The following is a 72089-nucleotide window of genomic DNA, read 5'->3' on the forward strand; positions in this document are numbered from 1 at the left end:
GCATATCATATGGCCTTTATATGCAGCTTACTAGAAGGTTTAAAACCCGAAACACACTGAAACTGAGTCATGGTTCCAATCGAAAAACAAATGCATTGAATCAAATGTAACAAAACCCATCATGTCTGTGCTGGCGCCATGTACAGATCTGGCAGTAGACGACACAGAACAAGTGCTATATTTTGACAGCACCAGACTCACCAAACTCCGCTTCAGTGTGTCTTGAGAGTAAGAAACTAGATTCATTCTCTGTCTCAGTATTAAATTATTTGTTCTTAATACTACAACATGGATGACTTATTACCAAGATGATTGATATGTGGTTTGCAAAGGTATTTATTTTCAGAAATAGTCTGAATATAAATACATGGTGATGTAAGGGTTAACCTTTCAGCTTAAATGTAAATGACTTATTAAGATGGTTATACTCAGTCTTAACCTAAGATTAAAAAGGGACCTTAACAACGTTTATGATTGTAAGATGTTTCCGAGTAACCATTTTGCTTTAAGTTGGAATATCAATATTTGTAACCGAATCCTAATGTTTATGGTACATCAAAATGAACTTTGCCTTCCATGGTTTTGTATGTGTTAAAAATAATTTATATTTTAGAAGGTAAAATCTACTTTGACCTACTACAAACATTATGCCCACCAGAATCACTTGTGTGTGTGTGTGCATGCATGTGTGTGTGTATGTGTGTGTGTGTGTGTGTGTGCATGCATGTGTGTGCACGTGTGTATGTCTGTGTTTGTGTTATATAGACATTGATATTCTAAACCAGAAAATGTATTTAATATACTATTTTAGTCATTAAAAAGTTGTTAGCTGGAGATATGCTACAATGGCTGCAAACTCAGCAATGTCCCTTTTAACATAAATTTAAGATACTCGCTGTGTTGAAATGTAACCTGATTGAAGTGGCTTGCCAGAGTGCATATAATGTTTAACCTTTAGATACACTGGCTTGTATAGATGACTATAACTGAACCGAACCTAAATAATTCTGAAGATGATTTTTATCTGTCTGAATGAGGACAAAAGCCGGGCTCAAAGCCCATAGTTAATATCCTAACACAGAAAACTATAAACCAGCTGAGCTATGTCCAGCAGAAACACAACACTAATTGTCCACTTCTCATAAGGCAGGTTATACAGGTCTTTGTTTTTGGCAACCGCTGCCTCTATACAGGAATATGTTAGTTATCCTGATCTCGTTTTCAGTTTTATTTCTTGTTTTTCTTGTGACTCTGAAATAAAAAACACAAATATAAAATGTATAATATAATAAATAAAGTATCTGTAAATTTATGAATAATTAAATATTCTGTTTCCTTCAAACTTTTGATGATACATTCATCTTTTTGTTGAAAGAGTGCCATTACCATTGGCATTAATAAATAAATTCTCTGTTTCAACAACCTTTGATTAAGCACTTTGTAACTATATCTTTAAGTTGTCTTTTTCATCGTATTGTCAATTTCAACCACCAGGAATAAATAAAATCTCTGTTTCTATCAACCTTTGATGAAGCACTAAGTAACTGCATCTTCGAGTCATCTATTTCATGTTTTTGTTGAATAAGTTGAACTATCATGAATAAATAAATTCTTTATGTTTGTACCAGCCTTTGATGAAGCACTATGTAACTGCATCTTCGAGTCATATATTTCATGTTTTTGTTGAATAAGTTGAACTGTCATGAATAAATAAATTCTTTATGTTTGTACCAACCTTTGATGAAGCACTCTGTAACTGCATCTTTAAGTCATCTATTTCATCTTTTTGTTGAGTGAGTTTCTCGTTCATCCCGGCTAGATGATCACTCATCATACTCAGCTGACCATCATAACTGCGACTCGTTGTCTGAAGTTCATCCTAGCAACAAAAAAAAGAGAGTAAAGTTTGTTTTATTTAACGATGCCACTAGAGCACATTGATTTTTTATCTTATCATCGGCTATTGGACATCAAACATATGGTCATTCTGACACTGTTTTTTAGAGGAAACCCGCTGTCGCCACATAGGCTACTCTTTTATGGCAGGCAGCAAGGGATCTTTTATTTGCGCTTCCCACAGGCAGGATAGCTCAAACCATGGCCTTTGTTGAACCAGTTAAAAAAAAGAAAGAAAGAAAGATTTTATTTAATGATGCACTCAACACATTTTATTTACGGTTATATGGCGTCAGACATATGGTTAAGGACCACACAGATTTTAAGAGGAAACCCGCTGTCGCCACTACATAGGCTACTCTTTCCGATTAGCAGCAAGGGATCTTTTATTTGCGCTTCCCACAGGCAGGATAGCACAAACCATGGCCTTTGTTGAACCAGTTATGGATCACTGGTCGGTGCAAAAGATTTACACCTACCCATTGAGCCTTGCGGAGCACTCACTCAGGGTTTGGAGTCGGTATCTGGATTAAAAATCCCATGCCTAGACTGGGATCCAAAAACAGTACCTACCAGCCTGTAGACCGAGGCCGGTCCCTAGCAACAAAGAAAGTTACATATTAATTTGAAGCAGCAGTAGTAACAGTAGTACTTATATAGTTTCTGCTTATTTATTTTTGAATTCTCAGTATATGTAACTTTCATATTTTTATAACTTTCATAGGTGTTGGAATATACAGTGAAACCTCTCAAGACCGGACCCTCTGTAAACTGGAATTCCCTCAGAACCGGACATTTTACAGTCTCAAAACTGGACATTTGTCTTGGTCCAAATGGGTGTGCAGTCAGTGTGGGATCGATCCCCATTGGTGGGCCCATTGGGCTATTTCTCGTTCCAGCCAGTGCACCACAACTGGTATATCAAAGGCCATGGTATGTACTACCCTGTCTGTGGGATGGTGCATATAAAAGATCCCTTGCTGCTAATCAAAAAGAGTAGCCCATGAAGTGGCGACAGTGGGTTTCCTTTCTCAGTATCTGTGTGGTCCTTAGCCATATAACCGTAAATACAATGTGTTGAGTGCATTGTTAATAAAACATTTCTTTCTTTCTTTGGTCCAAAGAGTGTCTGGTTTCGAGGGGTTTCACTGTACAAGTAATGGAAAGCAGTTATACATTAATTACCCTTTAAAGGGACATTTTTAAACACTAAGCATATTGTTCACAATTAGAGCTGTTTTTTGATAACTCAAATCTGGCATTACTTATATTTAATTGTTTAGATTATTCATTTCTACACATCCAAAGTGTTTTTCGTCATCCTAGTGTTTCTAATACTATGAACTGCATTTTTCATATTTTTAAAATCGCACGTATATCTAAGAAGTAATGGTTATGAAGATGAACTTTAGTCTATTTTAATGATATTTACAGATTCTTGTTTCAATCTGTTGTAACTTTATCCAGGTTTGTGGATTAACCAAACTTAGTGTCCATTTTCACAGGCTGAAACTAGGGTCTGTGACTTCAAACTCAGTGAAAATAGTAAACAGACCGTATCGTGAAAGCCAGTGCTCCACAACCAGTGTAACAAAGTAACGTTGTTAAATAAAACATTTCCTTCCTTCCTTATCGTGAAAAAAACTGAGGAGAGTGATTAATTGCTCCATAACTTAGAATACAGGGAGCCATTTAATTTATGACATTACAATAACGATACCCTCCTTGATTTAATCTCAGGGGAGTGATGGTGAGCGGGAGTGATAGCTCACCTTAAATGGTGAGGTCTGTAGTAAATGTACCTAATATGCTAGAAGAGGTCTACCTTTAATTGAGCTAGAGACTGGTTGGATGTTTTTAGTTCTTCAATGGCTGCACATTTAGACTTCTGTGCTAACTGTAGTTGTTTGTGTAAAGCTCGCACCTGCAGAAAGAGAATACAATAATATTATATGTTTATACATATTAACATTGGTGTGATATATAATATCAATGTTGATGTTATACATATCAATACTGTTGATATAATACTGATATTGATATTATACATATTAGTGTTGAAGTTAAACATATGAATACAGATGCTATACATATCAACATAAATATTATGCATGTCAACATGGAAGTTTTATATATCAGCACTGATGTTATGCATATAAACTCCGATGTTATGCATATAAACTCTGATGTTATACCATCAACATTCATATGGTTTATATATTATAAAAGATAGGTTCTACAGAAATGACACCCTTATGAAGTATAGTTAAAGTTAATTCACTATAATGAAAGGTTTTCAGTTTTAAATTTATGATTTAAACATTAATTTTTGTCAACAAAAGAAAACTATGAACATAATTCTATGTGAAAGCTTGCACATCTAGTTTTAAATCTAATACTGCCTCAATTATATCATGTACATACTTCAGTTTGAAAGTTGATGCATTTTTAAATCTATTATTGTGTCAATAAACACCATGTGCACAAATTCAGCATGGAATTTGAAAGGTTTTTACAATTTTAAATAAAGAATTAATATCCAAACCTCGGCGTGAAAGTTGACACATTTGCTGTCGAGAGCCTGAAGTTGGAGAGAGAGTTCACTGATTCGAGATGTGTAGTGGTTTTTAATCAGCTCTTCTCGGCTGTCTATGTCGCTGCTTTCTGACTGGCAGGTCACACTACCGAGCTGAAATATGTATTTACCTCATCAAATACAAAGAAATTATGAACAAGCTACGACAAGAATTTAACTAATGTACATGTACTTCTAATACAGAAAAAACCCAACCTTTCGCATAAACCCTTTTTAAGCCTCACCACCCAACAAGCAATGCTAACATTTGCAGACTATTTGACTGGTTCCTGATGTGGTCAACCAGTTTAACATGAAGCTCATAAACTAATCTAGCAAATATTAATCTGCTTGGTCTCGCAGAATGCATACTAGTTCTACAGGAGCCAAATTTCAACTTTATTCTTAGCAGCAGGTGTTTGTGAGGTTTAAAAAAAAAAAAAAAAAAAATTGGCTTCCTTGCCATGTGTAAAAAGATATCTCCTGCTTTATGTTTCATAGAACAGCTGACGTCTTACAAATAATGAATGAATGAATGAATGTTTAACGACACCCCAGCACAAAAATACACATCGGCTATTGGGTGTCACAAATGTTAAGTATATGAAAATATTATTTATATATATTTATGTAAAACCACAGCGTAAGGAGCTGTGGGGAAAAAGTATAATACAATAAATAAAATCAAGGTAAGTATATTTTAATTTTTTTTATAGAAGTCAAAGTGTTTTAAAACTTGTACAATTAGATATTACAAATAAATACTGCACAACTGTGAAGATAAAATCAAAGACATCAGCTCACCATTGTGGTTTGGACTGACTGTGTTGAACTAACTGATGGTGTAGATGCTGCTGAGGTCACCACTGATGGCGTCGTGTCCATATTGTCCTCGATGGAATCCTCGCGACATTCAGCCTTCTGTAACCTCTCAATTTCCAGTTTCTGTTGCTTCGTTTTCTGTTTTTAAAATATTAATATTATCAATATTATTAAAGAAAGTCTGTTTTTATTGAAGAAAAAAAAATATATATATATATATGAAACTTTTGACCTTCTGTAACCTGTCAATTTCCAGTTTCTGTTGCTTTGTTTTCTGTTTTTAAAATATCAACATTATGAAAGAGAGACTTTCATTGCAAAAAATATATTTTTACGTGAAACATTAAAAGTATTAAAAACAAATGCCATACAAAACTAATCAAATGAAATAGCCCAAGTCCATAGAAAGCAATGGATCCAGTGATCCATCACACCTCAGGCAATCACTCTGCTGACCAAGCTAAATCTGACTAAAACAGTTACAATAGCTACAATCATTATCTTATAAACTGTTAAAATACATGTATTTATAAAGTAAAACCAATAGTATCACTACATTCTAATTCTAACTAGTTCTAATTAACATGAATGCGATGTTGAGAAAACTATCAAAACTATTATATTTTGTATTGATAACACTCACCGTAAGTTCATTTTCATACTTGATTTTAAGTAACTGAAGTTCCAACATCCAGTGTTCTTTTTCCTGATCAAGTTTATTGACACGTTGTTGAAATACAGAAATCTTAAATGAAAGAAAGAATAGAAAACCCCAACATAAATAAGACCTAAAATAATTATGTAGTGTAGATCAGATTAATTTTGTTTTTATTGCATTCACCTCTATGGGTCCAAATAAAATATTATGTATATATGTATGTTTTTTCACCTACATATTAATACTAAATGAATAACATGTTGTAAAACAAAATTAGTGTAGGTCCTTTTTCTTTTTTTTAAAGATTAACATCAACGCAAAAACAATTTATTTAAAATAATTAATTTTAATTCAATATAACAATAGTGTTGATAAGAGCAATCCTGCCTGTGTGGCAAGGAATTTTGCTGATAATCAATAGAAAAAAGAGCATCCTTCATTCATTTCAACACATTTCCGTGCTTATATCTAATTAAGGTTCAAGCATGCTGTCCTGGGCACACACCTCAGCTATCTGTCCAGGACAGTGGGTTAGCTGTTAGTGGTTAGTGACAGAAAAGAGGGTGTGGTGGCCTTACACCTACCCATTGAGCCCTTAGGAACTCGCTCTGGGTGGGAGCTGGTACCAGGCTGCGAACCCTGTACCTACCAGCTTGTAGTCCGATGGCTTAACCACTGCGCCACTGAGGCCGGTTAAAGCGTATCCAGTGTGATAGCAAAAAGCATTTGTTTTCATGTTTTAGACTATGGGTCACAATTACAGCATGTTAGACACCTAACAGCCTCAGCTTAAAAAAAAAAACATTTGTGGGATGTTGTTAAACAAACATTCCTTCATCACAAGTGTATGATTCATGTCCTGAAGTTTCACCATCCAGTGACTTTAAATGATCCAGATAACAGGGAGACAGATTAAAGCAAACCTGATGTGTCAAGCCTTGTTTGTTCTCTGTAGAACTTAGAAGAGTCTTTCTGTTTTGGACAGCAACTTTGTGTGGAACGGATTCTGGACATGGCTAAATTAGAAGAAACAGTAAATATGCATTTTTGACATATAACCAATAAGCAATGGCTGTACATGCAAATGACATCTGTCCCAGTACTAGTAATAGTATATAGTAGGTATCTCACATGAGTTACCTGTTAAAATGGAATCCAACAGATGTATTTCAATGATATGACAAGAACACAATGATATAAAGGTACTAAACAAGTTCCCATGACAGAACATTCATATTTCAAAATTCACACAGTTTCTGTATCAAGTGTTGGACTTTTCTGAATGAATTTGAACCTTCTCTGTGAAAGATATCTGTTACAGTTTTGTGCTGTGGTATGTTTCTGAATTTGAATCCTCTTTTAAAAAGTTGAGATATCTGTTACAGTTTAGTGCTGCTAAGCATATGCTAGCTGCAATATAATCAGTTAAATGAAAGGGTCATATGAAGACATAATAACACTGCTTTTGGTCAGATTTACTAATGGAGACTTCAAATCTAAGAGTGGTCAGTAAGATCTTGATTTTACATAGCAGTTTCAGCCTAACTCACCCTTTCCAGCGAAGCTAGGTATTTGGATGACCTGACTTTGAAGCCAACAACGGCCGGGTGAGAGCGAGGGCCTCCATCCACCAGATCCGTGCCCACGCTGCTTCCTCGTGTCCGATATCCTGCGGACTGGCTGAAGAAGTCCATGTTGCCCGACATGAAGGCTGAAAACTGGAGAAAAACATTTCACATAGATATAACATCACAGCAGAGAAGAAGTTTGTTTTGTTTAATGACACCACTGGAGCACATTGATTAATCATCGGCTATTGGATGTCAAACATTTGCTAATTCTGACTCTTAGTCATCAGAGGAAACTCACTACATTTTCCACAGACAGGAAAGCACATACCATGACCTTTGTCCAGTTGTGGTGCACTGGTTGAAATGAGAAAAAACCCAATCAGCTGAATGGATCCACCGAGGTGGTTTGATCTTGCGACGCAAGCATCTCAAGCAAGCACTCAACCGATCACAGCAGAGAGAACTGTGCATAACAAGGAGTACAGGCAATTCCTGGATCATTTAGTCTGATCTTGTATGAGTTTTTAACCGACTTATTTAAAATTTGACAAGCCAATTTAAAAATGTAACATACTCTTAACAGGAATGATAAAAGAAGGTAACAGGCTAAATGTAAAAAGTCAGGTGTTATTTCAGCCCTCTTCATTTGTGTCAGCATTATAAACGCCAATAATATTTACAGTGGTTCTGTTTCCGTGCAAATTTAAATTCATGTGAACCAATAATTGGTTTATGTGGTAAACTACATGGATTTAAAATTAACACTTGCAAACAATGTTTAGACTGATTTTGGAAACTTAAAAAATACTACATCATTTGCAACTTGAATTTGGTTAAAACGTATTTTGAATATCAGTGTAGTACAGACCAGTAGTACATATGTTATGTGTAGGTTACTTACCAATTATGCCAATATAATTCATGGAACCAAACAATCGGTTACCTACTATAAGTTTAAAAATAATGCAGATTTCAGGTTACCTACCGTATTTGACTGGAAATTAGCCCATGTCTTTGAATAAGGCCCCCTCCGTTTTGATAGCATTTAAGAAATTAGGCCCTCATTCGTAAATAAGCCCAGGGGGCCAAGGCAACTCATTGTGAGCTTAGCATGGGGTGGGCGTATTCCCAGACAAGGGGCCAGTTTTGTTGAAAAACTCCCCTGCGATGCATTTTTTGTTCACAGACTAAACATAGATGAGGCAAAGTGTACTTTAGCTAAAGCAACTTTATTTCACCTCATCATTTGTTTTCTGATGCAGTTTTTCTGACTATTAAGAGATGTAATTACATAATATGCTACTACTTTAAATATGGTCTGTTATTCTTGGACAAGCTTTTGGGGATATTATAATATGTAAATTTGAAGTTAAAAATAAAACAGATGTCACTCACCTTGCCTGTATTGGTGACAAGAGAAACTAATGATGCTACAACACACTCGTCAGTGGTTTTTAACTTCTGGGTTGCTGTAGGCAACTGATGTTCTAATGATACTTTGGAATTATAATGCTTAGAAACATCTGCAAAACAAAAACACATATATTGAATATGTAAAATTGCATGCTGTGAAATCATTTGTTTTCATGGCGGTCTAATTTTCATGTAACTTGTGAACTAGTAGTCAACGAATTTAAAAGCACAACGAAACTATAATACATGTATACATATAATACAATTTTATGATACCTTTTCTTTACCGATTTTTAGCGTGTGGTTTTTTTTTAGCAAAACTTACTATTTTAAGTTTATCTCAGACATTTTTTTGAGAAAGGACTATAGTTACTCTGGTTATGGCAAATATTACTATTTTAAGTTTATCCCAGACATTAATTTGAGCAAATATTACTACTTTGAGTTTATTACAGACATTAATTGGAGCAAATATTACTATTTCGAGTTTATCCCAGACATTAATTTGAGCAAATATTACTACTTTGAGTTTATTACAGACATTAATTTGAGCAAATATTACTATTTTAAGTTTATTCCAGACATTAATTTGAGCAAATATTACTATTTTGAATTTATCCCAGACATTAATTTGAGCAAATATTATTACTTTGAGTTTATCCCAGACATTAATTTGAGCATATATTACTACTTTGAGTTTATCCCAGACATTAATTTGAGAACGAAAAAAATATGCCAAATATTATTATTTCGATCTTATACCACACATTATTTGAAAAAGGATTACAGATACTATGGTTATGTTAAATATTACTATTAAGTTTAACCAAGACATTAATCTGAGCAAGGACTATGGTTATGTTAAATATTACTATTAAGTTTAACCAAGACATTAATCTGAGCAAGGACTATGGTTATGTTAAATATTACTATTAAGTTTAACCAAGACATTAATCTGAGCAAGGACTATGGTTATGTTAAATATTACTATTAAGTTTAACCAAGACATTAATCTGAGCAAGGACTATGGTTATGCTAAGTATGACACGTTACAAGTGATACTACCTTTGACAGCATCATGAAGGTCATTAAGAACTTTAATGAGCTGACTGAAGAACTTGACGTGACTCGACTGGGGATGTGGTATCATGCCAGTTTTACCTGGTAACACACAAGACACATGCAATTAGACAATAGTATCAAACATGAACAGAGTTAAAGCTTATTTTAACGACACCACTAGGCCACATTGATTAATTAATCATCAGCTATCGAATGTCAAATATTTGGTAATATTGACTAATAGTCTTAGACGAAAACCCGCTACATTTTTACATTAGCAGCAAAGCAATCTTTTATATACTCTTTCCCACAGACAGGACAGCATATACCATGGCCTTTAATAAACCGGCCATGGGGCACTGGTTGTGAATATGGAAATGACAGGATTATAATTAATATTAATTTACAAACATAAATAAATTATATATTATCTAAATTGTTGAAATCACAAATGTTTAACAGAAATCCTAGCACATTGATAAACCTGCAATGTCACCTCATTATATTATAACATCATTTACGAATGCAAAATACAAACACAACTATAGTTTATAACTTATGTATTATTGCCATCAAAGGTTATCATCAGTTGCCTGCACACAACATACAAGTCTGTGGGTATGTTTTTTTAATACCTCATAGAGTTAAAGTTTGTTTTTGTTTAACGACACCACTGGAGCACATTAATTAATTAATCATCGGCAATTGGATGTCAAACATTTGGTAATTCTGACTCGTAATCATCAGAGGAAACCTGCTACATATTTCTAATGCAGCAAGGAATCTTTTATATGCACTTTCCCACAGACAGGAAAGCACATATCACGGCTGTTGACCAGTTGTGGTGCACTGATTGGAACGAGAAACAACCCAATCAGTTAAATGGATCCACTGAGGTGGTTTGATCCTGCGATGCAAGCACCTTAAGCGAGCACTTAACCGACTGAGCTAAATCCCACCCGTAATACCCCTAACTCAAACCAGTGGAATACCAACCCACTTGTGTTAAAATGTCCAGAGAATAATATAAAAAAAATTGTAAGACATAACAAGTATAGCCATATGAAATTAAAAACAAAAATGCATTTGGTAATAAAATCTACTGAAAACTGGATTAATATAGAAACGTCTTTTTTCATGAACAAAATCTGAAAACAACTGAAATGAAAATAATATATGCATATAAATGTTGCAACTTGAGGTTTGGAACAAATGAAAGAAAGAAAGAAACGTTTTATTTAACAACGCACTCAACACATTTTATTTACGGTTATATGGCGTCAAACATATGGTTAAGGACCACACAGATTCTAAGAGGAAACCCGCTGTCGCCACTACATGGGCTACTCTTCCGATTAGCAGCAAGGGATCTTTTATTTGCGCTTCCCACAGGCAGGATAGCACAAACCATGGCCTTTGTTGAACCAGTTATGGATCACTGGTCGGTGCAAGTGGTTTACACCTACCCATTGAGCCTTGCGGAGCACTCACTCAGGGTTTGGAGTCGGTATCTGGATTAAAAATCCCATGCCTTGACTGGGATCCGAACCCAGTACCTACCAGCCTGTAAACCGATGGCCTGCCACGATGCCACCGAGGCCGATTGGCACAAATGATGCTAAATGTATACCTATGCATTATTTTCACAGTTTACACTGCTCTAATTCATTTATTTTTTCATTCACAATAAAATATGAATCTTTTGTCAAAACAAAATGATATTCCAGCCATATCATACAATATATAACAATTCAGAATAAAAAACTCACTTTGGGCACCCAAGACAGTGACGTATGTCTCCAGTTTGTTGAACACAGATGTTAATCTCTTGAGGGATTTGAACAATTCCATATTTTTGGCAGCTAGTGTTGAAGTACATGAAGACACTGCACATTCCTCTTCAATACTAAAACCAAGAGACAGTTGGTGGTTAAGAATGAAAGAAAACAAAATCTGTTGCTCATGGCATAGTCAGAAAACATTCTTGTGAACTAGATTTGCTCAAGGTTTTACGGATTGTCTGTTATTTCTTTTACATTCATCAGGGTTTGAACAGAAAAATCATCCACAAACTGTGTGAATCGGCAAAGCCGTTCACACATAAGTTTGTAGATGAATTTTTTTTTTTCATACCCAGATGAATGTAAAAGAAATAACAGACAATACTTATAACTAAATTTAAAACATACTTACTATAAATAACATTAAAAAGTTCATATTTTATTTTGAATAATTGTTTTGGTTCTAAACAATAACGCTCAATAAGACAAAGTATCAATATAAAGTGACATCATCAGATATGACATTCCTTGATAATGTTATTTTTGAATTAATCAAGAAATGAACAAACTCACGTTGTTACAACTGGACCAATGGGATGATGCTAAATTATAATTAATGGCATAGAAATTTAATTATTGATCGATGAGTATCTAGAGACTGTATATGTTCTTTAGCTTCAAGAGACTGATCAGAGTTTGCTGCTAATGTGACATGTTTTTTTTTGTATTAACAGAACCTATTTAAGGATTAAAATAACACTGATATTAAATACATTTCCTTCTTTAGAAATCAGGGGCTGTATATACAAGAGACATGTTCAAAAGGGCGAGCACTCATTGTTGCTTGCTAGACTGATTTTTGCATCTCACTTTAAATAAGGAATGAAAGAATGTTTTAATGATGCATTCAGCACCTTTTAATTACAGTTATAAATGAAGTTAAGTTACTACATACTACTTGGTACATGTATCAGCACCTTTTAATTACAGTTATAAATGAAGTTAAGTTACTACATACTACTTGGTACATGTATCAGCACCTTTTAATTACAGTTATAAATGAAGTTAAGTTACTACATACTACTTGGTACATGTATCAGCACCTTTTAATTACAGTTATAAATGAAGTTAAGTTACTACATACTACTTGGTACATGTATCAGCACCTTTTAATTACAGTTATAAATGAAGTTAAGTTACTACATACTACTTGGTACATGTATCAGCACCTTTTAATTACAGTTATAAATGAAGTTAAGTTACTACATACTACTTGGTACATGTATCAGCACCTTTTAATTACAGTTATAAATGAAGTTAAGTTACTACATACTACTTGGTACATGTATCAGCACCTTTTAATTACAGTTATAAATGAAGTTAAGTTACTACATACTACTTGGTACATGTATCAGCACCTTTTAATTACAGTTATAAATGAAGTTAAGTTACTACATACTACTTGGTACATGTATCAGCACCTTTTAATTACAGTTATAAATGAAGTTAAGTTACTACATACTACTTGGTACATTCAGCACCTTTTAATTACAGTTATAAATGAAGTTAAGTTACTACATACTACTTGGTACATGTATCAGCACCTTTTAATTACAGTTATAAATGAAGTTAAGTTACTACATACTACTTGGTACATTCAGCACCTTTTAATTACAGTTATAAATGAAGTTAAGTTACTACATACTACTTGGTACATGTATCAGCACCTTTTAATTACAGTTATAAATGAAGTTAAGTTACTACATACTACTTGGTACATTCAGCACCTTTTAATTACAGTTATAAATGAAGTTAAGTTACTACATACTACTTGGTACATGTATCAGCACCTTTTAATTACAGTTATAAATGAAGTTAAGTTACTACATACTACTTGGTACATTCAGCACCTTTTAATTACAGTTATAAATGAAGTTAAGTTACTACATACTACTTGGTACATGTATCAGCACATTTTATAAATATTTAAACTTCACATTCATGGCCAGTGATGAAAAAAATTCTCACCTGGATAACTGGTATGGCAACAATCTGTTCATGTAAGCCACTAAGTTTTGAAAGTTCTTAGAAAACAACTGAAGATCAGTAGCTGTTTCCTGTGAATATAGAAATGTCAGTATTATAGTTTATATTAATTTACATAAATAAATAAATTATAAATCATCTAAATTGCTCAAATCACCTTATTGGCTGAGCAGTTCTTGTTGGGCTTTTGTTTTGTTCTTTTGGGGGGGGGGGGGGGGGGGGGGGGGGGGGGGGGGAAGGGGATAGGTTCTAAAATTTTCTGTGGTCCGTTGCAGAGTAATTCTGGATTGTTACTATATTTTAATTGCAAATGTTTCCCCAAGTTAAACTTATCTCCCCCATCTGCCCCTGACCCAGTTGCTGATGATGTCAGAGACTTTGACCTGGGTGAACGTGCATGAACCTTCAGTGGCTATACAGACAGGATTAATGACAACCCTGATCTTGCTATTTGATGAATTAAGGTAATAAACTCTTAACTACAAATTAGACAGTAGTTTTATATTCTATGGAAAGTCGTGATCTGAAACTGGAATTTTACAACTTAATTTATGCCTGTTAATGTAAATAATATGGAGATATCTAAAGGAACAAATACCCATGAAAAAGTTAGTTGAATCTACATACCAAAGTTGTGAGTGAATCTTCTTTCAAACTTTCACTGAAGAGACGAATTGACTGTTCTACAGGCCGGAGGTGTGCCATGTTTTCATGGAGATATTTACAATACTGTTAAAAATACATACATTAAAAAATGACAATCAGATGCAAAGATGGAAATTGTTTTATCAGAAAGTAGGAATTTATCCAAAAATGTCTGCTATGGCCCCACGTCTGATGGGTTTGGGAAAATCAGCGCAAGTAAATCATATTTGGGATATTTTTTCAGACAACTGAATAATTCTGATTCAGTACACCACTGATAAATTAATTTATTAGAAGATACATAATTAAGTATATATTTTGGGAATTTTTAACAAAGAAATTGGGAATTTTTAATGCCACTTTCAACTGGCCTTGATGGTGTCGTGGTTAAGCCATCGGAGACTGGTAGGTAAAAGGTTCGCAGCTCGGTACCGGCTCACACCCAGAGCGAGTTTTAACGACTCAGTGGGTAGGTGTAAGGCCACTACACCCTCTTCTCACTCACTAACTGCTAACAATTAACAACTAACCCACTGTCCTGGACAGACAGCCCAGACAGCTGAGGTGTGTGCCCAGGACAACGTGCTTGAACCTTAATTGGATATAAACACAAAAATAAGTTGAAATGAAATGTTTGGACCCACAGAACACCTGGATAAATTTATGGAAAGACAAAACTGATTCAGATAATGTATTAATTTGTATAGCAACATATTTTATCAACTATTAACACCATGGGGAAAAAAACAATAAACAAACAATAAATTTCATAAAAATTAAGATGAAAAATAATGTTTAACAACAGAATTATAATTTAGATATGTAATAACCACAGCCTTTCCCCCACTATATTACACAAGGGAGAAAACTCATTTTGTAATTGGTGTGCAAAGAATATTTTATTCATAGGATACGTTTCAATATAATGTCACTTCAGGTGGATGTAACAGCAGAATAAGTAATTAATTAAGTACACCAAATTATACCAGTCGTCGTGCACTAGCTAGAATGAGAAAAGCCCAATGGGTCCACTGACTGAGGGTTGATCTGCAAATCAGGCGAGCACTCTACTACTGGGCTACATCCCGCCCCTGCCGAAATGACAAATGAAGCAGCGAACCTTTGTGTTGATGGCACTGTGTGGCTCCGAGACGCCGTCAGCTGGGTATATCTTCGACCTCTGCTCGCTGTATGTGTAGAAGTTTGACAAACCCTGGACAAGCTCACCCACCAAGTTTGACGACTGGTTCACCAACTCTCTCGCACGCATCTGATGCTTGCGATCATGGGTGGGTATATTCAATCTGTTAAGGTCTCGATTCTCTGAGAAGTGCAGATAACAGAAATACAATAACTGTGCACTGAATATACCGGTACTTAAAAATTTAAATATTCTGAAGTCAAAAACAAAAATTGGAGTCAAAAGTAAAATTGTTTCTATTTTGTGTACTAAGAACCTCATTCAGGATGAGAGTGTCTATGAAATATATAAAATGTATATTTAACAGACCAAAATCAAGACAAACCAGGATTCTAGTTTTCAATTGGTAAACAGTAATTATTACTAGCCGTCTGCAAGGTTGTACCCACTTGATTCTTCTGCAAATTACTATTATGTTTTGCATTTTAACATATATGTTGACATTACAGTAACTGTAAATTGACAACATTATTTGCCTTTACCTGTCACTTGTTATGAAAGTCAAAAGCTGGTAATCTGGAAGGTACAACAAATATTAAGAGTAATAACTACTTACTTGTGTCTATGAATGGAAGTTTATCAGCTATTATTTTATTGGCACAATCCAGTTTGCTCTGTAGATTCTTTTGAAGTGTTTCAAGTTTTTCTTCTCTATAAAATAATAGTGAATTAAAAATTTTTAACACAAATGTTTAATACTGTTTGAATTTTTGGACTTGAACTTCAATGAGTTAAATTTGGAAGAAAGATTATATTATTATTTATCATCCACTGTGATATTTCCTAGGAGATATCACTTCTTTCTGTTTTGTTACTGTGTTTCAGCGCTAAACCTATCATTAGTGACGTCACGCCACTGTCGTTCTGCTAGTTTACAAGTCTACCACTGCCAAATATAGTGACATGTTACCGACATTATTTACAATTGTTGCAAATGAAAATAATGATAATGGATGATAAAAAGAATACCACTCTCGTGTCTTTTGTCGATAAAAGTATGAAATCGCAAGACACTCGGGGATTATCCTCTACATATTAAAATTATAAGTAACTAATTAAGTAATCAGCATTTAAGTTGTATACCCATTTTTAAAGATAAACAGAAGTTAAAAAGGAAAAAAAAAAGTGTTTATAGCCAATTTCACTTCTTCTTTTTTTAGGTGTCATGTGAACTTGTAGGCAGTACCACATGCACATTTAGGTGAGGGCCCAAGAGCCTAACGGACACCCCCTCCCTATTATAAAATCCTAACTCTGTTCTGGAGAACACCAATTTAAATGTTATAGTAATGAAGGTACTCACGCCAACTCTGCCCGCACTCTAAAATCTTTCAATTCAGTATCATAGGTTTGAAGTTTTACCTGCAAAATGGGAAACACATATTATTGGAGTTAAGTGAATCCATAAAAGTGTACAACATAATGGAATTATGTTTTCTAGGATGCATGTTTGGAACCATGTAAACACATGTTTATACTGTTTCTATTTATATATAAGCCTGTTTATATTTTTCAATGAAAGGAATATGTGTTGAATGACACCTAAAAACATACTAAACAACATTTGTGTTTGCTTTTTTAATATATTGAAAATGGAAGATAAAACACAAAAAAACACAATAAATTATGACAAAAAATACATTTGAGTCAGAGCAATATTCATACTTTACGAAAACAATTAAAAAACTTTGAATGTTTTTGACAAACAGGGGATTTACTGATTAAAAAAACCGAGAACACTAAAATCAATAATTCCAGCAAAATCTGAAGATTTTTCATCGGTTACATAAAACCATAATTTAAAAAAAAAGTTATTCTTATACTACAAGCAAATCTTGGTCCATGCTTATAAAACTTGTATAGTTTCCACTCAAATATTGAATGACATCACATATATGCAATTTGTATGCGTTGTCATAAAGTTAAAGTCTCACGATGTTATTAAAGATTAGAGTCTAGACTTTAAAATTTTATAAGCACACAACCTTAAGCATAGCAGCTTTGTTTTCCTATAACCAACCATTGAATAGTAAACACAGTTAACCTTCGTTACCGTGATGTTGAAGGGACCGCACCAAACAGCTAAAAAAAAAGTTGGTTGAGATAAACATAGTTATAGACCTTTTTTCAATCCCAGGCCAATAAGAAAACAGAGGTCGAGGTAACAACAGGAATTTTTTTGTTTTTAAAATCTTTATGAGCAACAATTCTAATCAATTATAAATTGATTAGCAACTACTGTTTAATGTTTTAAAATTGTGTAGCAATCTCTAAAACGTGTGTAGCGAATTGTGATGTGATACTGAACAAAATGTTCCCTGAACACTATTTTATTGTAGCTCAAAAGCACGTACCTCAAGCATAGCTTTCTCCTCCTGCAACTTATCAATCTGAGCCTTGCTCTTCTGTCGAGTGGCATTCAACACTTCTTCATGCTGACTGTGGTCGGTCTCTGACGTCTTGAGTCTGTGTTCCAGATCACTGATCCTTCCTTCGTATTGGCTGGTGGCTTCATGCACCTAACACACAGTTTAACATTAACAAACAGATCTCAAAGATGAAATCACATGTATATTATTATTAACAAGCATTCATGCACCTAATATACACTTTAACATAAAATTAAAAAACAGATCTCAAAGATCACTAATCGTACCTTGGTGGCTTCATACACCTAACACACAGTGTAACATTAACAAACAGATCTCAAAGATCACTAATCGTACCTTGGTGGCTTCATACACCTAACACACAGTGTAACATTAACAAACAGATCTCAAAGATCACTAATCGTACCTTGGTGGCTTCATACACCTAACACACAGTGTAACATTAACAAACAGATCTCAAAGATCACTAATCGTACCTTGGTGGCTTCATACACCTAGCACACAGTGTAACATTAACAAACAGATCTCAAAGATCACTAATCGTACCTTGGTGGCTTCATACACCTAGCACACAGTGTAACATTAACAAACAGATCTCAAAGATCACTAATCGTACCTTGGTGGCTTCATACACCTAACACACAGTGTAACATTAACAAACAGATCTCAAAGATCACTAATCGTACCTTGGTGGCTTCATACACCTAGCACACAGTGTAACATTAACAAACAGATCTCAAAGATCACTAATCGTACCTTGGTGGCTTCATACACCTAGCACACAGTGTAACATTAACAAACAGATCTCAAAGATCACTAATCGTACCTTGGTGGCTTCATACACCTAGCACACAGTGTAACATTAACAAACAGATCTCAAAGATCACTAATCGTACCTTGGTGGCTTCATACACCTAACACACAGTGTAACATTAACAAACAGATCTCAAAGATCACTAATCGTACCTTGGTGGCTTCATACACCTAGCACACAGTGTAACATTAACAAACAGATCTCAAAGATCACTAATCGTACCTTGGTGGCTTCATACACCTAGCACACAGTGTAACATTAACAAACAGATCTCAAAGATCACTAATCGTACCTTGGTGGCTTCATACACCTAGCACACAGTGTAACATTAACAAACAGATCTCAAAGATCACTAATCGTACCTTGGTGGCTTCATACACCTAGCACACAGTGTAACATTAACAAACAGATCTCAAAGATCACTAATCGTACCTTGGTGGCTTCATACACCTAACACACAGTGTAACATTAACAAACAGATCTCAAAGATCACTAATCGTACCTTGGTGGCTTCATACACCTAGCACACAGTGTAACATTAACAAACAGATCTCAAAGATCACTAATCGTACCTTGGTGGCTTCATACACCTAGCACACAGTGTAACATTAACAAACAGATCTCAAAGATCACTAATCGTACCTTGGTGGCTTCATACACCTAGCACACAGTGTAACATTAACAAACAGATCTCAAAGATCACTAATCGTACCTTGGTGGCTTCATACACCTAGCACACAGTGTAACATTAACAAACAGATCTCAAAGATCACTAATCGTACCTTGGTGGCTTCATACACCTAGCACACAGTGTAACATTAACAAACAGATCTCAAAGATCACTAATCGTACCTTGGTGGCTTCATACACCTAGCACACAGTGTAACATTAACAAACAGATCTCAAAGATCACTAATCGTACCTTGGTGGCTTCATACACCTAGCACACAGTGTAACATTAACAAACAGATCTCAAAGATCACTAATCGTACCTTGGTGGCTTCATACACCTAACACACAGTGTAACATTAACAAACAGATCTCAAAGATCACTAATCGTACCTTGGTGGCTTCATACACCTAGCACACAGTGTAACATTAACAAACAGATCTCAAAGATCACTAATCGTACCTTGGTGGCTTCATACACCTAACACACAGTGTAACATTAACAAACAGATCTCAAAGATCACTAATCTTACCTTGGTGGCTTCATACACCTAGCACACAGTGTAACATTAACAAACAGATCTCAAAGATCACTAATCGTACCTTGGTGGCTTCATACACCTAGCACACAGTGTAACATTAACAAACAGATCTCAAAGATCACTAATCGTACCTTGGTGGCTTCATACACCTAACACACAGTGTAACATTAACAAACAGATCTCAAAGATCACTAATCTTACCTTGGTGGCTTCATACACCTAGCACACAGTGTAACATTAACAAACAGATCTCAAAGATCACTAATCGTACCTTGGTGGCTTCATACACCTAGCACACAGTGTAACATTAACAAACAGATCTCAAAGATCACTAATCGTACCTTGGTAGCTTCATACACCTAGCACACAGTGTAACATTAACAAACAGATCTCAAAGATCACTAATCGTACCTTGGTGGCTTCATACACCTAGCACACAGTGTAACATTAACAAACAGATCTCAAAGATCACTAATCGTACCTTGGTGGCTTCATACACCTAGCACACAGTGTAACATTAACAAACAGATCTCAAAGATCACTAATCGTACCTTGGTGGCTTCATACACCTAACACACAGTGTAACATTAACAAACAGATCTCAAAGATCACTAATCGTACCTTGGTGGCTTCATACACCTAACACACAGTGTAACATTAACAAACAGAGCTCAAAGATGCAGTCACATGTATATTATTATTAACAAGCATTCTGAGAGTACTGCTAAAGCAACATATGTTCCCCACAGGTATAAGATTTTGTTAGAAATGGAGCTAAACACATAAATTTAATATTGAGCTAAACACAAATTTTTATGTCATAGTATATTGAGTTTTCCTTGACATATGGTCCACCACACGCTTTATGCAAGAATATGAGAAACTCCAGATTGCTTATTCTAGAACTAACACTTACTCTAACCTTAATGAAGCAGGAATATTTTATACCTGGAACAAATTATTGTTTGCATTAATGTCATCACCACCACTGAAAAAATACTACTAGTAGCTCGTCTATGAACTTTGTCGATGTGAGACAATACATTACACTGCCCAGCCAACAAATTAAAACATAGAAAATCTTAAAACTAATATATTTCTGTCCATCCAAAATTATCACATTTATCCATGACAATGGATTATTCATTGTCTGAGCTTGACATCGATGTATGACTGTGATAGTTTATATAGGAAAGGAACTTTTGGGGGAGCCCATAACAAATTGCAATAGATGATGAACCTAGCAGCATCACCTTATTATGCTAAGTATTAGGGTTCTTACTTGAAAAAACCTAAAATTCAAGGATATTTCCAGGACTTTTCCAGGACATTACAAAAAATGTCCATGACATGAAATCTTCTATCAATGAATGTTTTTATAACAAATTGTTGTCTGAATTTAGACAGGTTATGAGGACAAAAAAAACACACACCAAATTTTGGCCTAGATTTTCAGGACATTTCCAGGACATAATCAAATTTAATGCTTTTTTCATGACATTTAAAATCATGAAATTCAAGGACATTCCAGGATTTCCAGAACGTGTAAGAACCCTGAGTATACAGACTATCCAAATAGGTCAGTTTAACTTTATATTAATGTAAAGAATACTAAACAGACCTTTTTATGTAACAAAGCATTTTCTTCAATTTTGCTGTGTAGCTCCTCGCTAAGAACACTGTTAGCTTGTGAGGCATCATCATGCCTTGACACTTCATTGTCTTTGTGCTAAAAACAAAACAAAACACACATCAAAGAAATGCTCTGAAATCAAGCTTTAACAACACTATAGTTATTTTCTAGTTTCCAACTAGTAGATTTCATCATCTAAAATGTTTTTTAATGTTAGTTTTGTTTAGTCGAGATTAGGAGGGAAAAGTTATCCATTAAATTAAACATTTTCTTGTTTAGAATATCAGTGTTTGTATATCCCAGCAGCATATGAAGTTAATTCTGAGGTTAAAGATTGATCACAGAACGTTTCTTTACAGGGCTTCTAGATTATGGTAGCCCCACTCCCATGGTTAGTGCTATTCAATGTTGAGCTAGTAAATAACTATTGCCATGCACGACGGCTAGTGAAAAAAATGCTGCATTTAAGTCTATTTTGTAAATATGAATATCCTGTCACCCACCCTCACCACCAATCTTAGTGTTTTAAGTTCTATATTCCTCTTTAGGTGACATATAATTTTTTAATCACTGATCCCATGGTTAGTGGATTTTATAAAAATTCTAGAAGCCCTGATAAAGATGATGAATTGTTAAAGCGACTGTCAGGATAAATGCTAGGACATGCTTTATTCTTACTTTGTTTTTCTTTTTACTACTTTCAGTGTGCTCTAATTCATCTTGGAGAAAAAGGACACGTTTTGTCAGCTGCTGGTTCCGAAATGACAAGCTATCCACTTCCTGTTCATATTTTCTCACAGATTGGTCTCTTTCCTTGATCAGGTCCTAAAAAAACCCCAACAACCCTATATCATTATCTTCACAAACATGTATTAAATACATAATCATGAATAATTAAGCAATATTTAAGAACATTTGACATTCATGGACTGATAAAACATGGAACTGCTTTACCAACTTATAGCAAGAATTCAGTAATTGAGATGTGATGTTCAGAGCAGGGTTCCATGCCTGATGGGATTGGGAATATTAGCGCAAGTAAGTTATATTTAAGATTTTTTTTATCAGGCCAATGAATGATGCAGTACATCACTGTTAAATTAATTTATTGGAACAGACATTATATATATATATATATATATATATATATATATATATATATATATATATATATATAACAAGAGTGCTATCCATTCTGATCAGCAATCTATTTATATATTGGGAATTTTCAGTGCCACTTTCTTTTGAGGAGTTGCTTATTTTCGGACCCACAAAACACCTGGATAAATCCCTGCAGAGTGTTGCAGAAGAACGAATGAACAAATGTTTTGTTTTAATGATGCACCCAACACATTTTTATTTATAGTTGTATGGCATCGAACATATGCATATGGTTAAGGACCACACAAATAATGAGAGAGGAAGCTCACTTCTACAACTCCATGGGCTGCTCTTTTTCATTAGCAACAAGGGATATTTTACATGCACCATCCCACAAACAGGATAGTATACACCACAGCCTTTGTTACACCAGTTGTGGAGTACTGGTTGGATTTATATATAGCCCAAGTGGTCTGTCGACAGGGATTAATTAGGTGAGTGCTATCCATTCTGATGGTAGTACTAAACCAAATAACTTCCGGCTGGGTCAAAGTTCGAGGTGCACCGAACTTTTGATAGAGAAGTGAACACCACAAGTCCTGTGATTGGTTATAAATGTGAGTGTGTTGGTTGTAAAAAATAATAGTTTCATCTGGGTGAAAAAATAAGCAATTTTATTTCATCTAGTACCAATGTGTCAAGTAGCCTTGTGCTTGAAACATGTATGGGGTAATTTTTTATGTATGAAATTCTGAAAACTCAAATTTGTAAAGAACTTGATTTTTATTGTCATTTTGACATATTTATAGGGTGCTAAGTTATATTTTAGACAAATTTGTTGTTTTATGCAAAATGTAAAGTAAATTTGAAGAAAAACTTTACCAAAAACATAATTAAATTTGTTGTCACTATTGTGCCTTCTGTTCTTATTTGTACATAACAATAAGGTTGTTAAACATATACTTAGATCTCCATATCATTTTTTTTTCTTAATAATCACTTAGTTAGCTCTCATGAAAAGCATTTTGAGTTTATACTAGATTCAGAACCAATTTTTTCAGAGTTGATTATCTGCCTTGGATTAAGTTGATAATTTATTTTATTGTTAAAGCTGTATTACCTAATGTTACTAGCTAAATAAAATGCTGGATTACAGATTGTAGGAATAGATCTAATATACATATTGTATTCATCCGGATTAGAAAATAATGCAAGAAAATAGATGTTCAGGTAATTTTGTTATTTAAAAATAGTTTTTTTCAGTAATTAATCAAAAATAAATGTGTGAAAGCTGCATGATAATTCCAGATATCACAACTATTAAAACCTCCAACTACGGTAGGCTATAAATAAAATATAGTCAGGAATATTGGTGGCTGCCAATGGTTTTGATGGTTCATTATGAAAATCAGCATGGCCGATGGATTTGAAATTTCCACACCTGGTAACTTGAAGACACCCACACCCAGCATACAGGATTTCCTCCCAACACTAATGTTCAGGACATTAAGTCATTACTTCATACAGGTACAGTCATGTTTGTGTTTCCTTCCTCAGACAGTGTATTTTTTTAATACTGATATTTCTTTGATGTGCCTGTTAAGGTCTTCATAATCTAGGGGTCAATCAAGTGCATGTGTTTTAATGGAATTCTTTAAAGGGGTAGAGGTACTCTGACTATCTTTGTTGTCTCTACATATACACCTGAGTACACACACCCAACTGAAAGTAAATATCTTCAGGAGTTTTATTTTAAAACATTTTGTTGTTTAATATGACATATAGCATTTGTACAAAACTATATGCAATATATATGCTTTTTTAGGTGTACATTATATTAGGTTGCACTGTAGAAACAAGTTTCAGTGAGGTTGTCAGTTTATGTCAGAATACACCAGATCCTGGTTGTCATAAAGACACATAGCTGGACACTTTTTGAAAAATGTATGTTATCAGTATAGGTAGTACTAAACCAAATAACTTCCGGCTGGGTCAAAGTTCGAGGTGCACCCAACTTTTGATAGAGAAGTGAACACCACAAGTCCTGTGATTGGTTATAAATGTGAGTGTGTTGGTTGTAAAAAATAATAGTTTCATCTGGGTAAAAAAAATAAGCGATTTTATTTCATCTAGTACCAATGTGTCAAGTAGCCTTGTGCTTGAAACATGTATGGGGTACCTGTAAAAAAAAGCACTCGAATTTTGTGCGGAACTAGGGTAGTCATAGACGCTACCCGTTATCTCAGAAACGAGCAGCTTGACCCCCCAATTTTTTTCTGTTTCACTTTAAGTGTGAGGGGTGGTAGTATTTATATCCGTGGCGTTTATGTCGGTTGATATGTTGCAGGTAGGAGTTTTAGCCACATATGTTACTATTGTCGTCTATGGGATTTGATTTGATAGTATACACTCTGATCAGCAATCTATTTTGCCTTCTTGTTGAAATTTCTAAACTGGAGTAGTAACCGTATCGATTATGAATGAGAAATACCACATAACCTACTAATTGGTTATGTTGACTACAACTTATTCTGAGGGCTATTAATAATTTTATAAATAAATAAGAATGAAAGAAAATATTTTGTATACCTTTAACTTTTCTGTTTCAATTTGTTCATCAAGATAAGCTTTCTTCAACACAGGTATTTGAGCTTTTAACTGGAATTTAAAAAACAAGAATTCTGTATTTAATGTATTCCTTAGATTCTATTTCATTACTGTCTTTCATTTCATTTCAAGTGATATTATATTATGGGAGGCCATTTAAGATATTATCATATGGATACCATATAAAGTCACATACTAAAGCTAAACTTTATTCCCCCTGAACTAGTCTCAGGGGAGTAATGGGGAGTGAAAGTGATAGCTCCCGTTAAATGGTGAGGTCTGATTCTGAAGAAGATTGGACTCAGATTTTAGTGGACAACAGACTAGAGTCCACTTGTGCATATGTAGACGTGGACATGTCCATTTCTCTTGCACAAAGTATGGTCCAGCATACGGCTGCAGATACGTTTTTGCTGAACAGATCATATAGCAGACTAGAAGTAGGTATGGAAACGTATACAGAAATGTGTCCAAAAAAACACAAGCAGATACAAAACCGAACTGGTAACATCATAAATGGACACACACATAAAACAAGCCTACAATCATGTGTGGACCGCATATGCACACGTAATTCATCAAAATCCTGTATGCCCGAGGTTTATTTTAATGAACTAGTGGACACGATACGTTAGGCATGGAAGTGTTGTATAGTTAGTGAAAAATACGTTGGACAGTATTATAACATTCCCCATTTTTCTTGCATGGTATAAAGATCGCTACAAAAACATGTCAAGTTCTCGAAGTTTAAACTGTCCCACTGCGATTCGCAGGGCACAGGGTTGGCATCGCTGGGGGCGTAACCAACAAATGTTTATATACGATACTACATTGCTCTTGATGTCAGTGTTTACAAATATTTTTCAAGCACTCTAAGCACTACTGTTATTTGAAAGAACATAGTTTAGTATTACGAAACAAAACCTTTGAATATTCAGCGGCTAATATTTGATATTTCGCTTGCAAGTCAGCCATAACTTGGCGAACCCGGAAGCGGACAACGGATATAGTTATTTTTGTGTTGTAATTCCTACCACATTTTTATGCGGCACCAAATACATAGTGCCATATGTTTGCGCCAAAAGGGAATCGATGAATTGATATGTAATGAATAACGTTAAAACTCATATAAAACATAATATTAAGTTTTAAACCGACACCTGCTTCCATAACATTTGTTTTAAAGATTTCAGTCTAAATAAAGACGTTTCTTTTACAAATTGTTGTCAAATTTTTAACTTTTAAAGTTTGATTTTAGAATCAAGGCAGTTAATGAAACAGCAGTTCTTCCTTTAGTTTCTGTGTACTGCATTATCGATTACTAATAACAATTCTAGTAATACTGTCTATCTTGGCTGTTCCAGCATTTTGTCTTCATCGCTGTACTAATATATACAATTTGATAATAATGAGGGTGGGGGTGGATGATGATGATAATAATAATAATAATAATAATAATAATAATAATAATAATAATAATAACATATTTAAAAAATTAAAAATTATAGGAGTGGGTATGCGTTTAAAACTGAATAATATGTTTTTATATTAGTTTTAACATGATTCATTATGGAGCTGCATACCAGTTCATCGATTATATGTTATAATAAAAAAGTTTATATCATAATATGATTAATATCTGTAATGCCGGTGAATTGTATAAAAGTTTAGTTATATCACCTTAAACAACTGAATGAAAGACGATTAGCCACTCAGCTGCTAACTCTTTTTTAAAAACCATCACTGATGACTGCGTACTTACCCCAAGTACTCTGACCGTAAGAAAGTAAGACGGACATTTGGACAGGCATAGTGCTCTCTTCATAACTGTCTAAATGTCCGTCTTGCTCTTGTATCTCTAACGTGTCTAATTATATCCCTTAGTGGGGTAGTGGCTAATAATCTTGATCGAAGTACGCCCATGTAAGTTGCAATATATATATATATATATATATATATATATATATATATATATATATATAAACAAAAAAACAAACAAACAAACAAACCTGGACAAAATGACATAGATGTTTTATAGAAAATTAAGTTGAAAAACCCCCAAAACAACTATGTTCTGTAAACATGTGAAGAAAAGATGGACTTTAAAGTAGAAAAATGGACCAGAAACTTATTTGAACACGAAAACTGTTTAATTTACTTTTTAAACTTTTTTTTTTAATTTTATTTTATTATTATTAATTTTATTGTTTTTACTTATTTCAAATTTCACCAACCTCTTCGACCTTTTTATTTATTTGTATTTATGCATAGAGTTTAACAAATACAATTATATTGCTGTCAGTTTTAACACTGATGGCTTAATTATTAATTATTAAGCCATTAATAAAAATTAAACAGTTTTCGTGTTCAAATAAGTTTCTGGTCCATTTTTCTACTTTAAAGTCCATCTTTTCTTCACATGTTTACAGAACATCGTTGTTTTGCGGGTTTTTCAACTTAATTTTCTATAAAACTTCTATGTCATTTTGTCCAGGTTTGTTTGTTTGTATATATTTTTATATATATATATATATATATATATATATATATATATTGCAACTTACATGGGCGTACTTCGATCAAGAGGAGGGGATAGGACATGTTATTGTGTTTACATATATATATTAGAGGTTCACTATTATAATTGACACTCACTAAAAATTAAAAATCAATTTTTATACATGTACCAAGTAATCATTCCTCAATTCATATTAAAATAAAATAAGGTTAAATTATAGAAAATAAATGAAATGTTTTAAATTAATTATCTTTGCAGTGTGTAGTTAATATTTAAAGTGCCTACTGCACCTACTGTAAAATAATAATAAGTTATATAAGATGGTATAAACTTATAGGCTTTAAATACATAATTATGTATCAACATCAATGTGGAATTATGATTGTTTTAATTCTAATTCCACTAACTTCATGTAACTCTAACATATGAAATATAATGTTAATTGTTAAGCCATTATTAACAGTACCAAAATGTATATTCTGTTTAAATTAACTCATATGTGTTGTTCATTTGGTTCACTAATATAGCTTCAGATTTGTTCACTATTCTCCGTCATGTACATGTTAGATTAAAAACAGTTCAGTAAATAGATACTCATGTTTTTTATATTACGGAATTGTCTCTTGTAGATCCAGGGTGTATAATCACATGTCTTAGTGGGGAAGAGGGGCGAAGCATAGGCCAGTGGTAAAGCGCTCACCTGATGGATCCCGCCTTTTGGGGCTATTTCTCCTTCCAGCTAGGGGTATGTGCTATCGTGTCTATGCTACTAATGAAAAACAAATGTAGCAGGTTTCCTCTCTAAGACTTTGTCAGAACTACCAAATGTTTGACAGCCAATAGCCGATGATTAATATATTGATGTGCTCTAATGGTGTCGTTAAACAAAACAAAGTTTAACTATTAGTGAGGTAGCATTTAAGCGTACGAGACAACAAATCTTCAAATTCGGGCAAAAAATACAGAGATATTCGAACACAATGAGCTTGCCTGAAACTTTTCATCATGTATTTCCATTATTCTACCCATAGTATTAGTTTTAAACCATGTAAAAGTGTGTAGTGATTCGTTTGCAACCCTATATAGCTCTTTAGCAATAATGCTAATATGAAAAAAACCGTATCTAGATTCGGGCAAAAACAAGCCCCCCCCCCCCCCCCCCCCCCCATGGTAGCTATATAGGTACTGGTTTCTCATTACAGTACAGGTCTGTTTCAACTGAGTTTTAATTTACGGCCACTATGCCGACTTCTCTTTTACTTACCATTAACAACAAACATCGAATCTTTGGGGGGTTTTATAAAAAAAATTGAGATCTCATTTAAAGGGGACCGGCCTCGGTGGCGTCGTGGCAGGCCATCGGTCTACAGGCTGGTAGGTACTGGGTTCGGATCCCAGTCGAGGCATGGGATTTTTAATCCAGACACCAACTCCAAACCCTGAGTGAGTGCTCCGCAAGGCTCAATGGGTAGGTGTAAACCACTTGCACCGACCAGCGATCCATAACTGGTTCAACAAAGGCCATGGTTTGTGCTATCCTGCCTGTGGGAAGCGCAAATAAAAGACCCCTTGCTGCCAATCGGAAGAGTATCCCATGTAGTGGCGACAGCGGGTTTCCTCTCAGAATCTGTGTGGTCCTGAACCATATGTCTGACGCCATATAACCGTAAATAAAATGTGATGAGTGCGTCGTTAAATGAAACATTTCTTTCTTTCTTTCATTTAAAGGGAAATTAAGACAAGGCTTTGGGACTGTTGTTATCACAACCATATTCAATATTTCACGCACGTACGCACGCACGCACACACACACACACACACACACACACACACACTCTCTCTCTCTCTCTCTCTCTCTCTCTCTCTCTCTCTCTCTATATATATATATATATATATATATATATATATATATATATATATCCGCCTGTCTGTCTGTGTCCCCCCCCCCCCCCCCCCCCCCACACACACACACGTCTCTTCCTCTCCTATCTCCTCTCCTATCACGTACGAAATGACATTTCATCTTGGAAAAAATTTCATTACGGCTGCAGTAGAAAATGGTGAGTTAATCAACCATCGTTTTGTTATGCAGCAGTGTTTAAGATGTTATCGACTGACAGAGACTTTTAACGATTGTAATTATATATCAAATATATTTTTCTGCATAAAATATTAGTGGCTGTATATTAAACGTGTTTCTGATAGTTCAAATATGTGCACTAGGTTAAATTTTATTTTATTTATTAAAATATGTTTTTTTTGTACATAGACCTACGAAATTATTTGAAGACAGAATCAGTTTGGGCTTCTTACAAATATTAAGACAACCAGAAACACACTGAATATACAGACACTGATATTCTAAACAAGAAAATATATTTAATATGTAAGTTTAATCGTAGAAATATTTTATTAGTCGGAAACATCTTACAATGGAGTAAACTCAGGAATGTCCCTTTAAGTAGCTTCTTATATAATTTTCTGACATTGAAATTTGCATCGTGTATCATTTAAACAATAAACTATATACCAAAGAAAAACTACCACTAGTCCTGTCCGAAATTTTTATGTTCTGTATTGTATACGTTTCACGCTATTTAACTTTAAAAAGTGGAACGTGAGGGTTTTTTTACGAATAACCCGACTATGTTGCTAATGAATGTAGGACAATTGCTCACCGGACAATTGCTCACCGGACAATACCTCACCGGACAGTATCTCACCGGACAATTGCTCACCAATAAAGTGAGAAATAGGACAATTGCTCACCTTTAGGTTTTTTTAATTAATAAAATTTTATTTATTATTTTATTAATAAAAAATAACAGAATTTTTAAAAGGCATTGGAGTTAGGTAATCGTGGTCACCTTTGATATTTTTTCTTTTGTTAATAAAAAAGAACATAAAACATAGAATTTCTAAAGGCACAACTTCAAAGTTGTGTTAATTACACAATTCACTTAATTAAAGTTTTTGAGTTACTTTTTAGCCTTTAATCATTACTCTATTGAACTGATGTGCTGAACTTGTTTAAAATATAGCCGATTTAGAATTCATTTTTGTTATTTTATTTAAAGGTGTTTAATAAACTGAGGTTACCATACCCACTGATAATATCAGAGATTCCCACTCCCACCCAACCATTTACTGTGACACACTTCAACCTAAAATAAAAGTTTATTGATTTTAAAAAATCAGCAATTGTGGTGAGGAATTGTCCTATTTCTCACTTTATTGGTGAGCAATTATCCAGTGAGCAATTGTCCGGTGAGGTATTGTCCGGTGAGCAATTGTCCGGTGAGCAATTGTCCGTACTCCGTTGCGAATGTCTCCCAAATAAAATCAATACTTATAATTTTGAATCGCTTGTTATTTTAACAATATTTAATTTATGGGCCTAAAATGTTCACTAAAGGTGGCAAATAGGTGTACATACTGTACCATGGTTGTAGCCTCAAGTAGCCATTACTCGGAGATTCACGCCTTCTAGCGATTATCTAGCTCAATTCATCTCCAGCCCTCCCCTTATTGATATTAATATGTAGGGGAAGGCTAGAGGAAACTTAATGTAACGCTTTGATAGTCGTCGACAACCAAATAGTCGCAAACAACTGTGTTTAAAATACAATTTTTTTCTTCTAAATCTAATACCTCACAGCTTTAGATTTGTTATTCTCGAAGCCAGTCATGACATTAAACTTACATGTGAACCAATACCAACGTTACTCGAAGAAACCTCTATGCGGAACAAACTTGCGCTGTACTTTAGAAACTGTAGCTTGCGACCATTCGATTGTCGACGATTGCCAAAGCATTATATAGTTTCCTTTAGCATTCCCCTACATATCAGTATCAATAAGGGGAGGGCTGGAAGTGACTTGAGCTAGCGATCATCGGACTCCGAAAAACCACGATGCAATCCATATATGCTGCACTTTTATGGTGTTGAACACTATTACGGCTATATTGTCATTCAATATTCCAGTATATTATAATTCAGGTATGGATTTGTTAAACAAGTCTTGGGAGAGGTAATCTTCCTACAATCATTGTAGAAAGATGTAGTCCACTTATAGACAAACTATCTGACGTCAATTTTTGATAGTAGATACGTTTCACTCTGAATTGTGTAAAGATACGGTAAGTTAGTAAAGGGGTAATTGTTTTGTCATTAAAACTATTAGAAAATTATGGAATGGGAGGCACACATATGCACGCACGCACGCACATCCCCATCAATTAAAACTCCATTTTAAGAGACCCACCAAGCATAAAATAATGTCTTTAAGAAAGCAAATTTGGACTCTATCATACGATATATGTATGGAATGCAGGGCTCACGCGACCAGGCGAAGTGAGCCCAAACTTCGCCTTGATCTCGCCGACTTCGCCCTGACCATGTGTCTGGAGCGATATCGAAGTCGCCTTGTCAAAACAGAGGCCACATGCTTGGCAACATGTGTTCACGGGTGAATGAATGGAATGAATGACTGTTTAACGATACCCCAGCACGAAAAATACATCGGTGTCAAACTATGGTAATGCAAACAAATAAGTCGTTCACGGGTGACTGACCAGGAATTTGGAGATGGCGACGTGCTTAATTAAGGATTAATTATCCCAGTCTTTGAGATAATACAAAGGAAAATAAAAGAATGTACATGTAATCACATGAATCCGTAATTTGGTATTTAGGATCATATGGTCCATACAATTTGTTTCTTTAAAGTATAAACAGTAATAACTCGTAATCAGTGTCTGCAAAAAGGGACTTCACGTGATTTATCATAAAAACGCAAGTAAATTACTAAAAAATAAAAATAAATTCAAATCTCCCTCTGGTTAAAAACTTCTCCCTCTCAAGGTCTGGAGGGAGAAGTCTAAAATTTAGACCTAGCTTGAGCCCTGATGGAATGGAGACTGAATTCATATATTCTGAAATCAATCTGCTCTAGTGGTGTCGTTAAATAAAATAGCTTTTCATATATATTCAGGGATGGGATGGAGGTTGGTGCATATATAATATTTTGTATATTTAATTAAAAATATCCCATATGTTTAACGATGTTTATTACACTAATTAATAACAAGACAACACAATAATATTTTTAAAAGACTAGTTTATTTGAGATAGTTGCAATGTAAAAATCAATAAGTAAAGACATTTTGCATTGCTTCAAAATATTTGCATTGATACATTGATTAATTCCATGCTGCTCCCAGAAGGATGAAAAAAAGTAAAGCAAAATGGCATTCACAGAAAATCAGCTAGTAGTATTGGTTCAAAATAAACTAAAACAACACACAAAATTTGTGAAATAAAAATAAATATATTAAAATCAGTTATTTATGGTATGAATTTTAAGGTTTAAAACAGGTTATCAACAAAAGTCATTCCTTAATGTTTGACATATGATCACTTTAAAAGGAAAACAAAAACAAATGTAATTAAAAACAAAGGATAATGAAAAGTAGTGCAATCAAAATACTTTCTATTTATGTGGTTATTTCAAACCCCAGAGATGGGAGCACCTTATTGTTTAAAATCTATCTAGGCTGTCCACATCTTTCAGTATTCACCTACCCGGTATATAACAGAATGTATTACATGTTAAACAAACTTAATGGCACATACTATGATTAAGAATTCCATATAATATATATAATAATTTATTCTCTGGTGCTCTTCCATACCCTTCTCTTCACTGGACAAATGTTTAGCAATATATAAATGTGTGTTAACTATTTGTTTTTTTAAATCTATTTTCATCACAGCACAAACATAAAATGTGATAACTATATCTCAACAACAAAAAAAGAGAGTTCAAAACCTCATAAAAACAGTTAAAAATTATAGAAATTCTAAATATTAGTCAGTTGATTTATTTGATTATTGTAAATAGGCAGCAAATACTTAATTTATCTTACAATAATCTTTGTACGTATTTGTTGGTACCATATTACTAAATTTAACAGAATTTAGGATCTTTGCTTGCAAAATTCACATGTAAAATTAAATTTGCTACTATACATTTAAAAGAAAAATGTTTAATAGAGCAAATGTAGACATGTTGCCATAACAACCAGAATTCCATCCACTGATTGATCACCTTCAGGTTTTACACAGTTAAATATTTGTTACACTAAAATTCATGCCTGCTTCAGTTAAAAACATTTTAAAATTTTAACATAATTAAACACACATAAATGTTTGTCTTATTAAAGTTATTGTTTATGGTTAAACTCAAAAAACATAAAAGTTGTTTTGTCAAACAATACAGTGAATGACTTTATTAATATGCAGTGTTATATGAATATTTTAGTTATTTTGAATTACTTTTAATCTGCAGTTCAAATATGTAAAACAAATTTAACTATTAATGTGACTTTTCATCGAAATAATCTGGTTTTGAAATTTTCATTTGCAATATTCATGGAAAATAAACATTTGAATCACAATAATATTCTATGCATTTTAAAACAAATATCACATTCTTTAACTTACTTAGCATTTCATGACAATATTGAACACATCATTCAAAAATTATATTTTAAACTGAACAAACTAATATAGAATATTTGCTAGTGATGTTGAGTGGGGTGGGTCCATTCAATTTTAAATCTGGCAATTCCTTCACCTCATAATGCTTTTTAACATGCATTTTGACTGAAAACATAATGCGTTCCAAAACCCTCATTTGTCAAAAGGCTCCTTAAAAAATAAACCTAAAACTATTTTACATTAGTATATTTTCAAAACTGGCAAACAATTACTGGTACAGAAGAACAATAAAAACAAATATATAACACACATAAATTATGATTAAATAGGCAAAGAGTAATACATGAATATGCAGCAAAATAAATTATTTATATCATAGCATGGATCTAAAAGTCATAAATACTACTTAGATAATATTGCTATTATTCTTTGTTCAAATATATATATATATATATAATGTGGTCCTGTTATCTGAATTATGTTTTATCAAACTTCAAAATATATGGAATTCTACTAGAATTAGGTTCAGTAAACTTTACAAATAGAGTACTGTACTAGAATTATGTATTACCAGTTTTGAGGTATGCAGAATATTGGTATGGCACTAAATAAAACTATGCAAAATGTATACTACAGTACTGTAAATTAAATGGTGCAAAATGCATGACATGGTATGTATTTTTAAACTGAAAAGTGTGTTATACATGTTGTACATGTGTATTATTATACACTGTAATTGAAATTATTTATCATTAAACTGAGCAAAACTCTATAATGTGCAGAATGTATGTATATAATATATAGTACTGAAATTAGAATTATGTAATATTAAAACTGAAAACTGCCACTGTTAAAGTCTTGTGAGATGAACATGAGGAGAAATGTTGAGAATTACTTGTAATTTCATCATTAATCATCTGTCAAATTTGGTTTGCACCAATTGATCAACTTTCGATTATCCAATCAGTAAGAAATATATGAACTTAAGAAGAATTTGAATTATTAGGACTATGCATCTATTGTCGTTTTTACTGGGATAGTCCCTTGAAAATGCTAATTTTACTTTTAATATTAGTTTCTTTACATGAAAACAAACCAAACCGCAGCATATTTACATCAATTCCATTGTTTAACTGTAGGAACAATTACAGTTAACATTTTCCTCAACAATCGACTATAAATTGTTATAATCAATTATCACATCTGTAAAGCCCAATTGATCAATCTTCGATTATAATCAATCACAAGAACATCACTAAAGTATACAAACAAACAGCACAAAATTTGGTGACACACAAATATGTGACAGTCTGCAGTGCAGGTAGTAAAACTAAATGGGTATATGTTACATACTAGTATGTACATACACATTCTCAATCTAATATTTTAAAAATAATCAAAATAAATAATAAATAATTCACAATTGTGCATGTATTAAAACAAATTGAACAATGTAATTAATTTATTCAAAAATTCAAACACCATGGGAAGAAAATAAAGGTTATTGATCTATTCTAAATGTTCAAACATTATTATATCTTTTTATGATCAGTTAGCTAAAGTAAACAAGTTGAATGACATTTGTTATCTATTAATATATCCATTAAAATCTTTCATCTTAGCTCGTTGTTATGATTGCATAGATAATAAAGTTTGAATGTTGCATGATTTTAAGGAATGTTGTTTTATGTATTAATCATCATGAAATAGTTAATTATATACATGTACATGTTTTTATAGCCTCTCTCACTGAAATCAGCTCGTCTCTGTCTATAAGTATAACCTAATGATAGTTATAAACCAGAGGAGCTGATTTCAGTCAGATTGGTATTTAAAGCCAGCAGAGTTTCAATATGGTTCAAGAAGTCAAAACACCCAAACTAATACCACAGATCCTATCAAAAATCTGTCTGAATTTGTGGTTTTAAAAAAACTAAAAGTTTGATCAATTTATAAAATCCAGTTAAAATGTAAACTCTTTTATCCTACAGATGAAACATTGAATCTGCATACCAAAATATTAAGGATTTGAACTTGATAATATAGGCTTGTATGTAAAAACATTACAATAAATTGACTTTTTAAACCTTATGCATTTATATTTGAAATATCACAATAAATTTGAGAAACTATTCTTATATTATATGGATGCCATGGCAACATTAACTGACAATTAAAAAAAAAAGCTTTTAAAAATTATATCAAGAGTTAAAGACACCAAAATATTTGTTTTAAAATAAAAATGTCATATTACCGTAAATATTTCAAATACTTTTACCAAATTTTGCATAAACATTATACCTATTGTTTCATATTTAAAACCCAAAACCTTGTCCCCATCAACATTGCAATGGAAAAGTATTGCTAAAAAGACATGTGCCATTTATAGTCAAGTTTAGAACTTTGCAATGTGAGGTCCATTTTATGGTTAATCTAGAACTTTGCAATGTGAGGTCCATTTTATGGTTAATCTAAGCAGTTTGGTTACTGGGCATTGGATAATGACCAACCTGTCAGAAGTTTAAATCAGTATATGTCTTATCTAGCATGTCTAGTAACATAATTGGTATGTGAATCAATATGTAGTTGATATAAATTAGTCCACAGCATAGGCATCATCAGGAATGTTTTCATAATGAACTAGTATATTTAATGATTAATAATTTGTTCAAGGTAAAGACCTGTTAAAAAAACTTGACAAAATCTATGTTATAGCCTATGATGGTTTTATGATATCGTAATGCTAAGATAGCTTGTAACATCTAAGCCCTGGTCCACAGCAGTCTGCCCAGATGACAATTATCAACATAATTATATAAGTAATAATATAAATTACAATATTTCACAGAGGATGAATTTGACCAAATATATATATATTTTTAATACATATTGTACACATTATGCCAAAGCACCAGTCAATTATATTCAGAATAGTTTTTTTATTCATCAAAACACGGATGTAGAATACCAGGTAATTATCCTTTGACATCTTGAAAAAAATTAAATTTGCTGTAGGTCAGTCGGTTAGCTTTAACAAAAATAAAAAAAGGCCAAAAATAACACAAGACAAAAACTCCCATCAAAACATAGCTAACAATTGAAAAAATATATAGTAGTAATTGAACTTATGGAAAGCAATTGGTAAAAAATAGGTTGATCATACTGCTCTAAATTCGCACACAGATATGAAATACAGTGGCATGTCTATCACTGATTCATTATATTGATTATCCTTGATTAATTAATCATCAGTTACTCAGTGTCAAACATTTTATAATTTTTTGACATATAGCCTAAGAGGGAACCTGCTACATTTTTCAACTAGCAGCAAAAGAGCCCATGTACTTTCCCATAGAGGAAAGCACATACCATGACTTTTGACATACCAGTCATTGAGCACTGGTTGGGAAGGGAATAACTCTAACCCTGGAGGTAGGCCATGTTGCAGTTTCATGTGTAAAAACACAGGAAATAACATTTGGACTATTGACAAGGAATGAAGCAACATAATGATACATTACTGACAAAGTTTTAGAGCAATGAACCTTCAGAATATTGGATCTTTGGAATAGTGTGACATTCCCTGAAATACTAATTTATTAGTCCTTATTATATATAGCAGCAACACTGAAATAAAGTGTGCTTAGTCGAACATATAACTGTTGTCATGCTGCACACTTTGGAGAGTCTATCTGTCCACAGTGGTGTAGCCAGGATTTGATATTAGGGGCCCACCCATGTTGGTGATGGGCCATTTACACTGACCATGAGTAATTTTTTGTGGTGACATTATTGAAAATATATATATATCTAGAACGATATAGGGTGACATGTGAATAAAAGGTGGTGGGGAAAAAAAAAAGGATAGCATTGCCTCCACACTGGTTACACCAGTGGTAAACCAATAACTGTACCATGCCTAGGCTGGGTTTTTTCATTGGTAAAATGTGCAGTAAATCTGCATAATTGCACACTTTATAACCCAACCTCTTATTGAGCCAAACTTCCTTATCATGTAATGCAACATTAGGAGCATGGTACAAGTTAGTTACTGCATAAACGTACTCATGGAATGTATGATCATTGCACTTTCAATATTTTGATTGACAGCAGACGGACATTCGTGCTGTCACGCTCAGGGCTATTAGCCATCAATCAAAATGTCAAAAGTGTGCATATCACTTGTAAGTTTATGTAGTAACTTTTAACAGAAAATAGTGAGAGCATTAACAAGATGTTTTTATAATGGCCATGACATATCAATCAGAAAATAAAAGATTTTATGACTTAATATGTACTCTTACAATGTATATGTATCCAGAGATGTAAACTTTATTTTCTTATAATCATTATACTGTATGAATGTAACTGCCAAGTAACCTCAGATTACAAGCACAAATATTAAATTATAGGCAAAAATATATACGAACAATGCATTTATATATTTTAAAAACCTGGAAAAAACACATTTTTGTTCTTACTCTTGTCTTTGGGGCTTTTCCAGAATGGGGGAAGCTGGAGGCAACATAACTGGGGTTTTTTTATTTGCTGGGTTTGTTGCAATGTTGTTTTATTATCATTATTTTTTAATATATATAAAAATACCGGTGCATGGTTTAAATAGATGGTGACTATACCAAAAAAAAAGAAAAGAAGTGGTTCAAAAGTGGTAAATATACACAAAAAAGAAGAGAAAAAGGCATCCCACTCTTCTCATGTGATCAATTCTATAACAGCCCTTATGTCAATGTTGCTATAAATATCTGAGCAGTATTCTCAGGTTTTAAAATTATAATTAAGTTATTAAATAAATAAAATGTGTATCTTGAAAATGATTAAAAATAATTCTACCTGCTTTCAGATTTAATCGTTGTTCCAAGCAATAAGGCAGATGTGGCTTCTTAAACTGATGCAAAGACTAGCATAATATGAACATTAAAAGATGAAATTTTCATCTATTAAAACAACCCACTAGTGAGTTTATTTTAGAAAACGTTTTTAAAAATCCTGAATATAAATACATGTAATCTGAAAATTACAATTAATAAATGTGTTCTAAAATTAGACATATATAATGTATATCAAGTACATTAACTTGAAAAACCTGAGAGATTTTGGCATACCCATTATTTATAATTTGATTTGTCCTATTTGACTGTGTCCTGAATATGTTGGGAGACTAGTATCACATTGTGCCAAATTGCTATACTGCTGCCTTAAGTGATAAATTATATCAAGTACACAAATTATATCAAATACAGTTTGACAACACTGAAAAACCCCAGTTTATAATGCAATACCTACATTAATAAGATGGTTTGTAATTTGATAGAAAATAAGAAGTGTGTTAAAGCTAAAATGAATATATAATTCACTGCAAGAACCACCAATGTGATTGTATAACATAAAAACCATAGATTAACCCAATGCCAAATGTAGGTAGGTACAAGCTATTTAAACCACTGCATAAAGCCTCTAAACAGTCTTAAATTAAACTGTGACACACAAGTTAAAATAACATTAGATGTCATACATTTTTTGTTTCAGTCAAATAGTCATTTTATACTTTAAATTTCTGTCAACAGATGTGTGCAAATATACTGATAGAAAGAAATAAGGGATCACTCTACTATAAATTTGTAAAGAATGACTGCAAACGAACCCTTGCCCAATGAAAGAAAGTCAACCAAGTTACCGACAGTCAATCCTATCTTATAACTTTGTATTTTATACAGGCATTATGATCCTAATAGCTAATTAAATTTGATCTATCATACCATGTTTTCCCTTATGTTTTTGTATCAGTATACCGGGGTATATGACAATATTTTATATATTTTTTGTATTTTAGGTTTACTTGACTGCCTAATGTGATGTACAATAATACATTATTCTGAAACATACTGCAACATGTAACTTATATGTATGATGGTTATGGCCAAATGTTTTATTCTATTCATTTTAATATTGATGTACTTGTGTGTATATGTATATACATGCATGCATGTGTGATTGAATATATGTGTATATGCTTGTGCATTTATGTATTTATGAGTTTGGATTTTGGTGTCAAAACAGTTTTAAATTACATATCAAGTTACATTTGTTACAAGATGACCATTGGATTATTGATGTCTTGCATTTTTTGTTCTGCTGGAATGAAAGTGGTTTGTTTGGGGTTTTTTTGGTTTTTTGTAACAAATCATTTGTGTCACCATTGCAAATGCCGTCTGAAACCAAATATTCCCAGGCTATCATTTTTAAAAGTGGCAAAATTTGCCACAGTAAATTTGTTTTTTTGGGGTTTTTACACTTAACAAAATACATTTGTAATATTCTGATGTGCAAGCTTAGTGCAGCTATGCCGTAAATGAAACCTGATCTCTGGTAACACAGTAGTTTATGTTTTACAACAGTTCATTAAAAGTCCATTATTATAATTGCAAGTGCCATTTTCCACTATTTGTTCCATTTATTTATGATAAATAACTATAAATTCATTATCCCATATTATCTCGCCTTCATGTAAAATTCTTTGATCTCATTGGTTGTTTGCCGTTGGACAAATCCCTTATCCCCCTGTGGGCGGAGCCAAATTCTCTTATACCCCGTCTGTAATTTCGAACAGTTTCCAGCCGCCCCAGTTAATGCTAAAGCAATAATTAGATTGTAAATAACATTGATAATCAATCAAGTATACATAATTAATTTTATTTTTACTATAAAATACACTATTTCAATACTTTTAAAAGCTGCAATGTTGAACTTGGCCACCTAATTACGGTCGTGGTTTTATTGTATTAATGCGCGATTAGCAACAGCTTTTTTTTTTTTTTTTTTTTTTTTTTTAATTTTTTTTTACTACATACATTTCTGATAAAAAAAAGTGTTTTTTTTATTCTATTTTTATTAATATCTGTTTCAGACAATTTCGTATTTGAAGTTAAAAACTCGTTTATCGATGGAACTATTTTTCGTCACTGGCAAGTGGTTTCGTTCGCGTCCGCGTGGTATGGCTCCGTTAATAAATTGTTAACAATTATTGTCTGGCGTTATTTTGATTATTTGGCTATATGGTTTAACATGTCGGCAAGATAAATTCGTTGTAGAAGCATCTCTCGGGGTATATGGCTTGTTATGTACCCTCTGTGTGCTCTTTTACCCCCTCGCCTTCGGCTCGGGGTAAAAGAACACACAAAGGGTACATAAAAAGCCATATACCCCTCGTGATGCTTCTACAACTTATATTATCTTTGCATAATTAACTCGAAAATATCAAATGTGTATAGTGATGCTACAATGAATAAACAGTGGTTTTTCTAAGAATGCTTGTTAAAAAGAGAAGGAAGGAATGTTTTATTTAACGATGCACTCAACACATTTTAATTACGGTAATATGGCGTTGGACGCTAAAAAGGAAAGTACACTAAAAATAAAAGAGAAAGTACACTAAAAATCAATATAATCTTTTCTGGCTGAACCCGTAAAGGCTTTCAGCATCTCTCTCCTTGGTATGTTGGCCTCCATTTTCTTTTTAATTGGTCACACTGTATTCTAGGCATTGACACAAAATATATACAAGTAAACCTGTGATGTCATGCATTTTATTGACCTGTTGGTCAGTCTATAGATTTTTTCAAACAAAATTTAATTTTTTTATTTATAATTAAAATTATTTGATTGTAATTTGTTATGGGCATGTATTTGAAGGTATAATCTTTACATTGACCACTCCTCTCGAATAATTTAATAAATACTTTTTACAAGCAGCCTTATTAATTATGCAACTTTGATAGCACACCTTTAAGGATAATAGTTTACAAACAAAACAATATGTTATTTGTATATTCCACTCGGATTTTCATTGTTTATGAGGTGACTATTCACACACTATTCTGTAGTATAGAATTTATTAATTAGGCCAGTGTGTGAATTAAGAAGGTTTCACTGTTTGGTGAAGTTGTATAATTTTAGGGCCTGCTCAAAATCTGCGCCTTGAGAACTCTTCGAAGGATCTTGCCACTGACAGATTTGGGAATTTCATCTACAAACTCCACACCACCTCGTAGTCTTTTGTATGGGGACACGTGATCTGTAACAAAGCAACAAAATAACAAGCATTCTGAGAGTACTGCTAAAACAATACATGTCCCCTACTAGGCCCAACAAATTTTCATATTTCCTAAGTTCAAGGGCCATAACTCTGTGAAAACGAGTAAGTAGCCATGAAACTGAAATTTGATCTGTAACAGTATATGATGAAGCTATACACAAGATTTCAATTCAATATCTTGGGATACTGTGAAAAAATGTCCAGATTTTTTTCTTCCGTATCTCAAGTTCATGGGCCATAACTGTACATGATAAAGTTATATATAAAATTTCAAAATAAACAAAATATACAAAATCTTGAGGCATTATGAAAAAACGTCTGGAAAACTATATGTGGAACAGAATGACAGACAGAAGGATAATAATAGTAATAAATAATAATATATATTAATGAATTTTTTTTAAAAAGCACCACAAGATGTGATATTTAAAAAAAATGTAATCATAAAGTTAAAATACTAAGTAATGATATAAATTTAAAAAATAAAGAAAACACAAGATTTTATATTTTTAAACAAGAATTCTTTGGAATTAAATGTCTTGCCTAACACAAACTCATTCAGTGTTACTGATATAAAAATTAAACTTTAAAAAAACAATTTATAAAGGCAAGACAAAAAGCACAATAAAAAAACAAATGACAAGAAAAAAAAAAGAAAAAAAAGACAACAATCTATTAAGAGTTAACTAAATGGACAACATCTGGTTAAAGACAGGAAAAGCTTTGTTTTGTTTAAAGACACCACTAGAGCATATTGATTTATTAATCATTGGCTATTGGATGTCAAACATTTGGTAATTTTGACATATAGTGTTAGAGAGGAGGGAAGGAAGGAAACGTTTTATTTAACGATGCACTCAACACATTTTATTGACGGTTATATGGCATCGGACATATGGTTAAGGACAACTCGTATATAGAGGAAACCCGCTGTCACCACTTCATGAGCTACTCTTTTTGATTAGCAGCAAGGGATCTTTTATATGCACCATCCCACAGAGAGGGTAATACATACCACAGCCTTTGATATACCAGTCACGGTGCACTGGCTGGAATGAGAAATAGCCCAATGGGTCCACCGACAGGGATCGATCTTAGACCAACTGCGCATCAAGTGAGTGCTTTACCACTTGTTAGAGAGGAAACCTACTACATTTTTCCATTAGTAGCAAGGGATCTTTTATATGCACAGTACCTTGAGATATACCATGCAGTCGTGGTGCACTGGCTGGAATGAGAAATAACCCAATAGGTCCACTGACAGGGATCAATCCCAGACCGAATGCGCATCCAGCGAGCACTTTACCACTGGGTTACATCCTGCCCCCAGACATAGGAAAGGCGATATTATATATAGTCTTAGAGAGGAAACCTGCTATATTACAAAACGTATGTTTTTTATGTGCCCAGGACAATGTGCTTGAACCTTAATTGGATATCAGTATGAAAATAAATAGGATATAGGCCTAAGCATAGAAAATAAGTATAAATGTGCCTTGTACAAACTGAGATATCTGGATATAAGCAGAGAATGTACGTATAAAAATTAATGTACCTTGAACGAACTGAGATGTCTAGATATAAGCACTGAAATAAGTGTAAAAGTACCTTGAACGAACTGGATGACATCTATCTCGTGCAGCTTGGTATCTTCCTTGAGGACCACGTAGGCTCTGGGCAGCTCTCCCGCCTCCACGTCGGGGATTCCAATCACAGCACAGTCTTGCACAGCCGGGTGGGTCAGGAGGAGATTTTCAAGCTCTGCTGGTGGAACCTGTGTCAGAATAAAATCACATCAGTTGCTCAATACAAGGTTTATGTATACAAATGAGTGGGTGATGACTGTATAATCATGTCATGATTTGTATAAATATCCATTGGACTTTGTCTTGTATACAGAGATTTTCAAGCTCTGCTGGCGGAACCTGTGTCAGAATAAAATCAGATCAGTTGCTCAATACAAGGTTGATATATACAAATGAGTGGGTGATGACTGTATAATCATGTCATGATTTTGTATAACTGTCCACTGGACTGTCTTGTATACAGATATGATGTTCCAATTTTTCTTTTTATACACTCTCATGTGGTTTGTTGTTTCATTACCTTGAATCATTGATAAGTGGCCAGGCACAGTGGAGCAGGGAGGCTGGGGGACTTCAGTCCCCCCCCCCCCCAATAATTCATAATCAAAAATATTATTGGTAGTAAATCTTAAGGCAGAGATGAATTTTACTTGTAGAATGCAGGAAATTGTATTTCAGGACATCTAGTTTTCAACATCTTATAGGGGAGCATACCTGCAAACCCCCAAGAAACCCATTCTTGTGCCCTCGATCTCAGTAAGCCCCCCACCCCCCAATGTCTCCTTACTTCCGACGTGCCTGGTGGCAGTTTTTGTCATGAGCAAAATCATGGCAAGCTGAAGATCACTCTCCGGAAATGGTGCAATGACATGAAATTTCAAATAAAATGTATTAAACATTTTATAGCAAGGTGATCACTTTGCCACTGTCCTAAAACTATCCAGGCAAGTATGGAGGAGAGTGGCACTCACCTTTCCTGGTAAAGGCTGACTGGAGATGTGTATATGTCTGCACTAAGTTTGTATAAATATCCACTGGTTTGGTCTTGTACAGAAATATGAATACAAATAACATCTGTCATTATAATTTGCTATTAATCTACGTTAAAATGTACCTGATATCCTTTGTACTTGATCAGTTCTTTCAGTCGATCTTCGATAACGACAGTACCGTTTTCATTATAGTAACCCAAATCACCTATAACATAAAATAAAATCCTAAATAAACAACCAATAAAGTGCTTCTTTTAAATATAACACAGAGTTATTCTAAATACTGTCAAATCACTTTTTGTTCACAATGGTCTAATTTCCGTGTAATTCTTGGACTAGTGCAGGCAACCGATTTAAAAACACAAACATGCCTTCTCCATTACTCACCTGTTTGCAACCAGCCATCCTTGTCCAACATTTTGCTTGTGGCTTCCGGGTCATTCAGGTACCCTTTCATCATCTGTGGACCCCTGGCACAGAACTCGCCAAACTCACCGACACCAAGTGTTTTCCCAGTGTCCACACACTTAATCTAGGAGATACAGTAGCAATAAATAAATGTGGAGAAGAGTATACATTTAAATAATTTTAAAAAGAAAGAAAAAGTAAACAAATATGAGAAAACCTATAGAAATGTTTCAAAAAAAGAATAAAAGTTAATAGGTTCAATGTCACTGAAATTAGTACTTAAATATAAACAGACTTCAATGGGGCAGGACAAAGCCCAGTGGTAAAGTGCTCACTTGATGCGAGGTCGGTTTTGGATCGATCCCCATCGATGGGCCCATTGGGCTATTTCTCGTTCCAGCTGATGCACCACGACTGGTATATCAAAGGCTGTGGTATGTGCTATCCTGTCTGTGGGATGGTGCATATAAAAGATACCTTGCTACTAATGGAAAAATGTAGTGGGTTTCCTCTCTATGACTGTTTCAAAATGACTATATGTTTGACATCCAATAGCCGATGATTAATAAATCAATGTGCTCTAGTGGTGTCGTTAAACAAAACAAAACAAAACAGACTTCAACATCACTGATTTGTCTGTCTTGTACAGAACAAGTTAAAGGATGTGTCCATGACAAGCATTCTTGAACAATCTGATGGAAGCATGTAAACAATTAGCCACACCTACTCACTGATTAAAACATCTTTATAATTCATTTTAAATTCCACTACATTTACATACTTTCAATATGTATAGACTTGAACATCATTTCATTTCAACTTATTTTCGTGCTTATATCCAATTAAGGTTCAAACATGCTGTCTTGGGCACACACCTCAGTTATCTGGGCTGTCTATTCAGGACAGTGGGTTAGTTGTTAATTGTTAGTGGTTAGTGAGAGAGAAGAGGGTGTTGTGGCCTTACACCTACCCTCTGAGTTGTTAGAGTGATTATTTTTATATGTGGCACTCATCGCCTTAAGGCAACTTTAGAAGCTCCTTACCTTAGCTTCAGTGTTTGAAATACAGTGACCGATGGTGCCAGGGATTCCAGGTGGTGAGTCGGCACAGATCACAGGAGATGATTCTGTCAGTCCATAACCTTGAAACAAAGATTACAATCTACATGATTTTACACCAGTATGCCCTATCATGATTACTGTGATTTGTTTTTAACCATATTTGTAAAACCATAAATGAAAAATTACCTATCTCAAAATACAGTACTGTATCTATAATATTACATTTTGCAAATGTATTATAATTTGGGCTAGCTGATATATCACAGGAAAAAAAAGTACACAGTTAGAGTATAGTTACTACTTTACCAGTGCATAGACAATCTTTGTTCAACTAATATATAAACATGAACTTTTCTTAGTTTTTTGGTGGGTTTATTTTGTTGATTTATTTAAAATACAGTATGGGATCTATATTGCATTAAATTTTGAAAATGTGTTATATTTTAGGCTAGTTGATATATCACAGGCAAAAATCAGTACACAGTATAGTTACTACTTTACAAATGCATAGACAATCTTTGTTCAGCTAATATATAAATATTAACTTTTTTTACACCAGCTAGCTACTTCCAACTAAGTACTAGTAAGCATGTATCCAAGCCCCCACAAAGACACATGCACTTAAAAGTTAATATTAAAGGGACAGACCCTAGTTTTTAAACACTACAGCATATTTTTCACTATTAAAGCCATTTATGATAAATGAAATCAAACATTACTTATGTTGTATTCTTTAGATTATCCATTTCCATGTTTGTAGTACCAAAAATTGCATTTTTCATATTTTAAAAACCCACATGCCTCTGAAAAGTAACGGTGTATTGATTCGAGTTCTAGTCTATTTTTATGACTAAAAACACTTTTTGTAAGAATAATTTGTTGTTTTTGTTTTTGTGTATGTTTGTTTTGCTGTTATTACAGTGTGGATTTTTTTGGGTGGGTGGGTGGGGATGGGAGTCCCAATACAATCACAAATGCCTAAATCTGCCAATTCTGCATAGCAAACCTTAAAAAGTATTTATAAAATGCGGCACATTTTATGACTGTTGACAGTACCTTGGTAGATGGGAATATCGAACTTCTCTGTAAACTCCTTAGTCAGTGCTTCTCCGAGAGGAGCGGCCCCAGATATGATATACCTGACACTTTTTAGTTGTTCCTTCGTGATGCTGGGGAATTTCAACAGGAACAAGATGATGGGAGGAACGATGTGTAGAACACTCACCTGAAACATAAATATGGATCACAGCATTAGAAACAAAACCAACAACACTACTAAAACACATTAATTAATTAATTATCGGCTACTGAATGACAAACATTTGAACATTCTGATATGTGGTCTTTAAACAAAACACTACAGTTTTCCATTAGCAACAAGGAATCTTTTATATATGCTTTTTCATAGACAGACACAGCACATATCACAGCCTTTGATATATCAGTTGGATTGGGAAAAAAACAATAGCTCCTCCTAGATGATTTGATACTATGATCCAAGCACCTTGGGCATACATTACAAAATCAACAGTTATTTAAGACATCTATTTATTTTAAAGGCTTTCAAATCAGAACAACATTTATAAAATGCAGAGTTGAATGGGCATTTGGCAAAATAGTGGTTGACCCCATGAATCTCTATCTCGTGCCTCGTCTACAGGAGAACAGCCACTCCCATGGAGATCCTTCACTGGAGATTTCATCCTTCTTGCATGGACACCCAATAGCTGATGTATTTTTCACGCTGGGGTGTCGATAAACACCTATTCTATTCTATTCCCTCTTGCATGGCCACAGAGAGAACTGCCACTCCATGTGAGTCCATAGAAAAAGAATTTCTCCCTGATACTGCATGTGATTGGGTGTTTTAAAGAACTTTTCAAAGTTGCCAAAAAAGAACTTCAGAGAATATTTGGTTTTAATATTTTGATTTGCAACAGTTGTCAATGGATTGAAAATATAAAACTGTTTATTGTTTTAGCATTTTGTAGTGACCTCTGAAACTTGCATAGTGAATAGCAATGTGATATTCAACAAAATGTTCCCTGAACTTCCAAACTCTCAAATTATACTGAGGTTGGCACAATGGGTTAAATGGTTGGGTTTTTTTCATTATGGTAATATCTCTATAGTTCTATTATATTGGAAGTTTGTATCATTCTAGAAACAATTTTGCATGTCTTATATATTAGATTATGCATGGTACAAAACAAAACATTGCTACAGTTCTCTCTCTTTTTATTTTGAAGTGAAGTAAGGAACAATTCTGAACTTCTCAATCAAACTTAAATATATTTTTACATTGTACTAAGGAACAATTCAGTACTTTTTTGTACATTATATTTTAGTTTTGAACTAAATTTAGTTTTGTTTAAAGGGACACACCCTAGTTACGGCTAGTTGTTAACCATTACGGCGTTGTTTTTCGCTATTAAACCCATTTTTTCACAAATAAAATTGCACTTTACTTACCGTTTATTATTTAGAATATACATTTCCATTCACCTGAAGTGTTTTTTGGTAATCCTGGTAATCCTGGTTTTTGTAATACCACAAAATGTATTTTTCGTATTTCTTAAAAACGGACGCACGTTTGAGAAAAAAACGTTGAGCAGACAAGGTCTAATCTATTTTTAGACGGGATATTTCCATTTCAATGTCACAGACGTTGGTATACCACGTGACCGTTATCATTTTGGTTCGGTTTGTTTTCTCGTGCACGGTTCGCGCAATCAACATCCGATTTGTTGTTCATTTGTGAGATTTTTCTTCACAGTTCGTGAACATTTTCAGTAACAATAAAGTTCAGACAAGTAAGTGTCTCAATACAAAACGTTACAAACCCTTAAAACCAATAATTTTGCTAAGATATCTGGAGAGGGGATACAACCAGGACAGAACAGTTGGAACATGTCCAGGAGAGGTGAAAAGAACGCACCCCAAGTCTGTGCGCACTCTGTGAAATTTGTCGTGACGTAGGCATTGTTGTGCTTCGAGCGACATCTACCGGTGACATCAGAATACTAACTTTCAAAATTATTTCAAGCAATTGGGACATGGGGATTCCCATGGTATTTATCGATATAAAACCTGCTTTTTCACTCCATTTGATAAAAACAGGTTTGTAGATTAACCAAATTATAATTTATTTTCGCTGGATGGAACTAGGGTGTGCGGCTTTAATGACACCACAAGAGCACATCGGCTATTGGTAATTTACATTTGGTAATTCAGACATATAGTCTTAGAGGAAACCTGCTACATTTTCCCATTAACAGCAAGGGATCTTGAACTAAGACACACATTCATGCACTTCTCTTACTTTGGATTTATATATTGAATTAATGAACATTTCTGGATCAAAGCGAGGCAGGGTGATGAGAGTGGATCCGATCTGGAGGGCACCAAACTGGACTGGTACCATGCCATAAATATGATAGAAAGGCAGGATCCCCAGGAGTACGTCGTCATCCACAACCTCCATAGGACTTCTGGAAAGAAGAAATCACTCTGTAAAATCTAGTGTAATACTTAGAAAAGATGTGTGTAAAGACAAACCAACATATTGCTATAAATGTCTAAATATATGACAACAAACACACTTAAAGGGTTATAGAAGAAGTTTGTTTTGTTTAACGACACCACTGGAGCACACCAATTAATTAATCATCGGCTATTGGATGTCAAACATTTGGTAATTCTGACTCATAGTCAACAGAGGAAACCCGCTACATTTTTTCTAATGCAGCAAGGGATCTTTTATATGCACTTTCCCACAGACAGGAAAACACATACCACGGCCTTTGTCCAGTTGTGGTGCACTGGTTGGAACGAGAAAAACCCCAATCAGCCGAATGGATCAGCCCAGGGAAGGAAACTTGCTATCTTCTGTAACCAGAATCAGTAAATACAGTCCCAGGTTTTAACCCTAAATACTAGTTTCAGATGTGAGAATTTACAAACTGTTTTATTAGTAATTTCCCTAATAAAGCCAAAATGCTCCACAGACCTGAAACTTAAGAATTTGTTACCTACAGTAATTTTCAAACATCTTTGTGCAGGCAAAATGCTACCATAAAGCAATTTTTTAGCATGTCTATAGCAATTTGAAGACAGTAACTTTTGCAACAAACAAGCACAAAATAAAAAACAAAAACAGGTGGCAAAAACCTGGTAACAGTGAAGTCAAACCCCTGATCTACAGTAATTCATATCGCAGCTATGGCAATTGTTAAGTTTGATGCCATTATCAACTTTAGGCCTAACGGTCATGCTTATAAAAATTTACAGTCCAGACTCAAATCTGTAATGATATTACATGCATACAATTTGTATGGCATTGCCATGACGTTAGAATCTCAGACTCCATTAGAGTCTTGTGTCTAGTCTCTATGGGAGAAGACGAAATATTTCCAATTCACTCTAAACAATGTGGATCCCTTAATACTTACTTGATCTGTTTAAGGTTTGCCACACAGTTTCGGTGAGTCAACATGACACCCTTCGGTAGACCAGTAGTTCCGCTGGAGAATGGCAAAACCAGTGTGTCTTCTGAGGGATTGATGTCAACATTCTCCGGGAATGCTTTGCCATCATCTTGCATTAACAAGCTAAAGGGTACACAGTTATCAGCCTCCCCAAACACAAACACTTCTTTAATCTGTTCCTTGGTCTCAGGATGTATGTCAAACACAGCGGTGATGGTTGGTAGCAAGAGTTCGATTGACACCAGTGCCTTCGAGCCTGATAGTTGAAGATGACGAGCAAGTTCAGCTGAAAAAAAGAAAGGTTTCATTTTACTTTTATTCTGCTCAACATGATATGACTTTCAGTTTGAAATTCCCAAGTATCAGATTATATGGACCATGAGCAGAAAAAAGACAAAATATATTTCTAAATATGTCTCCTGTATCTTATTGCCAAAACAATTGTGGAAAGACCTTTTTTCATTAATATATGTTACTAACATCTACAGTAGTTCTCATGAATACAATTAGTGTTAAAACTGAGACAAGAGTTGCAAGTTGCATATTGTCAGTTGATGATATTCACTGACATTTAGATTTTTATCACAGCTATTTTTATTTTGTATTAGTACAAGATTCTAAGACTGGAGAGGTGAGATTGCTGCTTTACAGTAAGCTATAATCTAGATCATAATTCAGTACTGGCTGTAATACTCTCTTCTCTAGTAATGTCAGAACTGGACTAACTAGATCATCAGAGGCAGATAAAGAAATGTGAAAAAAGGATGGTGTAAAATGTTCAGAGTGCTAAACACTCCAGTCAGGTCAGGTAATTTTTAAACATGCTCATATACCACTAAGGGCTGATCTCTGGATAGCTAAACACTCAATGTCAAGTGAATGATAATCCAATTTATCCAAATACTGGTACATCAAAAAGAAATATAGTGGTTGTTCAGAAATTTATGCAGGACTCGAGGAGGGGGTTCTAGATAGAAGTGATCTAAGTTTCCATGTTTTTTATTTTTTAAAATTCACCTGAACAGAATGGAATTTGACCCCCAAACCCCAACTTCCTGGTGTGCACCTTATGTATTAAAACAAATGTAAAACGTGTCATTAACTCACGGGGGGTGTACAGTGGGTTGGCTGGTGATAAGACAACTCCAAGTGTTGCAGCGGCCATGATGAGAATGGAGTACTCAGGAAGGTTGGGGCTGAAGACAGCGATGACATCTCCCTTCTTGAATCCACGCTTATTGAGAGCACTGGCCACACGGATAACCAACGCTTTCAGCTGGCTGTAACTGTAACTGCGACCAGTGGGGAAATCCACCTGTTCAAAGAGAGTTGCTTGTTCAACAATTTACTTATATTTATACCTATTTTGTACCAGGTGTTAAAGAGAAAGAGAAAGTTACAGCAGCTGTAGTAAACTGTGATTGATCATTCATAGATCTCTACTTCATGACATGATTAGTAATATATATTTATAGGAGTAGCTTTTCTTCTGATATAGTATTATACAGAAAAATAACCTTTAAAATTGCTGGAAAATGGAATCTAAAACATTGAAAACAAATTTAAATGCTAGAAAAATCATGTTGAAGCCACACTAAGATAAAACAAGAAGCCTGCTGGCCTACAGAGCTTGGTTATTTAATTTTCAATTTTGTCAGTATCTGAATGATTCATTCACACTAAGCCACCCTTTTCCCCAAGTATAGCACTATGTCATAGTACAAGTTTCAGAACTGTTTGACCAATTTCAATTTCTATATAAATCTTTTAAATTTAAAACTCTAGGAGTAGATGGACTTTGAAAAATTATAATGTTAAATTTAAAACATTTAATAAACATTTTAAAATTTCAAAATATCTCTCTTTTAATTTGTGAAGACTGCCCCCCAACAAAATCATAGTACCAAGTTTTAGAACTATCCCATCAAAATTCTAGGAGTATAAAACCTTTCTAGTTTTCAATTTCAATTTTAAATTTTAAAAATTAAAATTAAAAAAATTAAAATTAAAAATATCTCTCTTTTACTTTGTGGAAAGTGCCTCAGAGGAACATTGTACCAAGAAATTATAAGAAGATAGACTTTGAAGTTAACAGTCAGATGCTAGACAGGCAAACACCAGACAAATTGGTATTAGAAATCCCCAGTGACGAATGTCATAATAGAGATAAAAATTTCTAGTTAAATATTTTAAATTTTAAACTCTAGGAGAAAACAGAGTTTAAAAATCTTATTTGTTAAATTTGTATTTAAATTTTAAAATTTATTAAAAATAAAAAATTCCAAAATATGTTTCTATTCATTTGTAAAGACTGCATAGAAAAATCATAGTACCAAGTTTCAGAATTATTCAATCAAAACTCTAAAAGATAGATATCTAAATGTTAAATTAAAAAAAAAATTAAAATCTAAAATATCTCTCTATTACTAGTATTTTGCGAAAGCTGCGCCACAGAATCAAAGTACTAAGTTTCAAAACTATCTGATTAAAACTCTAGGAGAAGATAGACTTTCAAATTTTTTAATAAATTTTTTTTTTAATATCTCTGTTTTGTGAAGGTTGCCACAGAGAATCATAGCAGCAAGTTTCAGAACAATCCCTTCAAAACCCTAGGAGATAGACTTTCAAGTTTAAAATTTTAAATTTAAAAACCTTTAATAAAAAATAAAACAAATTCCTAAATATTTCTTAATTAATTTGAAAGTTTCATAACTATCCAATAAAAACACTAGGAGAAGATAGCCTTTTACATTTTTAATGCTAAATTTATTATACATGTATTTAACATGTTTAAATTTAATTTTAAAAGTTCATAAATTAAAATTTACAAAAAAATATATCTCTATTAGTTTTGTGAAGACTGCCATGGAGAATCATAGCAGCAAGTTTCAAAACTATCCCATCAAAACTCTAGGAGAATATAGCCTTTTATATTTGTAATGCTAAATTTATATTTAAAATGTTTAAATTTAATTTTAAAAATTCATAAATTAAATATTTCCAAAAATCTCTTTCTATTAGTTTTGTGAAGACTGCCATAGACAATCATAGTAGCAAGTTTCAGAACTATCCCATCAAAACTAGACTTTCAAGTTATCCTGTATGTCATGACCCTCTTTAAAAATATTCTTGTGGCTTTGAGGGATGTTCTAGGTACATTTTTAAAAAGATGTTCTATGAACAAATATAAATACATGTATAACCTCACATACCAGTTACCATAGCGCAGGTTTTATTAGAGTACACTAGCACTGGCAATTTCTAAGAAATAAGATAAAATACAAATAACGAATAATAAAATTAACATGAATTAAGGTTATACATCTATAAAATGCCAAAAGTAACCTTTGCCTGACTTTTGTGAATTTCACATCTAAGGATGTTTCAGATTTATCCTGACAATAGAATAGTTCAGTTACATATTACCATAACAGCCCTCCCCATACGATCATTGCATGTTATGTCCAATCCCATCACCCTATACTATGCACTAATATGTATTTTACACACCCACTACTCGCTCGAATAAAATAATTTCTGAGCATAAAGCAAAGTATCTTTTGATCGTTTAACAGTTCCTGTATCCTATTCCTAACTGGAGGTGCAACAATACTATCATAACCACAATTACGATATGAAAACACGTATTACAATACATAGTGCAATATGATGGATATTAATTAATTTGTATGTTTTTTTTATTCTAAGGAAATCAGGCTCAAACCTAATTGCAGGCCTGAGTCTTGACCAAATGTCGAAATATTAATGTGAGCCAAATATGTACTGAGGTGTTGTTAGAACAAACATTGCTTTCCTTTTTGTGCGTTTGGGATAAATAGTTGAAGGAGATATCGTCGGTTTTTGGGTAAGAGACTCGAAGCTGGTTGATCAATTTTTAAATATCTGGTGATTTCATCTACTAGTCTAGTATGCTAGTATCTCATACATTGCTAACATCAGCTCATATCGCCAGACTACAAGGAATTTGTCCTAATCGTGGACTCTGATACAACATCATGTGTCATATCGAGTTATCAAACACAGCATTGAGTGTACCATGTCGACATTTTGTCATCATTCCAGAATCACATCTAACTAAAGTGGTGTGTGTGCCAGTACAATCTAATTAAAATTAGCTTCACTATTACATGTGGATCTAACAGCAGCCCGTTAAAGCTCATGTCCAGCTGACCTTTCATTCGACCAATCGAAACCTTACTTGTAAAATCATGCCAGTGATTTAAAAAGAATTTGAAAACATTCGGGAATATGCCGAGGGTATACGAAATGATTCCAGTGAATTACGAAGTATGCCAGAAACTAATTGCAATATAAAATTTTATATAAAATTCGTTTCAAGATGAAAAAAACCAAAAACGTGATGGTATAGCCATAACATCTGTTTTTACTAGTATACAATCCAGAGTTTATTACTGCAGTTTCCCCCCTGTTTTTTCAATGTTGAAATAGACCAACAAGTTCGCCTATTGCATAAAGAGTCTCGCCCGATATTTTTAGAATGTGCATTCTCCCGAATAACGCTATAAAAGGCGAAGTGTAATTGTTCATATTTAAATGGCTATTTGCCCCGGAACCAATCACTGGCTATGTCAGAGACTGGATCCGTGGTCGGCGTGCCTGAACCTTTAAGGATATGGGCACGTTAATAGAGTTCCCAATAAATGGTTATTTATAGATGAAATGTCACTTGGACCATTCATTGATGGTCACCAGAACACAGAATGGCATCCGATTATGTCTTCTAATGAAGATGTCTTACGGCGACGCAAACAGAAAAATCTGATTTCAGTCACAGTGGTACCGACAATAAAGTTAATGAATTTTTGGTTTTCAATTTAATATGCGTCATATAAAATCTGTTAGGCATAATTTAATTGTATTTTTCCCCACGCTTTAGCTCTGGATGTTGTTTTTCAAATTATATTTATCAATACTAACTTATTTAATACTTTGCTCAAAAATATAAATTTACAATCAATGTACCTTGTCAGTACATATATTGAATGCAGGATAAATGCTTTTTAATGACTTGTAGAATGCAACAGGGAAACTGAGGATAAAATACCGGTACGTACAATCGCCGTTTTATCAGCATGCTCCTTGAAACAAGAAAACAGATATTCTGTCAGAGAGACATCTGGAATGGTTTCGTCAGGAAATGGACTCTTCAGGATATTGTCTGGGGTAATAAGCGACGACATCGCTCGTGCTGACTGTATGCCGTTGCCTCCCCTGCGTAAGACATGCTGAAGCTGGGTTCTGGAGGAACTGGAAAGTGATCTGCCGCTTTTCAGACTCTGGAGGCATTGGGAAACAAGCCTTGTTGCCGACAATCTCATAATTCTGAAACATTGAAATAAAAATTAAAAATTAAAAATTCATAGCCCCACTCATGAAAATTTAGTTACTATATTAAGACCCCCCCACCCCCCACCCCCCAAAAAAAGTTTAGTAATTTAGTAAATGTGGTTTTAAAAAAAAGAAAACTTGTGATTTTTAAAGTGAAATCAGACACTGGATTTAATTGATTCGTTGTTTGTCAGTATAAGCAACAGGATATTTTCAGTACAAAATGAAATGTGTGACTGTCACGTCATTGAATGTAGCTTACTTTTAAAGTACAATGCAGTAGTACAACATTCCTAAAACAAATTGTCCTAATATAGATGAATATTCAGACAATGACATGAAAATACATTTGAGGTCAGTGATTAACTACCCCCCCCCCCCCCCCCCCCCACATATAGATTATGAGGAACCATTTAAGATATTACCGTATTGATACCATATATATTCACATGCTAAACATATATAAAAATTACTCTCCTTTAACTAGTCTCAGATGATAATTAGTATATATATCAAGAATACCACACGGGATAATATTTATCTTATGATGAGCTGTCTGAAGAGGTAGTTAACAAGCAAATGTGAGCTCATTCGGTTACGTCTTTAAACAAGTTGTAAAAATAAATGTTAACTAACGAACACGAGTGAAGTATTCCATTTCTTACATACTCTCAAAAACAACATTTTAAACCACATACGTGCCACAAAAAGCTTGTTCAAACACTTTACGGCGCACAGGGTAGTCCCTATTAATCGCAATGTAAGGCTTAAGTATAAGGTGAATAACAGGTTTATGACGTAGATTATCGGCTTTATCCCGAATGGGGAAATGCGCGAGGCTTGCTGAGTCGATTTTCCCCATTTGTCCAGAACAGGATAAAGCCAATAACCTACGACATTAATCTGTTATTATTTTTATTCTACAATCCATCGATAACAATTGAAAAAAAAATCCCGTTTTCCCCATACACAAGTTTTGTATGATCAGTCTGGATGCAAGCAAGTCTGTTACAGAATGGCATCCAAAAAAAAAAAAAAAAAAAAAAAAAGGATCCATGCCGAGTTCATATCTCTGTGATTCCGTTGAACGATAAATGTCTGGAGTTGGTGTCGATAAAACAGAAATCGTCAGGATAGTTCTCGTTTTCAACGATATCTTAGCGATATTTTCAACCTGTTTTTCCGCCGACATTTTGGTATTTTAGCAACACTATTATTATGTTTTTTCTGAATTAAAATAGCAAAAGTCGGCCAGACAAAATGTCCTTTCCGGCATCACCTCTCCACGACGCCAGTTTCATCGTGGGACGGGTGGGCGTTGTCAGCTTTTCTCTCGACGCCGATTCCATCGTACGACAGTCCTTATCATGGCGAAAATCGGATCGTACAGGGAGAAAGGAAGGAAATGTTTTATTTAACGACGCACTCAACACATTTTATTTACGGTTATATGGCGTCAGACATATAGTCAAGGACCACACAGATATTGAGAGAGGAAACCCGCTGTCGCCGCTTAATGGGCTACTCTTTTCGATTAGCAGCAAGGGATCTTTTATGTGCACTATCCCACAGATAGGGTATTATATACCACGGCCTTTGATATACCAGTCGTGATGCATCACGTGGTAAAGCGCTCTCTTGATGCGCGGTCGGTTTGGGATCGATCCCCGTCAGTGGGCCCATTGCGCTACTTCTCGCTCCAGCCAGTGCACCACGACTGGTACATTAGATGCCGTGGTATGTGCTATCCTGTCTATGGGATGGTGCATATAAAATACCCCTTGCTGCTATTAGAAAAGAGCAGCCCATGAAGTGGCGACAGCGGGTTTTCTCTTTCAATATCTGTGTGGTCCTTAACCATATGTCCGACGCCATATAACCGTAAATAAAATGTGTCGAGTGCGTCGTTAAATAAAACATTTCCTTCATCGTACAACTTTTATCGATTTTCAACTTTTTTTTCGTGCTTATATCCAATTACGGTTCAAGCACGCTGTCCTGGGCACACACCTCGGTTATCTGGGCTGTCTGTCGAGGACAGTGGGTTAGTTGTTAGTGGTTAGTGAGAGAAACGAGGTTGTAGTGGTCTTACACCTACCCATTGAGTCGTTAAAACTCGCACCACCGACGCTGGTAACTTTTAGCGTACGATGGAATCGCAGATATACGCCCGGCTTAATACTTACAAGTACAGTTGAATGCCATTAATTATTTTGGGTCATTGTTCCATTGCCATTGAAGATTTAATATTCCATAATGCGTTTACAAACCACTTTCATTAGCCTACAACTTATTTTATGAAAAGGAAGAAACCAGCTTTGAAGAACTTATTCAAGGTCTGGTGCTTTACGGTATAATGGTGTATAATGACATTTATTGTCATTTAAGCTTCTCTTTAATTATCGCTTATTATGTTGAAGAAAACAGAATTAGTGCGTGTGGTAACACGTCAATCAACTGGAAATTAATGAATGAATGAATTAATTAATATTTATTTTCCTGGTATATATATATATATTCTTTATTCCTCTTAAAGAGAGTTGTAACAACAAAACAACAGATAAACAGATATACATACAAAGAAATAATTACAGCACAGAGACAAACAAGTATACATATTAGTGATAACTACAGAGAAGAATTAAAAGAAAACGATTTTCAAAATAAACATAATATTAAATGTATTTTACAATTGTACATGCACACAAGGTGTGCCGTTTTGCTGTGCACTGTATCTCAGTTATTAATTAACGTGTTAAAATATGTTTTACTTAATAAATATATGAATTCTACGACAATCTCAACATAGGATTTCGTGGTATCTTTATCAAGGTTTAAGGGCGGATTGCAAGATAGTAATTGAGTAATGAACGCCTCGTCTGAAAGATAATGCAATTCTGTGCTTAGCTCAATTGGACCAATATCTAAGATTGAACACCAAAAGTCATCTCTGGTTTTAGATAAATACTGACAGCTAATTATAACATGTATAAGAAGATCGGAGTAATGTAAATTACAAAGGGAACAAAAACCTTGAGATGATCGAGGCCTCCATGTAGCGCATATACTTATAACATGATGTGCCTGTTCTTTTAGCAAAGGGTTTGAACGAGAAATATCCCATGCTTTATGTATTTGTAGGTTTGGGTGGATTTGTAGAAAATGATTAGTATCCGGAGTTACAGATATTTGTCTTTTCCATTCTGTTTCCTCAAACTCGAAGACACAATTCTTCACTATTCTTTTCCATGTTTGTTTGGGAGGAAATATGGACGTTTTATAGTAGTCATCTAAGTATGCAATTAATTTATATTTGCAAAGGATCCTATGTATGTCTGCTGCAAATCCAACTGGAGAAGAAATGCACATATTTTTTAAACATAATAATCTGCTTGTTATAACCTTATAGGGTAACGTCCATGTAGGTAAGCGAAGGAGATGTCCTAGGAAATATAGTTTATTAGTGTCTATTTTTGCTTCAACTGAAATAGTACCAATTAACCCTAAACATATGTTTGTTCGTGTCCTTTTTGGTAAACCCTGAATACTTTTTATTGCAAATCTGAAGGCCCGTTCTAGTGCTAATAACTCGCTTTTGGTAATAGAGTTCCATAGTTCACACCCATAGAGAGCTTTGGATAAGCAAAGAGCATTAACTAATTTTACACTTGTAGCTGGATTTAGGCCGCGTGGGTGACACCCTGATTGCAAAAGTACCATACTTGTAGGCTTGATAGTCTTACATGCTTGTAAGGTTCGATCCCAGTTATTTAGATTTTTATTCAAAGTGATGCCAACATGTTTTATAGAATTTGTGATAGATATTTGTTTATTATATAGAAAAAAGGGTGGATCCCCCTCTCTACAGAAATTAATCATTTGACTTTTAAGCGACGAGAATATGAATCGCCATTTTAAGCTATATTGTTCACAGATCAATAGCATATCTTGCATATTGCTTGATGTAGGAGAAATAATAGCTATATCGTCCGCTTGTGTGGGGCAAGATACGTGAACATCAAGTATCATAGTTCATTTTTTTTATTCGCTTAACTTGCTTAGCAATTCGTTTATGTATAGAACATATAGTTTAGGAGAAAGAATACTACCTTGACATAACCCCCTTTGTTGCCTGAAGTACTGTGAGTATATATTGTTTACAAAAACACAAGATTTGGCATTGCTATATATCTCGTTCAAAATAAGCCAGACTTTAGGAGGGATTCCTATTTCTGATAGTTTATATAGCAAACCTGCATGCCAGACAGTATCGAAGGCTTTTGAACTATCGAGAAATGCGACACAAGTGCCGTCACTGCGTTCCTTATAGTGATTTAATGTTTCTTGTAACACAAAAGAAGCATCGATGCTCGACAGGCCTTTTTGAAATCCACATTGATGATTATTCGGGTAATCAGCCGATGAGACTAGCTGTGGCATTAATGATTCTAAAACTTTCTCAAAAATCTTAAAAACTACAGATAAAAGCGTAATCCCTCTGTATGAATCTGGACTTAATTTGGACATATTATGTCCTTTGTAAATGCATACCAAGATACCGCGATGCCATTCATCAGGAATACATCCATTGTTAACCATTAGTGAAAATAACCTTGATAGGCAGAAGAAGAGATATTCGCCTCCATATTTAATATGTTCATAAAATATTCCATCTAGGCCACATGACTTGTTATTTGGAAGCTTGGAGCATATATTGCTAACTAAATTTGGTGAAATATCAAAGTTTTCATCCGATCTTAGTGCATCAGCTTTAAATGCCGACACCTTGGCTTCTAAGCTTGATTTAAATTTATCATCAAAATTCGCATCTGTTGGGTCGCTAAACACTTTGCAAAAATGACCAGCCATAGAGTTACAAATATCTACTGGATGAGTAATAACTTTCGTATCGACCATGAGGGACATTATTGAGCTACTTCTTTTTTTATTACGAAGTGTGGTCCATAAAGTCTTGTGGTCAACATCACAGGCTTCGTCTAGGGAATTATAAAAATCCCTTTCATATTTCAAGTATGCGTTTTGGAGAGTCATACGAAATGCATCTTTTGCTTTTTTGTACAACCTAAACGTGTCGAATTGCATACCACGTGGTCTACTTTCAGCTAACCACAGACGTCTGCGATACGACATTTCTACATGACATTCTTTAACTGCATCAGACCAATATGGCTTCGAATGTTTGTTATATTTTGAACAAGGAATAGTTTCCTTGGCTGCTCGAGTTAATACATTTATTATCTTATTGTAAAATTTAAGAATATCGGATGCTGATGCACTCTTGCATGGGATATGTATTGGCCATAACATGTGAGAAACGGCGAAAGTATAGTCTTTTAACAGATTATGACGTATTGCCTTTTCCCAAGAACGTTTTTCTGGTGGGATGCTTTGTTCCTCTTTAGAATCATTGACTAACATTGAACACATTACTGGTTTATGATCAGAAAGCAAGAGCTCACAGTCGTCTTTGACTAATGCATTTTGAACATAGGGGATTAAATAATCAGGTACTAGAATGTGATCTATAGCTGAGGAAGGACCTCCAGTATGAGATTCGTAAGTATGAGACGGACCTTTACAAAAAAGTTGAACATTGATTGAAACCAAGTTATGTCTACTAACAAATGCATGGAAGATATCACTTCTTCTGTTTTTAACAAATCGGGTTTTTGGACCCGCTATTTTTACATTAAGATCACCAATAATAATAACAGTTCCTTTTGAACTATAGGCAATGTACAATTCCTCCAACAAATCCAAACATTCAAGATATAAATCATTCGATAAATTAGATGCAGGAAGATAAGCACAAAATACATAGATGGCTGTGGAATCGCTGAGCACAACTTCAATTCCTATAATACGATCACTGTCAATTTCTATTATAGTAGTACATCGACTCAAATGTTTCTTAACAAGTAAAGCTACACCGCCTTTGTTAATAATTCGGTATAATGTGGGGTCTTTTTCTGTAGCACATTTCGTAAATGCAGTGTAATTAGGGTCAATAGTATTTAAGAAGTTACTGTTATATTTTCTTAAATGGTGCTCACTAATTCCACAAACATCTATATCATGTTCGTTTAAACATGTAAGTAAATGGGGTGTTCCAGACATAACACCCCGACAGTTCCAACACATAATGTTAATCATCAACCGAGCCATTTTCATTGTTATTGTTAAACTGTAAAAGATATAATGCGTTTACAAACCACTTTCATTAGCCTACAACTTATTTTATGAAAAGGAAGAAACCAGCTTTGAAGAACTTATTCAAGGTCTGGTGCTTTACGGTATAATGATGTATAATGACATTTATTGTCATTTAAGCTTCTCTTTAATTATCGCTTATTATGTTGAAGAAAACAGAATTAGTGCGTGTGGTAACACGTCAATCAACTGGAAATTAATGAATGAATGAATGAATGAATTAATATTTATTTTCCTGGTATTCGGAGGATGTGGATTTTGTGAGAGACACATAGAATGTTTCACGAGTGGCCGTTTAACAAGATGCAATTTATTATACAACGTATTGCAAAATGATATTTAACAGATACGAATGTATATCGCCTATTATTCTATATACAGGCCTCGGTTGTGTCGTGGTTAAGCCATCGAACATAAGGCTGGTAGGTACAGAGTTCGCAGCCCGGTATCGGCGAGTTTTAACGACTCAGTGAGTAGGTGTAAGACCACTACATACTCTTCTCTCTCTCACTAACCACTAACAACTACCCTACTGTGGACAGACAACCCAGATAGCTTGACTGAATCGTAATTGGATATAAGCACGAAAATAAGTTGAAATGAAATATTCTATTTCTTACATATACTAAAAAAAAAAAACACCCCCAAAACCCAGATTTATAACAGATATTAGACAAGTTACATAGGTTTGGAACAAAAGCTAGTGATTTACAATGTAGGATCCGATAGTCAATAAGAAAGAAATGTTTTATTTAACGATGCACTCAACACATTTTATTTACGGTTATATGGCGTCAGACATATGGTTAAGGACCACACAGATTTTGAGAGGAAACCCGCTGTCGCCACTATGTGGGCTACTCTTCCGATTAGCAGCAAGGGGTCTTTTATTTGCGCTTCCTACAGGCAGGATAGCACAAACCATGGCCTTTGTTGAACCAGTTATGGATCGCTGGTCTATGTAAGTGGTTGACACCTACCCATTGAGCCTTGCGGAGCACTCACTCAGGGTTTGGAGTCGGTATCTGGATTAAAAATTCCATGCCTCGACTGGGATCCGAACCCAGTACCTACCAGCCTGTAGACCGATGGCCTAACCACGACGCCACCGAGGCCGGTCGATAGTCAATAAAAAGACTATCATTACTTGTGCGAAGGGCGGGACGTAGCCCAGTGGTAAAGCGCTAGGATCGATCACTGTCGGTGGGCCCATTGGGTTATTTTTCGATCCAGCCAGTGCACCACGACTGGTATATCAAAAGCCGTGGTATGTGTTATCATGTCTGTGGGATGGTGCATATAAAAGACCCTTGCTACTAATGAAAACATGTAGCGGGTTTCCTCTTTAAAACTATAATGTCAAAATTATCAAATATTTAACATCCAATAGCCTATGATTAATAAATCAATGTGCTCTAGTGGTGTTGTCAACAAAAAACAAACTTTAACTTTCTTTGAACGACCAAACTTTAGACCACCAGGATTTCTCTTGGGTGATATTATATATCTTAAAAGTACTATCTAATACATAAATTGTACCGGGTAGAAGGTACTACATTTATATGCCAATCTCAGAAACACAAAACATAAAATATTAGTAATCTTGAAATTCAACAAAATCTAAATAAGTGACATAATATTAGCAACATAAAACTTTAGCAAAGTCGGCATTATCAGACATTAAAGAAAAGGATCGGTTGGAATAATATAGTTTTTAAAAAATAAAAAAGTAAAAAAGTATGCAGCTTACATACAATTAAATTTAGTAAAAAAACAAAACATTGCAGGATTTTGTATGGTAATTAAATCTTGTCTGTTATACAACAGCATGTAATCATTATTCTGTGTTCAGTTAATCACCACATAGTTTTTAGTAGGCCCTACTGGGGTGTTGTTATCTATTCTATCTAGTTAATCACCAACAAAACAATCATACAAAGGTACATATCTCTTTAAATTTAGTGTCATGAAATATTAGCGTTAAATGTATGGCCTCGCTAAATTCGCTTTATTAATATTCTTAGGACTGCTAACATTCTGATTTAAAGAAGCACTTCTTGGCTCTAAATGAAACGATTATAGCCTGTGCAGAAATGCTGAATATTAATAATATATGTTTACAGGTGGGTTTTTTTTTAGTAATGTGGACTACTTACAGTTGGTGTGTGGTCAGCAATTACTAAGTATGTTACCCAAGTAATGTGATATATCCGGATTTACATTCGACGCAAGACATTTCACCCACTGGAATTAATCACAGGTAACACGCTTGAGTGAATATGACATACACAGTACTTTGACCTTGTAATTCTATCGGTTATGACCCAGGAGGGTGAACAAAAAAAGCAGAATATTTTGTCCTCAAGGACATATATATATATGTATTTGTATATAGGAGATCCAAAAGAAGGTCATATGAAGGCCGAAGAGTAGACAATATAAGTTGTAAGTAAGTCATCCCTGCTCAAACTCAAAGCAAATTTATTTTTATTGAATACATTTTTCTGACTCCCCCCACCCCCCACCCCGAAACTTCGCACGCCCCAGTCTAGACACATTTCTCTGCATATTATCGTGCACAATGAGCTATTCGTATTAATCTAATGATTTGTCTTTCCTTCCTTCGTTTTAGTTTGTGGGCGGGACGTAGCCCAATGGTAAAGCGACAGCGGGTTTCCTCTCTCAGTATCTGTGTGGTCCTTAACCATATATCCGATGCCATAGAACCGTAAATAAAATGTGTTGAGTGCGTCGTTAAATAAAAAGTTTCTACATTTCGTTTTAGCTGTGTATAAAAATTACATATGGTATTCTGAAATATAATGTGCTGGTTTCATTTATAATTCAGTTTTGTACTATCGAAGTACGTGGAGCTTTTAGCACTGTCAACATGAAATTATTACTTGGGTTACCAGCCACTAGGCTTATTACGATGACACCGACCTCGGTGGTGTCGTGGTTAGGCCATCGGACATAAGGCTGGTAGGTACAGGGTTCGCAGCCCGGTACCGACTCCCACCCAGAACATGTTTTAACGACTCGATGGGTAGGTACAAGACCACCACACCCTCTTGTCTTACACTAACCACTAACAACTAACCCACTGTCCTGGACAGATAGCTCACATAGCTTTGGTGTGTGCCCAGTACAGCGTGCTCGAACCTTAATTGGATGTAAGCACGAAAATCAGTTAATATGAATGAATGAATGAATTTCGATGCCTTATCCATTGCAAACACGCACAAGCATGCAATCATTGCAATGTCAAAATATGGTAAACGTATTCAAACATGTCAAAATATGGTACACGTATTAAGACATCGGCTATAAATTTATAGTCCACTATACCAGGATATATCGTCCTACCACTACTAGCTATATGGATGGACCCCGCCTATGTCGACCAGTGGCGTAGCGTGATCTGGACCTGGGGGGGGGGGGGGGGGTCGAATATGAACCAAGTGGACCTTTTTCTATTTTGTTTTTGCACCACCAGAAACTCCATATGTATAAACCTGTATGTTTTAGTTCTGAAAGCAGACCATTTGCTTCAGCGAACCCCCCCCCCCCCCCCAGCCTACGCCCCTGTCGACCTTGCTATATCATAAAGGTATTAATGTCTTCTTTTTTCAGGAATGTTCCCATTCATAATAACAATAAAACCGTAACCTAGTTCAAGTGGCTCAATGTTTACAGTCTACAACAGATGGAGTGCTAGTAGCTTAGCAAACGGGTCTATTAATAACCCCAGCCGGCACGCTGTATATCACGGATTGCGTTATGGCGCAGGGAATCGGCTAGGAAACTATTTTGGAATGCCAGTGTGTTATGTCCACGGAAGATGTGCGTAGGGATGGAAATGAGCAGAAAATCAATAGGTCTTCACAGGACAAGGCCACTGACGTCACTTGGCACAGACCATCATGGGCGCTGTCATCTACTGACCAATCAAAAGCAACCGTTGTTGTGAGATTGCGTTTGTCCAGCTAAAAGCCCCCATGGTTCGAACCTTCACGCTAGTAACCTTTTTTTTTAACACGAATAGGTTACAAAACCATAGTCTCTCATTTCACCCACTGACCAATCAAGACAACGGTGTTGTTGTTGTTGTTACAACGAGTCTGTCAAACCAATTGGTTCAGAGTTCGAATTTTCTGAATACGATTAAATTAAGATCGTAGGAACTCTGTCCACTGCCGTTATTGTTAGAACGTGTCTGAAGAACCGATGGTCTTTAGTTCGAATACTCACGCTGGCAACATTTCTGAACGTCAATACATTGTGTGGTTGCCAGGCGCGATTCCAATGCAGTGTATTGCCTTGCAGTTGGGGGGTTGGGGTGGGGAGTCGATTACTTATATAATTATATTAGTGTACTTTGGAATACATAAAATACTTCACTTTTTAAAAAAAAACCCAAAACCCCAAACAAGTTGCACTCTATCCATAGAAAAATTCGGCCGCAACCCCGATTGTCGTAATTATATACAAACATTTTTCTCCTGCATAGGCAAACACGATAACGAGTTTGAAATCATTTCGCCCGCAGCAGATAACGAAAACCAAGTGAACAAAAACATCACCCTGGGGTAATACTTCGTACCTGTGATTAAAAAAAGACTAGTACTTGATATAGAAATATAATTAACATCATAAACAGGCGCCAAATGGTGCATTATTTGTGATGACGCTTGACTTAATTGCCTCTCCCCGCCCCCACAGACCATGGCATAAGCTAGGAAATAAATAAGCACAACTGCGATGAGTTATTAATTTTAAACTACATGTACCACGATGAATTAAATCAGACGTTGATTTATTACACCACTTGAAAATACTGCAAAGCAAACAGCTCGAGTGGAAAGGTTAAATAAAGACTAGTCCTCACTTAATCTTTCATTCTCTAGGAAATGCAGATTAAAAGTAAACCGACTTAGTCACTAGTGTTTCTGTGATACACGTTATGGATAATTTACAGTGGAAATGAATATTAAAATGTGTTTGCTTAATACACGGGGGGGGGGGGGGGGGGGGGGGGGGGGGGGGGGGGGCAAAAATAATGTGTTGTACATGTATTATAAAATATAAATAGCTACACTGTAGCATGCCCACTGTAATTAGCTATACTATTTTTTTTTCTACTGGATAAGCTCAAGATAGGTAATACAGTCGGAGAAATATTTTTACTATTAATTTCCATCTTCATGAAAATCAAGCAAACTTGATAGCTATGAACCTTTGAACCCTCACCTTCTCCCCACCCCACTTTTGAATGAAATAACATCCGTAAAAACCAGGTAATAGTTGATGTTGAAGAAAAACATAATAATCAACGGAGAAAAAACTAAGCCGGCAAAAAAGACCTGGCTAAGATCAATACATCTAATATATGCAGGTTATTAATACACGTTTGTGTATGTGTGTGAACTGGGTATTAGAAGCTATAACATGATTAGACCTATATTCATGTTTTGATAAAGACATATAACACTAATTCCTGTCAACGTTATAACCGTAAGTTTACTAGAACTTTAATACTGTGTGTACATGAACAGAAGTGATCTATAGTTATACTAGAAGTCTAAAATACAACCATCAAAAGCTGTTTTGGCTTGTGTCGATTTGTTGTATCAATTCACGTAGTAATAAAACAAATATAACACTAAGAACAAAATACACATGTATTAATGTAATGTAAATGCCGTGTTTCTAGCCAGAACTGTCAAAGATGGGGCGCGTTTTAACAAAAAGTTGACCTCCATAACGCAAAGTGTGTGTTGTTTTACAATAAAAACTGACTTAAAATGGAGTTCTTAAACAGTATGACGAATTATGGGAAGCGTTATGTATTACTCACACTCCCTTGGCTAAGGTCTTCAGCGTAGCTGTTTTAGTACAGTAAGAATAAAGGCATACTGACCGTAAACAAACGCAAAACCCGGCACACCACGTGGAATTATCTTCTGTGGATGATAACTAGGTCACGTCTGCTTCATTGATTAACAGACGATGTATCAGTTAGCGCGCCAAACGCTAGGAGAAAGTTCGGACAACAATGCATTTCAACTGTTTATTCTGTACGTCTGGTCACAAAATTGCGGGAAAGATTAAAATGCAATGTCATATACGTGCGTGCGTGGATATGGATATGGATATAAATATGTATAGATATATACGTATATAGATAGAAAACCAGCCTCGGTGGTGTCGTGGTTAAGCTATCGGACATAAGAGGGAGTTTTAACGACTCAATCGGTAGGTTTTAACGACTCAATGACCACTACACTCTTTTTTCTCTCTCACTAACCACAAACAACTAAATAACCCACTATTCTGGACAGACAGCCCAGATAGCTGAGATGTGTTCCCAGGAAAACGTGCTTAAACCTTAATTGGATATAAGCACGAAAATAAGTTGAAATAGATGGATAGATATGGATATAGATATGTATGTACTTGCTGAAAATGAGTTACTAATACTTAAAACTTTTCATCTTCGAAATAACATATCTGCTACACATTTATCTCACCTTTCAAAAAATCAGTTGAATAATGGTAACGTATCAGAAAGAAAGAAAGAAATGTTTTATTTAACGACGCACTCAACACAGTTTATTTACGGTTATATGGCGTCAGACATATGGTTAAGGACCACACAGATTTTGAAAGGAAACCCGCTGTCGCCACTACATGGGCTACTCTTTCCGATTAGCAGCAAGGGATCTTTTATTTGCGCTTCCCACAGGCAGGATAGCACAAACCATGGCCTTTGTTGAACCAGTTATGGATCACTGGTCGGTGTAAGTGGTTTACACCTTCCCAATGAGCCTTGCGGAGCACTCACTCAGGGTTTAGAGTCGGTATCTGGATTAAAAATACCATGCCTCGACTGGGATCCGAACCCAGTACCTACCAGACGGTAGACCGATGGCCTAACCACGACGCCACTGAGGTCGGTGGTAACGTATCAAGTCATGTTTTTAGCGACATAGACATTTTAGAAAAATTCAACAGATTATTAAAAACCTTGCTTAATAACTGACTGTGTAACTATTTCTTTGATATAAAACTGCAATAAATTCGGAATATATTCAAATGCAGGGTGATATTTTAACAGTATACTGTGATTTCAAACTGGGGGGTTACCCGGTGACAGCATTAAATGTGGTATTTTGCTCCATTTAGAGTAAAGCCATAGCTCGCATACTGATCAGTGTAGGACAGGACAACATGTTTTCAGGAGACAGCATAGGTAGATATATTTTTGAAAACAATTTAAAACGATTTTTGTATTGCGGGGGTGCTGGGTAGTCCTAGTACACATTTTGCCTGCCTAATATGCTGGTTTAATGGAGAATGAACCACATATATATATATATATATATATATATATATATATATATATATATATATATATATATATATATATATATTAGGGATAGATATTATCATATACAGATAGATAGACAGACAGACATATAAATAGACAGGTAGATAGATGGAAGATAAATAGATAAATAGAGGATATTTCATGGGTTTGTTTTGTCCAATATGATTTATATCTCATCGAGGGAAGTTTGCAATCACATCTCACGAGTCGACGAGTATGATCTGATTGCAAACTTCACAAGATGAGATATAAATCATATTTGACAAAAAACATGAAATGTTCTATTTATTATATAACTTTGGCAATTTACATTTATTTTTAAAATGCCAGCAGCAAAATAGTTCCGGCTTTTTTTACAGTGAAGAAACACTTTCTACAGTGATGATAACACATGATTTTAGAGTGAAATGGTGAAATTTTCACTCTAAAATGTGTTATCTTCACTGAGTGACTGATAACACTTTTATTTCACTGATATTTTAAGATATTTCAATAAATGTTATATAATAAATTACACAAGACTCCGCTCTTATACTGACTCTGTTCGTATTTTCAATTTCTTTTAGACAATTAAAACAAAAAAACAAAAACACCACCAACAACCCATGAACAAACAGACGAAAATAATAAATCAATGCAAGACTTTTAAAATTTGGTAGTGTGGTAAAACAAAACAAACTTTATAGTCCGTTTGCGTGAAAAAGCAGCTCTCTAATGAATAAAGTTAAAATTCGTATATCAGTTTTAAAAACCCAAGTATAAATTTTTTGAAAACATTTCTATGTACAAATTATATAGATTTGATAGACAGACAGACAGACAGATGGATGGACGGACGGACGGGCGAACGAACGGACGGATGTTTAGGCCTAAGATAGATAGAAATCTCTTTTTTAATATACTGAGAGGCATAAACAACGCAATGGGTATTTAGCTCAGATTTTCTTATAGAAATATAATGTCATCAATATTAGTCATGCAGACAAATGACATATTGGTAACAACTGTAACTGACAGAAGATATTGTTCAAATGGGATTTTTTGTTAATAAAATGTGGTTTTAAACAAAAAACACAACTGGTTTGTTTTGGCAATAAAACAGCAATTTTTTAACATGACTTACCATGGCATATTAAAAAAGACAGAAAACACAAAAATGGTTGCTTTTATAGGGAGACGAGAACTGGCAATGCTCATGCAAAATGATTTTCATATGTAATGCTGTGTTGCAATAAACACACCAGTTTATCCTCATTTAAAATAGGAAAAAATAAAACTCATTTTATCCAAAACAATCTGATTTGAACAAAATTAACTTTCACTTACAGTTGTTACCAATATGTCAGTTGTCTGCATGCACAATATATATGATTTGACATTTCTATAAGAGATTATTCAGTGAAATACTCATTGTATACATCGTAAAAACAAAATGCTAGAACAACCAATGTATGCAGCTTCACTTGCATTCTCACTGAAGTACAAGTTGAACCTATGCAATTTCATGGTAATTTGTAAAAAATGTTATTTGAGTTATTAATGGTTTAAAATTTAAATTTATGTTTTATATGAATTTTAACTTCATTCATTACAAAGTTACATGTCAATTCATCGGTTTTCTTTTGACGCAAACGGACTATACTTTGAATCATTGGTGCTTTTGAGAGACATTTTGAATTTAGTGTGCACCACGATTCAGTTATGTCTACTGACATGATTAACGAGTGTAAACAACACAGGACAAGTAAATGCATGTGTTAAGGCTTAAACAAATTGAGTGTTACTGGGAACACGACTCAGTTCCAATTTGTATCAGTAACCGTCATTCACGACTGGCGTAGCCAGAGAGCTGGGGGTAGGGTCATGGACCCCTTCTATTCACATTTTTAATTCTCTCCACTGTAATAGTATTAACTAGTACCAACATGACATACTCCGGTGGGGGAGGGGGGTTATGGAGGCCGTCCATAATATAAAATCCTGTTCTCGCCAATGGTAAAAGTGA

General features: G+C 34.4%; 2 protein-coding genes across 2 annotated transcripts; both read right to left on the reverse strand.

Moving 5' to 3' along the window:
- Positions 1 to 759: 759 nt before the first annotated feature.
- LOC121370343 (protein phosphatase 1 regulatory subunit 21-like) lies at positions 760 to 26417 on the reverse strand. Its single transcript, XM_041495495.1, has 21 exons — positions 26351 to 26417; positions 25409 to 25477; positions 22397 to 22543; positions 21707 to 21814; positions 18025 to 18189; positions 16974 to 17032; positions 16227 to 16321; positions 15590 to 15792; positions 14452 to 14553; positions 13807 to 13895; positions 11767 to 11903; positions 10001 to 10096; positions 8918 to 9045; positions 7502 to 7669; positions 6875 to 6967; positions 5937 to 6038; positions 5276 to 5431; positions 4442 to 4585; positions 3722 to 3820; positions 1736 to 1879; positions 760 to 1251 (listed from the first exon to the last, which is right to left on the reverse strand). The coding sequence occupies exons 1-21, from the start codon at positions 26399 to 26401 to the stop codon at positions 1228 to 1230; spliced, it is 2379 nt and encodes a 792-aa protein (XP_041351429.1). The 5' UTR covers positions 26402 to 26417; the 3' UTR covers positions 760 to 1227.
- Positions 26418 to 41686: 15269 nt separating this feature from the next.
- On the reverse strand, positions 41687 to 57325 carry LOC121369785 (4-coumarate--CoA ligase 5-like). Its single transcript, XM_041494844.1, has 11 exons — positions 57162 to 57325; positions 56190 to 56457; positions 52201 to 52408; positions 51058 to 51379; positions 49929 to 50097; positions 47663 to 47831; positions 46589 to 46686; positions 45525 to 45669; positions 45260 to 45342; positions 44168 to 44333; positions 41687 to 42538 (listed from the first exon to the last, which is right to left on the reverse strand). Exons 1-11 carry the CDS (start codon positions 57323 to 57325, stop codon positions 42417 to 42419), a joined length of 1914 nt encoding a protein of 637 aa, XP_041350778.1. The 3' UTR covers positions 41687 to 42416.
- Between the last annotated feature and the right edge of the window lie 14764 nt (positions 57326 to 72089).

Source organism: Gigantopelta aegis, chromosome 4 (assembly GCF_016097555.1).
Source record: "Gigantopelta aegis isolate Gae_Host chromosome 4, Gae_host_genome, whole genome shotgun sequence".
Classification (NCBI taxonomy): domain Eukaryota; kingdom Metazoa; phylum Mollusca; class Gastropoda; order Neomphalida; family Peltospiridae; genus Gigantopelta; species Gigantopelta aegis.

Coding starts and splice junctions, on each gene's coding strand:
- LOC121370343 (XM_041495495.1), bottom strand. CDS start 26,401: ATGGCTGACTTGCAAGCGAAATATCAAATATTAGCCGCTGAATATTCA. Junction 13,896..14,451: donor AAGATTCACTCACAACTTTG/GTATGTAGATTC, acceptor CTATATTCACAG/GAAACAGCTACTGATCTTCA. Junction 3,821..4,441: donor GTGTCAACTTTCACGCCGAG/GTTTGGATATTA, acceptor CTCTTTCTGCAG/GTGCGAGCTTTACACAAACA.
- LOC121369785 (XM_041494844.1), bottom strand. CDS start 57,325: ATGGGGAAAATCGACTCAGCAAGCCTCGCGCATTTCCCCATTCGGGAT. Junction 45,670..46,588: donor TTTCAAACACTGAAGCTAAG/GTAAGGAGCTTC, acceptor TGTATCTCCTAG/ATTAAGTGTGTGGACACTGG. Junction 44,334..45,259: donor TCAAGTACAAAGGATATCAG/GTACATTTTAAC, acceptor ATTCTGACACAG/GTTCCACCAGCAGAGCTTGA.